Here is a 72,089-nt window from a genome sequence, read left to right on the forward strand (position 1 = left end):
GGACTACAATTCCCAGAATGCACCTGGTCAGAATCCTCAAATGGCCACAGGACGCTGGTCAGCTGTGCTCTGCTTGCAGGACTTGATGCAGGGGACTCTGGGCATCTCCTTTGTACCTGTAGTAAACAGGGAGTCCCTTCTTGAAGCAGTAGAAGACAGGTAAAGTCTTTTTAGTGGTAAGGCCCAAGTGTGCAGCTGGTGCAGTCCTCCAGAGTGCAGTGTCCAGGTGCAGGTCAGGGGCCCAGCAGGGCAGTCCTTCTTCTCCTGTAGTTCTTCTTTGTTGGAATCTGATAGGGATCTGGGGTGTGGGTGCAGGTCTGCCAGTTTTATCCTTGCTTCTGGGTGAAAAACAGGGGGGTCCTGGTTCTCCAATCAGGGGCAGGGTCCTTCCCCCTGTGATGACCACTTCCTGGGAAGTGTGGCAAAAATAAATCCCAGGGAGCAACATTCCTCAAAAATCCATCATAGCTGAAAGTGATTTTTGGAGGTTACATCTGGTTGAGCCCACCCACTGGTGTGGCTAAAAATCCCAAACACACCCCTCTCCTGCCCTCTCCTAATCTAATCAAGGGGGCACCCAATTGTCTGGGTTTGCAGGATGTGAGGGTGTTGCTGGGTTGCTCCAAAAGTCCTTCTCTGCCTTTGAAGACCAGTTTGGCAGCCCCCCCTTCCTGCCTCACCATCTGCTGAGGGGAGATCTTCTCCCCCAGGCACATCTCTTTGTATGGAGCCAGACCACTTCACCTCATCAAGGCAGCCTGGCCTGGCTGCCAGAGGCTGGCCAATCAGAACACAGCAGTAAAAACACTGCAGGGCTGAAGTTGGCAACTGTTCAGGTAAAGTTTAAAACTCTTTACCTGAACAAGTTATATTAAATCCAACAACTGGAAGTTGTCGGATTTATTATAACAATTAATTTGATACCAAACGTCTGGTATCTGTTACTTAAGGGGACATTTAAAATTAAAATAAAGTCTCCCCATTCTAGCCTATGGAGGCCATTCACTACAATGAGGGAAAACAAATTTGGCTGTTTTACCTCACCAGGGCTTATAAAACTATTTTTATAAGGTCCCTGTTTATAGTTACATGGCAACCAGCCCTAGGGGCACATAGGGCACACCTTAGGGGTGACTTATATGTAGAAATAAGGTAGATTAAGACTTTGGAACTACTTTTAATTCCAAAGTCGAATTTGCATGTAACTTTAATTTAAAAGCAGCCAGCAAGGCAGGCCTGCCTTTAAAATGACACTGGGCACCTCAGCAGTGCACCTATGGGGGCACTACCTATGCTGGGGTCCCTAAACCTACATGCCCTACCATATACTAGGGACTTATAGGTAGGTTGACTTAGCCAATTATAATTAGCCTAATTTGCATATTGATTTTACACAGAGCACAGGACCTGGAACTGGTTAGCAGTACCCAGGGCACCATCAGAGTCAGGAAAACACCAGCAAAAAGTGGAAAATGGGGGCAAAAAGTTAGGGAGCCTCTGCAATCGGCCCTGTTCTCTCACATTATATGTTATTGTGTTTTATAAATATTAGATTGTGTATTACAAGGACTATAAATTATATAGTAATGTATGTAAACAAGGTTTTTGAAGGTTCTGGAGCCATATAAATATTGTCCTATTGAAAGCGTCCTACATCTTATGTTATGCATCAGCACCACCAGGTGTTTTTTCATTTATTTATTTATTTATTTATTGGATAAACAGCTATGTTGTGTTAGAAATGTGAACAATAGGTTTTTTCTGTATTGTGCTTTCAGGACATATGTAAGGATTGCAAGGATACTTAACAGCTAACACCATGAGCGAGAATGCTTAAAATTAATTTTGTTTTGATTGTATATGTAAAAAATCTTGAATGTGACATGTGTATTAGTATATACCTCTAAATGTGTGTGTATACCCTGATAATTAATAAGGCTTACAGTCTTGAGGATTGGTAATGCTTCAACTAATATTTATCTGCGTGGCTAAATTACAATTATGAACTTAGCGTGAAAAAAAGCATTAGGGGCTAAAAGTCCTCTTTGTCTCTTCTGTACGTAGGATCTCCAAGAGCTAACGCTGTCCCCAGAGGAAATGGATGCCTTGCAACTAGGTATATGTATCTAGAGAATTATAGATCAGAGATCCGTGTCACCATCCAGCCTAAACATAGATGTCTTGATTGTTATTTTTTTTTATTTTTCGATTAATGGCTTCCTATGTGTTTGTGTGCTTTTACAGGTTATGATGCAGAACTACAGCTGGCGGTTGGTGATCTACAACAAATCCTCCAGGCTCAAGATGGTCCAAGCACAATGTCTCAGGATGCAGCTTTTGCGGGTAAATAAAAGGAGTCCTTGTGTAAACGCTGTGAAAACCTAAAAAGCCCCCATAAACAGCATGCAAGGAACCCTCTGAGAGTCTGTATTGTCTGTGTATTACGTTGTAAAATGTAACATTTTATTTTATTTTTTTTTATCCCCAGGACCCCCTGCAGTTCAAGCAACTCCCATAGTAACGTCCCAGAATGTGGTAGGGGGCATTAAAAAAACGGCCCGCAAAAGGAAGTCCTCAGCGTCTAAGGAAGTTCCACCTATAAAGAAAGGCCCCTCACATCGGAACACCTCATGTGAGTTTTTAGAAACTGTAGAGCCAGATGAATTCAATCCTTATTGTCTCTCAAACTGCATTCACCTCTAGGACATAGCGGCTATAGCAACACCTAATATATAGTTTGTTATCTTTACATCCTAGAGTCATCACAAAAGAGCTCTGGAGGAGTCGTCCATCAGTCTTAGTGGACAGTATCATCTTTAAAGGACAACAACGTGACCCTTCAAAACCCCATGGCACCAGCAGCATCTGTGAACAAAGCAGGACACCAGGACAAACAGTGCAATGGCTATACAAACAGATGTCATGGCCCAGGTACAGCCTTTAACTACACAACATCAACAGTAATAAAGGCTATGCCCAGTACCGCAAACACTTCTACAGTAACTTCCTATGTACAAGGGTTTGGACAATCTGACAGCGTAGCGCTTACAGCCTCAGACACACTCATCCAGTACCTTGTAGAACCTATGGTTGGGACCCTAACCAGTGCAACAAGCCTAAAATAAATTGGTTATCCTTAAAGAACCGCAAGAAGAAGCTGCACAACCCTGAGCTACAAGCCTTGCCTTTAGACCTGTCTTATAAAAAAGTTGTTAAGGGTCAGACTGTTCCACCTAGCCTCCCACATTCTAAATGTTCAATGCTGGAGGGGGTCTAATATAGCAGGGTCTGTCAACACCCTAGTACCACCTGCCTGTGTAACTAGCCCTCTCCGTTTACATGACAAACACATGGAAACAGATAGCCCCATAGAGGATTCTTATTCTGGGTATATAGGCCTTCTAAAGGCACTAGCGGGTCTGGTAGAAAGTTCTGAAGCCATAGCAATGCCCTGTAAACCTTCTAACACACCCATCGGGGGCTAATATCACCAGGGTCTCAATCACCCACATCCAGCCACAGCGCTTCCTATGCAGCAGAGGCCTTAAGTTATTATGACCAACATTTTACTTCCCCATGTCTGTTGTCACCAATTACACCCCTGGAGCCACAACCCCACCATCCAGTCACCAAGTGTCTGCATACAGTGGTCTTCACCATCCTCCTCAATATACCCTGATAGCAGTACAGAATGTAGCGGTTCACAAAATCAGAGTTTTGGAAGGTCATCTAGCGATGATCACGCCTCCCATGCACTGGGGTGTTCACACTGGGGCCCTATTCTTTTGACCCATCCCGACCCACCAGTTCAAAAAGGGCTTATTGCGGTTAACAGTGATCAGACCCCGTGGTGGATATGGATAATATACAGCACACAGCTAATGACACACATAGCAGAACAAATTGTCCATGACCCCCAACAGGGTTTTGGAAACATACTTGAAAGAAATACAACAGGCCGTTAGGAAACTAAAATCACATCTGAACCTCAAGACCTCAAAACTGGGGAAGTCGGGAGTTGATACTGGGTCCTCCACACCATCCCAGAGAGCGTTAATCCTGTGGTTAGCAAGGTGTAGAAGGGAGGTGGTCATAGCTTGTGAATCAGCTACGGCAGACACAGACAGTATATCGGCATGACTAGGCAACAGTGTACCCCTAAGGAGTGCACTATATGCTTTTTGTAAAAAGGGTGTCCATATGTATAAATCTAAAAACAAAACTCTAGACATACTCACTAAGGCTCTATGGATCTTACGCACACTCAAATGTAAAAGGGCAGTGGAACCCTCCAACAAATCCTTAAAAGCGTCAAAATCCAATACCTTGATATAGAAAATAATCCCTAGTATGTCTCAAGACATAAAGACCAAACATCAGCTGTTTTAGGACGTCAAGGGCTGTTGTTCAGACCCTGGTAGTACCCCAGCACCCTGCTGGGTACTTAGCAATGACTGCCGCAGGTAAAGTTGGGGGCCGGAAATATACCAACTGCTGTTCAAATAGGTTATGGGTGCTTACCTATAAACAAGTGGTCTTGTAATAAGAAGAAGTGGGCTACATCTGTTCTCCTGCATTCTAGCAGGACCTTCAAATTGTGGGAAAAGGTATTTTATAAAAACGTTGCTAGAAAATGCCCCCATATTCTATCCCAATACCCAAACAATATTGTATGGCTTTATTCATGCTGCCAAGATATTTATACATAACTATCCCTAAGGTTCCGGCACATCAAATTTATAGAAGACATACCTGGTAATCTCAACGATGATGCACTGTTACCTACACACCTCGTGAACATGGTGATTCTAGACGATCTCATGCATGAGGGTGGGGATCATCCAGAGATAGAAAAAGCTTTTACTCAATATTCACACCATTGTAACCTGAGAATATGTTACATTGTGCAGAACTTGTTTTACAATGGTGAGAGCAGTTGTTCTATAACTCTGAATGCCTCTTACCTTGTTTTATTTAAAAACCATAGGGACAAACAAGAAATATCGATCATCGCTAAGTAGATGTACCCAGGAAACACACAGTTTTTCTTAGAAGTCTTTTACGACGCCACCGCTAAACCTCACAGGTACCTGTTGATAGACTTAAAACCCAAGACTCTAGAAGACTGCAGACTACGTGCTATTTCCCCCCCAGATCTCCCTGTAGCTTACATCCCTAAAACCAGTCCAGGGCGTATAAAAAAGACTAGCTAAATAGACTTTTGTAACATTTACTTTCTAAACCTTGTAACATAAGGCGTTACCACGTCTGCACGCATACGCCATAATTTAGCACTCCCAAAAATGCTGGTCACAGCTGTTCCCCAACAAAGAAAGCCATCCTTTGCTCGGCTTTGGATGGCTTAGTGTCAGCCCTTTCAGAAATAGCTCTAAACACCCTGAAAGGCAACGTCCCTATATTCGAGAGTCAGTTCCGCATACTGAAGAAGAGGCACGCCCTTTTCAAAAAGCTTAGTAATAAAAGGATGTCCCTCATTTCAAGGAAGAAACTTGTAAAACAGTCGGGCGGCATTATAGGAGGGCTCCTGGGCATAGCACCACCTTTTATTACAAACCTCCTAACCGGGAACTGATGGATTAGGCCCAAAAGATGTATCTGGTGCCCCGTCAACAACTGGAGCAGTTGGGCCCATCTACGAGCGACGCTTGGGACATACGAAAAAATGAAACACTATGCCTAGATTCCAATGTTAAAAACATTTTAAACAGAACTGTTTAAACCTTACTAAAAAAGCCGATCTTTACTCCAGAGCGCTTGAAAACTTTATACAGAACTATAAGCAATGGACTTCTGAAAAAAAAATCTTAAATCTATATACCCAAGACTCTGAACCACCACCTCCAGCCCCTGCAGCGCTTCAGGATCAACAGCCCCAACACCCCCAGCCTCAGACTTCTTTTTTGAGGAACTTGAAAAAAATGTAAGTCAGAGGTACAGCGGTGCAACACAAATGTTTCTAAGTACAATGGCTGCTTCTAAAGATCTAACCTCCTGGATTGAACGGGGTGAATTCCTCTACAAGAGGCAACCAAGTGCGCGGTCTCATATGTATGACCTTGTCAGAGGTTTCACACACCCCAAAACCCTACCTCCCCAGAAAGTGCCTAGAGGATGGGTCCGGTTTCTACAGGCCGCTGCTGAACTCAACATTCCTTCTACGCTTGTTGGTAATACCGAACACCGGAGGCTGTTTGCAAGTTTGAAAGATCCTACTTACAGCCCTCCAAGTACACCATCAGAGTCTGTTTTGAAATACTTGTCTACCCTGCCCAACTATACCCCGCATGGAACACTGAACCCCTACCTTCTGCGGCTAAAAAGTTGTTGTCAAAAAAGAAATTGTGGTTAAATGTGTGATGCTTGTGATAATGTGTATTTTGTTTTACAGTGTCTGTGTGTATAGTTTTACAAATGTTAATATATTGAATGCTTTTCTTTCAGCATTTATTTTCTTTAGTATGTTTGGATACTTATTGATTGTACTAAAATTATGTGTAATAAACACTTTTTAACCATTTCTTCAATCTTATGGCACATTTTAGCATTTATATTTTTAATGTATGTCATGACGGTTGAATAAAAATGTGTAGTCCAGTATTGAGCTTACATTCTTTTATTGTAGACATTTAACGTTACACGTACATATGCATTACACGCTCTTACACTTTTGACAAATGGCGTATTCTGTTTGAACAGAGCGCAACGTAACCCTAGTGTTTTCTTTTACGTATTTCACAACAATACTATAATTGTTTTCTAAATCGTTTGAATACAAATTTAGAAAATCTCTAAACGTCATACCCTCAGACATTTTACTAATAAAACATATACAGTGCTCCCCGCATGTGATGGCTAGAGGATCCGGCACCTGGATCTTGTTGTACTCGACCCTAACAGCCGCTTAATTTAGATACTTGAATACATGTTTTGTATAAATGCTGTGCTCTGGGAATGGTGCTGAACTGTCAAACACTGTAACCATGCCTTTATCCAAAAACACTCCCACCCAGTGTGTTGAACCGTTGTAATGTGGATCTGTGTTAAAGACTAGCGATTGTGGTCTTTCTACGTCCATCTCCTTGGGTAGCCAATCGCTTGGGAAAACATCTTTGCCTGCTTAAGAACTCACGTATCTGTACAGTGTCCATTGTACAATGCTTTAAAGATAGTCAAACATAACCTGCCGAGTGTGGTTGACTTGAATGACACTGTTAAACACGGCAAATACAACCATGTTCACATTAGTAGCCAGGGGTTGACTAAACGTGTTTCAGCGTTTAGATTTAAATTTTTTATCAGATTATAGTGATTCCTGTCTTCCATGTCAGATCAAAAGCGAAAAGGGTGTAACCTGCCCCATACCTTTCTCTTGATAGGACGACTCCCGAGTCCCTCAGATATTTTCCTGTTATTGACACCAGGCCGAGATATTCCCTGATAAAATTAGATGTTCCAAAACTCAGCATGCACAGCTTTGCAGGAATCACAGCACCCTCATGTACCAGAGCCGCATTGTTGATGTCGTAGTGTTTGAAATTGAAAGAGTTTGAGGAACACAACCCACGAAAAGTGGTGTTGTCCACTACCCTATGATAATAAGTTTCGGCAGTTGACCCAGAAATAAACTTTGCTGTTGGGTTATGCGGGTACCTGTGGGTATGGTGAATATCTTCAGAGACACTCTTTCCACAGCACACTTGGCGTTTGATAGCTGTAGGGCCTCTGCATGAGCCAGTCTGATGCTTGGTGCCACTTTCACTCTCTTTACAAACAAACTGGAGGACAGTATAACAAGTTTATACTGTTCCGCATCCCCACTGATGAGACAGAACAAGTCCTTGTTGCGGGTCAGTTTGATCTTAAGATTGATGCCATTGACTAGTAGCTTATCTTGGTAGAAGAGGTCTGAATGTATGTGCCCTAAGAGGTCAAACTTTCTACTGCAGGCGGCAAAGTTTGCTCTTTTTACAAAATCCTGATTGTGCCCATCCAGTGCTGTAGCTTCGAAATGACAATAAGTATATTTGTAGAAGAGTCCTGCTGAAAGCTGGGTGTCCAGGGTATCACGGCTGTAATTCAGAATACTCTCAATGTATGCCCTATACACGTACATGTTATCACTCCACGTGATAAGTCAATCCCCGAGGGTGATGTCCACTTGATTAAACATGGTTTCTATGGGGTAAGCGATCGTCACTACTTTAGCGTCATTCGCTATGTTGGAACCATCCACTTTTACAATTTCACAGATGAGGTGCAGCAGCATATTGTTGAGATCCAGATACATATCCGTGTACCCTGACACATAAAACTCTATCGGCGCCAAAGGCGTTAAAGCGGCTAGCGGTGATACCTCCATGAAAAAACTTTTCAATGCTAGGATGCATGGGTTTTTAGGGAACACAGGTCTAACTCCGATTTAGCGCATTCACCCGATACACAGTGTATGAAAGCCATGTTTTCACAGTGTTTAGCTTTTTAAAAGATATTTACACTAGTGCCCCTTCTCTTCCTCTTCTTCGTAGATCTCTCTTCCGACTTATGGATCTTCGTTTGTGAGCGCTTTTTGAAGAAAGGCGTCTTTTTTTATAGGGGGCTGACGGATCCCTACACTTTGAAACAGCATGCTTCCTTTTAACGTGTGTGAGAGATTTGTACACCAAACCAGCTCCTTCTTGAGGCTGTTTATTCCTATGTTCGACAACCGCAGACGTCACGGACCCCACAACCTCCTGCGCAATGTTTGTAGCCGCTGCTTTGACATGCGGTTTTGCAATTTCAAAGCCTCTTCTCAAGAGTGGCATGGCTCTTCTAAACAAACTGCAGAAGAAACCCCCCAAACTGGCCCCATACATAACAGGGGCCCCTAGAAAGTACGGCAGTGGGGCTCCATATCCAGCCTGGTTTTTGTAATATTCCCTATACATAGAGGGGTCGCCATATGTTTTAATAATCACCTTGATGACTCGTTAATAGTCGCTGTCACGTCGCATTTTAAATGAAGCTTAACAATAACTTTTCCGTATTTAAAGGACACCGGCTCAGACTGATCGTCATAGATCATGATCGGAATGGTGTCAAAATGTTTTTTTAGAAACTGCCACGTAGTCGTGTTTAGTGTATTGTATATTAACCATTGTGATATTTTCACCCTGCACCTGGACCCATCTTAGCAACAGCTAATAGCTATTCCCTATCCTCTGCGACTCTACAATGTTGCTATACACGTAGAATGCATAGGAATCGCCGTTAATATCGGGGCATGAATGGCCTGGTTCGATTTGACATCGGTTATGGTGTACTGTCCCTAAAACCCTTCTTAATTTAACTGAATAGGTAAACACAGTCTCGTGACTTGGAGCATTAAGAATCACCTTTTGTCTAACGTTATCTACCACTAGATGAATATTTGTATACATTTCAATGTTGCCTATAGATTTGTTGATTGTGTCGACCACCAATGCAACGGTTGGGTAATAGCCTTAAGGAAATCCTGTGTGGATGCTCAAAAGGTCCTGCTTACGCTTTATGTTAAATTTGGCCTCAAGCGCTGAAAAAGATTTCCATGTTCGGAGGTATTGTATCTCAGTTAGGGTAACCTCCCAATCCCCTTTCAGGTCTAAAGGTTTAGTCAATTTCACTGTATAATTAGAAATTTGATTGTCAGGGAACATGTCCTTTGAGGCGTTGGACAGTAACGTAATATAAAACGATGATGTCTCCATCCCGGCTTCTACAACAACACACCGTCGTACTCACACAACCTGCGCAGAACACCCAACTGTTAATTTTTCAGGCCACCGACGCCATTTGACAAAAACCTGCTGATTAGAGCCGCTATCTTTCCTTTTCAGAATCTTTTCAACCATATACACCCTGTGCGGATCATTAGGAACCTTCTGTAGCTCCTCCTTGCAAAACACACCCGATACCTTTTCCCCATCATAGTCCTTTAGCCTTTAAATATATACATCCTCTTTAAGCTCCACACTTTCCACTATAAATATCTCATAACTAAAAGTCTCTTGGTAACCCTCCGTGAAGACCTCTTTTAATTTTGAAACCCTAACATAGGCGCCTTCTTTTAAAAATGGCTTCTTTACACCTGTGGTGATCCGATTCCCGTACTCGGTTCTCCACACCTTTAACTGCTGTTACATTTATGGGTGCCGTTTTGATGGTTCTGTGGTAAGTGGCGTTATAAACGTCTATAAAAGCCTGTAGAACATCCACGTATTGGTAAGTGTTATAGGTCGTAAAATATCTCCACATCTTAGACTTTAAGGTTCTTTTAAAATGTTCTATGACAGCAGCTTCTACCTTAGTGTGCATTACAAAATGTTTAACATTGTGCTGTTTTAGTAATTTCTGAAACGTTCTGTTTGAAAACTCTATTCCAGCATCTGTTTGTAGTTTTTGAGGTTTTCGGCCTTTACTAAAGATGGTTTTAAAGGCGTCGGTCACACTGCTCCCACTTTTATTGAATAAGGCTTCTGTGCAGGCGTACTTAGATAAGACATCTATTACTTCTAATATATATGGAGCACCGTTATTGTGTTTTACTAAATCTTGAAGACTGATTATGTCTGCCTGCCATTGATAATCTACTTGAGCATCAACGATTGTAGATCTTCTCTTTAACCGCTTCCGGGAGGGTTTATGTAGTGAATATGCCTCTTCCCCAGATAACCACATCTTCACCTGGACTCTGTTTACTGGCTCCTTTTCAACAAGAGCCCTTCTAAACAGTGCTTCGATACCCCCAAAGCTACCGACACCACTTGTATCATAATAAAGCTCCCTTAACCCATCGCCAGCAGGCCTGTTATCAGCTGTAACAAGCCATGAAATGAAAGACAAATGTTTTGTGTGAGGCCATTTTATTCGAAATAAAGAATCTTAGCACAGCATTAACACAACATACTTTACAGTTTATAGCTATTGATCTTATGGTCGGCATTGCCATACACCATGTTGACTTTTCACTACGTGTACATAGTATGACACGTGCTACATACATTACTAGGTCCTCCCGCAGCTATTCGGTCTCAGCGTCACCAGTTTTGCTATTTTTATAGATATACACTCCATACCTTTAGACATGACTTCCCTCTCACCCCTTCTATAACTTTGTACACTCAGGATACTGATAGCATTCATAAGCTCGTACAGTTCTAGACCTGACAATACAAAACCCTTATTTGCGAAATAATCATGAGTCAGAAGTTCCAAAGCTGTGCGTAACACGGTCGTCGGCAAGAGTCTTAACTCACACATACAACCTTTGTACACGCTCCAGTATTTATTTGTTGTAAGCATCCACGTTGATACACCATCTGGTTATACATTCAGGAATGTCGTACAGCCCCGTAGTTAACGGCTCATAAATGTTCAGATACTGCAGAGTTACAGGGTGTATTTCAGCTATTCTTTCTTTAAGCAGCACATATACCAGTCTGGCAATGCATACAGATCCAGGGTGTAACTCATAGACATCTTTCACCACAACAATCTGATTCTCGTCCTGAAAGTGAGTAAGTATGTAGCGTTAAATAACACAGTTATGGTCCGCTATCCTCGACCTCTCTATATTTTAAAACAAATTTCGTGGGCTAAAGACACCATTCTTCTATTTTTATAATAAATATCACACATTAGTCTTTCTATGCCCCTTTCTATCAATCCTTTGTCAAAATAGGTACACAGCCCCTGCATATGTTCGAGTTTTGAGCAGGGCTCAACCGTGTATCGGATCTCATTGACCACTGCTGCCAAGACCTTAATCATATCAGTGTGGAAACATTTCTTCACAGCTGACATCCTGTACACCACCCTTAACAACTTATATACCTTATGAGGGTCTAACCGGCTACATATGTGTCAAATTGTTCTTGCAGTGTACGACTCATATAGACATTCGTGAGCCTCCTGCTGTGGCTCCTTAATTTTATGACCATAACATAGGTTGTAATAGTCATGTTTAACACATGTGTTCACAACGGTCGCCACAAAACCTTTAACAGGCCATATGGCATCATAGGGCACACCCGGAGTTTCCTTTTCAAAATTGGTGCTTTTGTAGGTGCATACACATTTCCTACGCGGCTCTTTGTTCTGGCTTGTAATACTTTTAGACTGTCTGAAAAAGCATAAGCAGTAAAAATTTACATTGTTAACCTTTGGTGTAGGCACCTCTGGAGCATCTTTTTTTGAGGTTGTTTTCTATGGTTCAAACAGACAGCAATGGACAAACTATTAATTAAAAGTATGATATCAGTGTATACACGATAATTGTCTATAGAGGTTTTTTTTTTCTTACCTCAGCATTTTTGGTACACTCAGTGCATAGGTCCATTGGTTTGTAAGCGGCTTCGGAGTTTACACTTGCAGGCTGTACGACAACTGCCTCTGGATCAGGGTCCACCTGAAAGCCCGTATCTTCATAGACTGGCGAATTTGGTTTTGCTATAACTTCTTCATCATCTTCAGTGTTGATGAAGTTGATTGCATCATTTAATTCGTCTTTTAAGGCTTTGCTGCCGCTGCTGTCAACCTTAATAGGGCATATCAGTTGTGGCAAGTCCTTGAGGCTGAGGTTTTCAAGCCGCTGGCAAAGTTCCTCTTGAAAACCAGTAACGTTGGAAACCCCATCTTTAGGGGCAGCCGGCTGTGCATTCTCATCCAACACCATAGGGGCTAGGGTCCTATAATATTTATTGATAGTGTTCTGGGCCCCTGAGGAGGCGGCTTTTCTGGTGAGACGATTGCATCTAATTATAATGCCTTGACAACCTATTTCAGCAATGGTTCACGGTTTGCCTTGCTACTCTATGCGGCTCCTTATATGTATTCAACGGTTCAAAAAGGGCGTACACCTCTACAACACATAGCGGTCACATGCTCTTCTTGATGGCTCTCATACGTTGAGGGGTTACACGTAACACTAACCATATGTCTCGACCTTTGCAAAATTTGCCCAGCCCCTCTTTTTGGATTAGCCAGCAGTGTGGAGGTTTGGCCGTACATTCCCAATGCTCCGCCCTGTGAGGAGGCCCCAAAGTAGCCACTTGGTCCTGAATGTCTGACATGTCCAGACTTGTACTCTTAGGCTCTGAAACAGAATGCACACCAGCAGGGCCCTCATTTTACACAGCCCATAGACCTAGACACAGGGACTAGGTCCCTGGCACATGATTAACATGTGACCCCATGATGTCACAACCCACGTGACAACTCCTACACCTATGTCAGTTCTGGGGCGGCCTCTCAGGGGCACAGGAAGTCCCGGTAACAGATGTGACTTCATTTCCGGGGAGGCAGGACACTGTCACTTTCCAGTTGAAGGGGAAAGCTATCCCTTCTTACTACTAGAGTAATAGTGATTTCTATACCAATTTAGTCTCTGTATTTTTGTGCTGTTTATTATCTAGTATGAAGCCCAGACATTAGCTCTACTTTGCCATTATATGAACAAATACAAGAGGTTCCTCCTGTTGTGTCAGGTGGAAGAGGTGCTCTAGTCTCTCGTCCCCCTCCTCCATCTCAAACACTGCTACCTTCTGCTTCAGATATTTTCTTGATTCATGCACTTTATTCCATGTTAGTGAGAAGGAATGCTTTTCACAGCCCAAGTTCATTGCAATAATTTGTTATGTAAACATTATTCATCAAAATCAATTTGACAGCTATCTTCTCCGCTTTTAAGTGCTATTCATATTTTCCGACTGATTGAGAAGACTTCAGTTGTAAGTTACTACAGGAAAAGTTTAGAATTATGAGGTTTACATTGAACATCAATCCACACTAACCCTAGTTATTTACCTAGATATGCAGCAACCTACAAACAAAGGTTATGCTGGTCTCCAAGCTTATGTACAGGGGCTAATGTATGTATTTTCTAATTCTTAAGTAGCACACACCAGAACAAAAAGGGTGACAGAGTACTGTACATATTTGTAATAAACAGCATTTTAAACTGAGGGATAGATAGCATTACAATAACCTCATTTTATGCAAATATTCTATATTCCTTAAGATTCAGTCTGGAGGGAGAGTCCTATATTAAGGATCGCAACAGTAGAACGTATTTGATATTTTACAGTGGGAATAGTTTTGTTGATAAATGACACTTGACTGATGAACAGAGATCCCTGTGCAATGAATCTGTAAATAACATAACATATGGCAAGGAATACAATATGCCGGCCAGGTTTATGATCTACCTCAGTGTCTTCGTTAGGGGTGGGTGAAAAACTCTGCTTTGCGGGTGGAGTTTAAAGAGTTTTGCCCACTCTAGGGTCTGCTTGGAGCAATGAGTTCTGGCAAAACTCCATCAGCAGCCACATGGAGGATTTTTTTCTTGTGCGTGACTCGCCAACGTTAAGTTGATGAGCACAAGCGAGAATTTGGATTGCCTAGGTTGCTTTTCAGGTGCTAGGATGTTTCCAGGTGAGATTTCTTAACGCAGGTGGTTGAGGAATAACAATGTTTCTAGCTTACGTGTCAAGAATTTTCAATTTTATTAAGGATAGTGAGGCGAGGATTATGCTATCTCTCTCTTTACTGACCCAAACAGCAGACAATCAAAATACAGTAAATGAAAAAACTACACATCCCATGATGCTTATCACTTAGTCACATGGTCCAATCACCAACATCAACCTTAGTCCATAAATGTCTTGACCCACGATGTCACTTCCTCTTTCTTTGGTAAAGTCAGATAATGTTCAAAATATGAAATCGAAACTTCTTACATTAACCTGAAACCAGGAGTCAGGAACAACAACTCCAACCAAATGTCACAAGGAATCAACAAGAGCCCAAACTTGTAGAGAAAAATCTCCCAGGAAGAAATTGAGTAAAGGAATCCTCATCAAGAAGCAGAGGAGATTCAGGAAGTCTTCTCATCAGACCCTATAAAATAACATAAAAAAGGTAGGTAATATCCAAAAATAATTGAACAAATTTCAATAAAAACTGATAATCATTCAGTATAATCAAAATGGGTGGGTAACAAATATTAACCAAATATAATCAAATTAACAGACACTTTTGAGTCAACTAAACAAATACCTTCCTATGGGCGGGATAACCCTCGCCTCCGTGTCCTTAATAGAATTGAAAATTCTTGACACGTAAGCTAGAAAATGTTTTATTCTGTGTCAGTACCGGAGGCTCCGATTATGCTGGTTTAAAGCTGTTCCATTACCACAGTAGCTAACTCCAACACAGGCTTGTGATAGAACTTACAAAAGTAATTTCTGAAGACCAATCAGCTGCCTTCATAATGCCTTCTAGACGAGATCCTAAAGCATATGACTTGGAGGTCATAGCCCCTCTAGCAGAATGAGCCCCAAAATGTTTGGTATCTATGCCCGCTTCATTCATTAACCCTCTCATCCATCTAGATAAAGTGGCTGACGTAACAGGTTTGAAAGGTTTTTGCAAAGAAATTAATAATTGACCATTAACATCTTGTCTAAGTTCTTCTGTGACTACTTCATACTCCTTTAAACATTGAACCACACGTCACTTTGAATTATCTGGATACACTGGATATGATACTGACCTGTAATTTGTTTTTGTTCTTCTGGTAACCGTAAAGGTAACCCCTTCGGGAGAATACACTCTGCCAGCTAAATCTAGAGCTTTAACATCCGACACCCTCTTACAAGAAATCAGACATAATAACATGGTCAGCTTAGCTGAAATCTGTCTGCGAGACAAGTATCTATTGGCAGGCCAAGAATCTAAGAATTTTAAAATAATGTTAACATCCCATAACACTAAGTACTGTGCTTGAGGAGGTTTGGATAAACGGATACCCCTCAATAGTTTACAGATCAAAGGATGTTCTCCAAAAGGTTTACCCTCAATAAGAATATGGCCAGCCGAAATGGCTGATCTGATATTATTGATCGTCCGATATGCCAAACCTGAACCTGCTAATTCCGCTAGGAAATTAACAATCAACTCAATATGTGCATCCACTGGATTGACACCTCTTCCATCACACCAACTATTCCATCTACGCCAGGCAGAGGAATATCTTTTATGGGTGCTACCGGCCCAAGCCTGTTTAATGTAGTCCGTAGCCTGTTGCGAAATGCCTGGGGTACTCCATCTTGACCTGAAATCAACCAAGCCAACAGAGTTAACTTCTCTGATGAGATCATTGGATGTTGAAGGCCCTCCAGATTCAATAGAAGATTCTGACGGGGAGGAATGAGAAGAGGAGGGGCACAAGTCAATTGCAGAGCTATTGGGAACAAAGGTTGAGGTCTCCAGAAAGGTGTCTTTAGGACGATCTCTGCCTTATGTCTCCAAACGTGAGACAGTGCCCTGGCAATCATCAGAAACTGAGGAAAAGCCTACCCCCGAAACTGAGACCAATCTTGGAGAAATGCATCTGCCTTCAGTGCATAAGGGTCTGGGCGCCAACTGTAGAATTTTGGAATCTGGAAGTTGAGCCGAGAAGTAAAAAGATCCACTTCGCAATTGCCCCAATCCCTGATTATCTGAGTAAAAATCACTGGATCTAGTTTCCAGTCGCTGGGATCTGTCAGGTACCTGGAATTCCAATCTGCTATTGTGTTCTGGTCTCCCAGGAGATATTCCGCTAAGACCACCAGACGTTGAGTTAGACAATAATGCCAAAAATCCTTGGCAATTTCTGCCAAAATTCTGGATTTCGTCCACCCCAGCTTGTTGACATATCTCACTGCTGAGACATTGTCCATCCGCAATAGAATGCAGCAATCTGTCTTCTGCGGGGAAAGACTCTTTATGGCAAAAGAGCCCGCTAGAAGTTCCAGGCAATTGAGGTGCAGGGTTTGTTCCCATTCTAACCATCGACCTCCTGTCACTAGAGAGTTGCAACGGGCTCCCCACCCCCAACTACTGGCATCGGACTCGATCACCACCCCTGGGTGAGAACCGAAAATCGCTCTGCCGTTCCAGGCTTCAATGTGATGGACCACCATTGAATCTCCGATTTCACCTCGACAGTCAATGGAATCTGTTCCGAGTAACACAGACCCTGTTGAAGATGTCTGATTTTGAGTCTCTGCAGAGCACGGTAATGTAACGGGGCTGGGAAGATTGCCTAAATAGACAAGGCTAGTAGTCCCACTACCCTGGCAATGTTCCTCAATGATACAGTCGGGCTGGCCAGAACAGATATCAATTCCCTCTTGATGCTGCGAATTGTTTGAGAGGGAAGAATTAGTTGACATAGGACTGAGTCTATCTGGAAACCCAGGAAGTCCATCGCCTGAGTCGGTTTCAATAATGACTTCTGCACATTGATAAGGAAACCTAAATCTTGCAGAAGATTGATGGTCCAGTACAAATGAATTAGAAGGGATTGGGGAGAATGAGCCATCAGTAAAATATCATCCAGGTATATGATCAGATGGACTCCCTTGGATCTTAACCATTCCATCACAGGTCTCAATATCTTCGTGAAGCACCAAGGGGCTGATGAAAGGCCAATCAGAAGAGCAAGAAACTCTAGGCAATGACCTTTCCACAGGAATTGAAGAAATTTCCTGTGAGGAGGGAAAATTGGGATCAACAGATATGCATCTTTTAGGTCCAGGCGGACCATCCAGTCTCCTTCTAATAGAATATCTCTCAATATGTGAATTTCCTCCATCTTGAAGTGTCAGTACAGAATCCAATTATTGAAGTCCTTTAAATTCAAGACTAGACGATGACCTCCTCCTTTTTTGTCTACTACACATATGGGGCTGAGGAAACTAGAAGGGTGAGGGGCGGAAAACTGTATGGCACCTTTGTCCAGTAATGCCTGAACTTCTTTGTCTATAAAATCTTGATTTGCTAGGGAAAACACATCTGGAGAGGAGAGTTGTGTTGCTTGGGCATACTGATAAACTCTAGGTGAAAGCCCAAAACAGTTTAGAGAATCCAAGAATCTCCAGAGATCTTCCTCCAATTTGTTAGAAACAATCCCACTCTGCCCCCAAGAGTCACCTGCGAGAAAGGAATAATTCTCACCTGAGTAACTTGTGTCTTGTATTGCTCCTTGTTGTCCCCTGCGGGAACCTCTGCGGAAATGAGGACGACCTCCTCTGGGTCGCGTAGGGTAGAAGGTGGAGTCTTGCTCTCCATACCAACCTCCTCTCCCTCTGGGGTAATAGTTCTGAGGACCATTGGACTTTCCTCGGCCGGGCATGCGTCCTCCATAACCACCGGCCCTGACAAAAAGGCCCAGTCTAAACACTTTCTTAAGTGACATCTGGGCCTTGTCCAGGGAGGAAAAAGTGGAACAAAACTTGGCCAGCTCTTTAATAACGGAAGACCCAAAAAGTAGACCATTGGCAGAAGGGCCAGCTTCAGAGGAAGCTAAATCAGACAGCGTAGGGTCAATGAGCATCAGTATGGATTTCCTGGTTTTTGATGATATAGCGCAGTTAGTGTTACCAAGATGACAAATAGCTCTCTGGGCTCAGCCAATCAGAACATCCGTGTCCACAGGAGAGTCTGACTCTTTAGCCAGAAAGGCCATCTCAAGAATTTTCGTCAAAGGACCAGTCAAATCCAGCAGTTTGCCTTGACAATTACGCCATGATCTATCCAAACCCTTTTTAGGATCTTTTGCAAACTTTCTCATGAATGTAACCATAGTGGGATCAATTTCTGGGGTATCAGAGACCTTACCTTCTAGATCTGGACTGGGGCATTCCGCCCAAAGACGAGACTTACCTCTTTTTCCAAATTTTTTCTAATATTAGAATGGACATATTGGGCCACCTCAGGAGAAGGAACCCAATTGGCAGCTCTAGGATGCATAATTTCAAAAGGGTCAAAATCCAAAACTTGACATGGTGGAACCACCTTTTTTGCTTTTTTGCTGGGACCCGGAGCATCTGAGTCATCCGAGTCATTGGAAGAAGAATCCTTATCTGAGGAGGAAGGGGAAAAAGAAGCATCCTTCTTGGAACTATAGTTGTGCTCCCCTCCACGTTTCTTGCGCAGTTTATCAAAAGCGTCGGCGTGTACCTCACTAGAATCTGCAAGTGAGTGTTCTAAATGTTTTGCTTTAGATTTTACTTTTGTTCCTTTGGGTTGCGAGTGTTGGCCTTGAATCCAACCCTGGGAACGTGTGTAATCAAAAAGTTGACCTGAAAAAGGTCCTAAGGCTCTCACCAGGGCATCATTCACAGATTGTTGAACCCTAGTATCAAGGGCTTCCACTAGGTTAACCTCCAGTTGGTTACCTATCTCAGTAGGGTAATATTCTGCCTCTTGGTCATTCCACTGAGCCATAATAAAGAATTAACAAAATAAAGTATAATATAAAGGACCAACACTGTCCAAAAATGTAAGGGGAGTGCAAAAAATCCTCAAAGGCAATAACAGAGCCCAATCTAGAGTGTGGAGGGAGCTGCCTGTGAAGCACTCTAGGCTGGAGCCTCTTTTATTTTACAGCCCACGCTATTTTTATTATAGCTGGGTGTCAGAGAGCAAGAGGAACAGAACAGAACAGGGTTGCTGGCCAGCGCGCGTTAGGAAAAACGAGCCGATCTCTCAGATGGAAGAAAAAACTGAGAATTGGCTCGTCTCCGACGCGCGAGGGCACGATGAGTAAAGATAGAAAGAGGACTATGTGACCAACACGTAGTCCGCTCCCGCTCCACCAAAGGAAAAAAGGGCAAATAAATCGGCAAAACGCCGAAAAAACTCAGCGCGAGGCGCGCTTCAAATGTTATACAAAGCGCGCAAAATCACGCAGCTAATGCAGATTAATACAATACAATGCCATGAACATACATGAAAAGGACATTTAGAAAAGGAAATATGTGTACTTATCTGCTGCGGAGCAGCAAAGAAAGAGGAAGTGACATTGTGGGTCAAGACATTTATGGACTAAGGTAGATGTTGGTGATTGGACCATGTTACTAAGTGATAAGCATCATGGGATGTGTAGTTTTTTCATTTAAGGTATTTTGATTGGCTGCTGTTTGGGTCATTAAAGAGAGAGATAGCATAATCAGAGCCTCAGGTCCTGACATAGAATTTTGCGACCATTCTCATTAAGAAAGCTGCTCCTTGAGCATAAAATCTTGAGCAGCAGAAAGAAGCAGCACCATGTGGTGCAGTCTGTGCTCATTTACAGTGCGGAAGAGGCTTTCGGTGCTCAAAATCAGCACCAGCAGCACAACGTGCCTGATTCTGCCCGCGCACAGAACTCAGCGGATTCTGACTGTGTAACTCGGGGGAGTACTGTGGACTGAAACTCCGTGAGTTCTGCCCAGGACTAATCTTCATTATACCTGGTGTCAAGTCCATGGATTTTCTGGGATAAAATGTACCTGTCAGGTTTGTTAGTTAAAATTGTTCAGCTGAAGCAAATCAAAACTACAACTCCCAAAACACATTAGGTTGTGAAATGAAAGCTCAGACCTGGAAACATATTGCCATTACTAGTGCATACAAGAAAGCAATGGAGTTTTGTAGGAGGCTGGCCTGGCTTGTAGTGGGTACCAAGGGGTACTTACACTCTGTACCAGGTCCAGTTATCCCTTATTAGTGTAGAAGAGGTGTTTCTAGCAGCTTAGGCTGATATAAGGTAGCTATAACAGAGCAGCTTAGGCCAAACTAGGAGTCATGCAAAACTCCTACTATACCACTGGTGTAATATGCACAATATCATAAGAAAACACAATACACAGATATACTAAAAATAAAGGCACTTTATTTTTATGACAATATGCCAAAAGTATCTCAGTGAGTACCCTCAGTATGAGGATGCCAAATATACACAAGATATATGTACACAATACCAAAAATATGCAGTAATAGCAAAAGGAAGTAATGCAAGCAATGTAAAGTTACAGTAGATTGCAATAGGAGCACATAGGTATAGGGGCAACACAAACCATATACTCCAAAAGTGGAATGCGAACGACGAATGGACCCCAAACCTATGTGAGCTTGTAGAGAGTCGCTGGGACTGTAAGAAAACAGTGAGGGTTAGAAAAATAGCCCACCCCAAGACCCTGAAAAGTAGGTGTAAAATGCACCTATATTCCCCAGAGGGCACAGAAGTCGTGATAGGGGAATTCTGCAAGGAAGACCAACACCAGCAATTCAACCAAAGTGGATTTCTGGACGAGAGTACCTGTGGACAAGGGGACCAAGTCCAAGAGTCGCGACAAAGTCGGGATTGGGCAGATGCCCAGGAAATGCCAGCTGAGGGTGCAAAGAAGCTGCCACTCGATGGTAGAAGCTGTAGATTCTGCAAGAACGGAGAGGGCTAGAAACGTCCCCTTTGGAGGATGGATGTCCCACGTTGTGAAGAAGCTTGCAGAGTATTCCCACGCAGAAAGACCGGAAACAAGCCTTGCTAGCTGCAAGGGTCGTGGTTAGGGTTTTTGGATGCTGCTGTGGCCCAGGAGGGACCAGGATGTCGCCACTTTGATGATGAGACAGAGGGGGCGCCCAGCAGGTCAGGGAGCCCTCACAGAAGCAGGCAGCACCCGCAGAAGTGCCGGAACAGGCACTACAAAGAGGAGTGAACCGGAGCTCACTCGAAGACACAAAAGGGAATTCCACGACGCCGGAGGTCAACTCAGGAGGTTGTGCACTGCAGGTTAGAGTGTCAGGGACCCATGCTTGGCTGTGCACGAAGGAAATCCTGGAAGAGTGCACAGGAGCCGGAGCAGCTGCAAATCACGCGGTACCCAGCAATGCAGTCTAGCGTGGGGAGGCAAGGACTTACCTCCACCAAACGTGGACTGAAGAGTCACTGGACTGTGGGAGTCACTTGGACAGAGTTGCTGAGTTCCAGGGACCACGATTGTTGTGCTGAGAGGGGACCCAGAGGACCGGTGATGCAGTCTTTTGTTGCCTGCGGTTGCAGGGGGAAGATTCCGTCGACCCACGGGAGATTTCTTCAGAGCTCCTAGTGCAGAGAGGAGGCAGGCTACCCCCAGAGCATGCACCACCAGGAAAACAGTCGAGAAGGCGGCAGGATCAGCGATACAAGGTTGCAGTAGTCGTCTTTGCTACTTTGTTGCGGTTTTGCAGGCGTCCTGAGCAGTCAGCGGTCGATCCTTTGGCAGAAGGTGAAGAGAGAGATGCAGAGGAACTCTGATGAGCTCTTGCATTCGTTATCTAAAGAATTCCCCAAAGCAGAGACCCTAAATAGCCAGAAAAGGAGGTTTGGCTACCTAGGAAGGAGGATAGGCTAGCAACACAGGTAATAGCTTATCAGGAGGAGTCTCTGACCTGCTGGCACTGGCCACTCAGACCAGTCCAGTGTGCCAGCAGCACCTCTGTTTCCAAGATGGCAGAGGTCTGTAGCACACTGGAGGGGCTCTGGGCACCTCCCGTGGGAGGTGCAGGTCAGGGGAGTGGTCACTCCCCTTTCCTTTGTCCAGTTTTGCGCCAGAGCGGGGCTGGGGGATCCCTGAACCGGTGTAGACTGGCTTATGCAGAGATGGGCACCATCTGTGCCCATCAAAGCATTTCCAGAGGCTGGGGGAGGCTACTCCTCCCCAGCCCTGACACCTTTTTCTAAAGGGAAAGGGTGTAACACCCTCTCTCTGAGGAAGTCCTTTGTTCTGCCTTCCTGGGCCAAGCCTGGCTGGACCCCAGGAGGGTAGAAAACTGTCTGAGGGGTTGCCAGCAGCAGCAGCTGCAGTGAAACCCCGGGAAAGGTAGTTTGGCAGTACCCGGGTCTGTGCTAGCGACTCTGGGGATCATGGAATTGTCTCCCCAGTGCCAGAATGGCATTGGTGTGACAATTCCATGATCTTAGACATGTTACATGGCCATGTTCGGAGTTACCATTGTGACGCTATACATAGGTAGTGACCTATGTATAGTGCACGCGAGTAATGGTGTCCCCGCACTCACAAAGTCCGGGGAATTTGCCCTGAACGATGTGGGGTTACCTTGGCTAGTGCCAGGGTGCCCACACACTAAGTAATTTAGCACCCAACCTTCACCAGGTGAAGGTTACAAGTATAGGTGACTTATAAGTTACTTAAGTGCAGTGGTAAATGGCTGTGAAATAACGTGGACATTATTTCACTCAGGCTGCAGTGGCAGGCCTGTGTAAGAATTGTCAGAGCTCCCTATGGGTGGCAAAAGAAATGCTGCAGTCCATAGGGATCTCCTGGAACCCCAATACCCTGGGTACCTCAGTACCATATACTAGGGAATTATAAGGGTGTTCCAGTATGCCAATGTGAATTGGTGAAATTGGTCACTAGCCTGTTAGTGACAATTTGGAAAGCAGAGAGAGCATAACCACTGAGGTTCTGGTTAGCAGAGCCTCTTTGAGACAGTTAGTCATCACACCGGGAACACATACTGGGCACACTTATGAGCACTGGGGCCCTGGCTGGCAGGGTCCCAGTGACACATACACTAAAACAACATATATACAGTGAAATATGGGGGTAACATGCCAGGCAAGATGGTACTTTCCTTCAAGTTTCATCGTTTTTCTGCTGTCTCTTTCACCCACAAAATTTCATACTGAAAGGCACCAGCAGTTTCCTTGTGAGAGACAAGAACAAGCTTGTTAAATACTCTAATTTTAATTGTGAAATACAAACAGAGTCTCCATTCAAAAACATCTCCACCTGATAATGAAATATTTGTGATTCTTCCCATTTTACGATTCGGTTTTGCTCTAAATTATGTTTTGTGTTTGCCCGTGTTTTGCATTTGCGGTCATGTTTTGTTCTTGATTCCATGTTTATTCATTTGCTTTTTTATGTTTTTGCTTTTGTCCCCTTTACCTCTTGCATTTCCCTCCAAGTTTTGCTTTGATCTGATGTTTACCCATTTGCTCTCATGTGCGGTTTATGAATTTATTTATTTCTTCATTGTCCCCAAAACATTTAATAGGAGTTGTCTATCTAAGCTCAAACTAAAAAATCCATGTGTTTCATGGTTATAGCCCAAGAAGTAATTTAGCCGGCGGCAACATTCTTTCATAGTGGCTTCACATTACACTTGTTGTTTCAAGTTTATATTTCAAAGGAGATGAATACAATATCTCTCTGATTTTCTCTTTTTTTTTCAACTTTGACATTAAAATACTGACCAGGCTAGTAAAATAGTGGCCAGTGGGCAACATTATCCCTGCGAACCTGCTCAGATTTCTTCCTAACCACTATTGTTAGGTTGAGTGTGCAAGTGCTCTGGCCCTTGTAATCTATCTGTGGGCTTTTAACCATGCCCACTACACACCCATCACTATCACTCGTTCATGGGCTTGCCTTTCAAAAATCTGTTGTTATCATTGTTACCACCTTGGCCATCCACCCTGTTGCACGGATAATTGCACGTTTGCTGATCTGTTTGACTGCAAGCAAACTTTCTTTTCCTTTTGTGTCTCTCCTTCACGCTCATTTTGAATCGGCTTGCTTATGTCAACTGTTTTACTTCCCATTTTCAATTTATGTGGCAACAAAAGTCCAGTTAGGAATTTACAACACTAATAGCTCTAACTCGAGCAAACGCGAGACCCATTGCATTTCGGATGCTTGCTTGATTAATAGTGGGTCACACTAACAAGTTGCTGCCGGGCCATCTTGGACTCTGTGCAGAACTATTATATGGCAATCAACAATTCCGCCTCATCCAAGACCTCACGGGGCGCTCCCTCCAGCGTTTCTCATGCAAGCATTCACGAGAATCTGGGTGCAGTCAGGTGGCTGAATGGAGCAGCTCCCTTCAAAATCCATTCACGAGGATTTTTACACCTTCACTATTTGTCAATAATGCCACTTGACGCAATACGTTTTGTATTGTTTCGGGAACAATTTAGTATATCCAAAAAATGAAACGAAAAAAGAAAAAATAGATGGCCCGTACGGGGATCGAACCCGCGACCTTAGCGTTATTAGCACCACGCTCTAACCAACTGAGCTAACCGCCCAACACATCTCAATCTCGCCGTAAGAATGTCATAGCTATCATACTCTTGTCTTGAACATAGCTCATTCATTTTCTCCTTTTTCGCACGTTCATCAACGATCCATCTATGAATGACCTGATCTCAAGCTCTAATATTCCAAAAGTGTCCATGTCCCCTTTAAAATCCTGCATTTTAACTTATTGTATATTCTTTTTTAATTTGGGAAAAGTTTCCGTTTGCAAAAAGAATCGTCCTGCACTACATCACCACCGAAAAAATATCCACCTCCATCCTGCCTGAGCAGACAGAAGCAGTAGATATCAGAGCGACGTTTTCTTCCTATTAGAGACGGTGTACGTGGGCTTGGCAGCCGAATCAGAACCTTCGTGCCTGGTTGGTCTCATTGGATTTACTAAAATAAAACTAAATTTTTTCCCAGATTACAATGCACACATTCCAATAGAGCATTCATAAAACACATTGGAAAGAAGAGACTGTAGCATGCATTTGCAGAAATATTGTCACCATTTTAAGGCAGAGCTCTCAAGTTTTTCTTTTCCATGCGTGCCTTGTTCACCCAGTCTAGGCATTCTATTTGCATTGCTCGTGTTGATTTTATAAAATGGGCTGGACAAACTACTCACACCTTGCAAAAGAAACGTCAAGTGCACTAATATCTTTGCTTCTTTTCCACCACATTGTATTTATCGCCCATGAGTATGAGGATGAAAAAAGTGGCGAGTCTCTAAACCCGGCGTTTCCTTTGTAATTAAGGTCACGGCTTAAAAATGTGAACTACATTTTTGTGATTTCTATAATGTGCCACCAATCTGGAGTTGTCACATTTCAAAGAGAAAAATACCAGCCATTTGTTGTTTTAAGTCTCTTCAAAGGCTGAGACGTGATACTAGATACTTTAAAACAAAATGTATGTTTTCATTTGTAACATAAGTTTTCTGTCTTTGCTGTAATTATAAGTCATGGATCATTAACGAGCATATGGACCATGTGTGTGTCATGACTTAGGCTCTCTCATGGTAATGCAATCTTGTTAAACCAGAAGGGGTGCACCAAGCACTACCCTCATAGTGGTAGATCTCGACTGCCCATGGCAGGATTTATGTGACACACATGCAGTAGTGGCAGCATTTTCGTTTTGTTTCATAATTATAGTCAGTTGCGTGAACAGGCTTTTCGTACCTGTGTCACTGGAGTAGTGCCTACTGGCACACTCAAAACGTTCTTCTGCTGTGCACTGAACCAACTCTTGGCCTACATTATGACTGTATGTGGCACTGTGCAGCGCATGATGCTTGTATGTGCATAATGTATTGTATGGATGTCTATGCTTGTGAGAGAGCGTAGTTTAAACATTACCTATTTTAGATGTGAAATGCTTATATTAACAACGCTAATATTATTCATTGAAACGTATTTTAAACATGGAGAATTTTTTCACATGCATAAACTAATGTCCACTGTAAGGAATAATTGCTTGAATTATGACTAAATGAATATATTAATACATACAATAATTGCATTTTATTAGAATCCATAAGCCTTAAGTTAGCGTGAGTCGAAAACTAGCTGTGTAGCTCTCATATTAAAGCATATTTTTCTGTTTCTCCAGTGTGCTGACTTGCAAAAGGCCATGACCCATCATTGTTCTTTTTCTTCGCTTATTGTATCATTGACTGTTATACTCTGATCTGCATGCTAGTTGCTTTAGGATAAAGTTGCACGCTTTGCAACAAATATGGACACTTTCAAGGATACTGAACCACTGAAAAGAGAACTCTTGACCCGAAGAACGTGCCAGAAAATGAAGTAACCCCAGATATGCCACCTACAAAAGACGTCAATTATGAAGACCAATTAGAAGAATGTAAATTATCGTAGAATGACAAATGCATTACTTAATGTATAATTTGATAGGTTACAGATAGTGGGGTGTAGTGACTGTCCAATAGAATTTTGGGGGAATGTATTACGAAAAAGGGATAAAAACTCATGACACAAGAGACTAGAGAGCATTAGGTAGGGAATGATATCGATTGCATCCAGAAACTCTGTCACTCTATTTGGTGATTTGAGACTTAGACAAAACCATCCTCACCCATAGACTGCCCCATTACACTTCCTTCCTTATGAGGGAAGTGTCCCCTGTCATTCAACTAAATAGATTTACGACGATCTAACTGATGTCCTGAAGACGAAGACTGATCCTGTATGCTGACCTATTCCGAGGAGGGTAAATTATGTTGTTGCTATTGAAATTCAATTATTTGCCTTTTCTTTCTAGGTACCAACTGCTGTGTATTTTTGATTAGAGACCTTAGTTAGATGTTTTCTAAATTGATGTTCTAAATTGTTTTGCATGAAGTCCAACATGCTGATGCTAATTGTGGTTAGATGAAGGCTACAAGATCTCCAGAAAAGACCGCACCAACCAAGTAGGAGGAGGTGTCGCCATCATCTTCAAAGACTCCATCAGCGTCACCACCTCCACCGAAGACCCCCCCCTCGCCGCTGAACACCTGCATTTTCAGATTCGCACCGACCCAAGGACCACCCTCAGAGGATCCCTCGTCTACCGTCCTCCCGGACCTCGCGCCTCTTTCAGCGACGCCATCGCCGACTTCATCTCCCCGCACGCCCTCGCCTCACCGGACTACATCCTCCTAGGCGACCTCAACTTCCATCTGGAACAAAACAACGACCCCAACACCACCACCCTGCTCGACAACCTCGCCAACCTCGGCCTCAAACAACTGGTGAACACCGCCACCCACATCGCCGGACACACGCTCGACCCTATCTTCTCCGCCAGCAAACACGTCTTCTTCAGCCACACCTCTGCCCTACACTGGACCGACCACAGCTGCGTCCACTTCACATTCCGACGCGAGACCTCCCACCTCCGCACTCAACCCATCCCTCATCGACAGTGGAACAAGATCCCTGAAGAGCAACTCTTCTCCGCTCTCGCCGCCAACCAACCCACCCTCACCACCGACCCCAACGACGCAGCTCTCAACCTCACAAACTGGATCTCCAACTGCGCTGACAACCTTGCTCCCCTCAAACGCACGCATCGACAGACCAACACCAAAAAACCTCTCTGGTTCTCTGACACCCTCAAAGAATCAAAGAAAACTTGTCGTGCCCTTGAGAAGGCCTGGCGCAAGGACCACACCGCTGACAACATGACCGCCCTCAAGAACGCTACACGCGAACACCACCACCTGATCCGCACTGCCAAAAGGAACTTTTTCACCGACAGACTAGACAAAAACAGCCACAACAGCAGAGAACTCTTCAGCATCGTCAAAGAGTTCTCCAACCCCAGCGCCAGCGCCAACGCCGTCACGCCCTCACAGGATTTGTGCGAATCCCTCGCCACTTTCTTCCATCGCAAGATCAGCGACCTCCACGACAGCTTCGGACACCAGACCCAACCATACACCACTGAACCCGCTTCCCCGGACATCACCCTCAACAACTGGACCCACATCAACACGGAAGAAACCAAATCCATCATGAACTCTATCCACTCCGGCGCCCCTTCGGACCCCTGCCCGCACTTCATCTTTAACAAAGCCGACGACATCATCGCCCCGCACCTCCAGACCGTCATCAACTCTTCTTTTTCTTCTGCTACCTTCCCCGAATGCTGGAAGCACGCTGAAGTCAACGCCCTACTAAAGAAACCTACGGCTGACCCAAGCGACCTGAAAAACTTCCGCCCCATCTCTCTTCTACCTTTCCCAGCCAAGGTAATAGAAAAGACCATCAACAAACAGCTGACCACCTTCCTGGAAGACAACAACCTGCTCGACCCTTCACAAACCGGATTCCGAACCAACCACAGCACGGAAACCGCCCTCATCTCAGTCACAGACGACATCAGAACCCTGATGGACAACGGTGAAACAGTCGCCCTCATTCTCCTCGACCTCTCGGCTGCCTTTGACACCGTCTGTCACCGCACCCTAATCACCCGCCTACGCTCCACCGGGATCCAAAGCCAGGCCCTGGACTGGATCGCCTCCTTCCTCGCTAACCGCTCCCAAAGAGTTTACCTCCCTCCGTTTCGCTCAGAACCCACCAAGATCATCTGCGGCGTACCTCAAGGCTCATCGCTCAGCCCGACACTCTTCAATGTCTACATGAGCCCCCTCGCCGACATCGTACGCAAGCACGACATCATCATCACCTCCTACGCCGACGACACCCAACTTGTACTCTCCCTCACCAAGGACCCCGCCAGCGCCAAGACCAACCTACAAGAGGGTATGAAGGACGTCGCAGATTGGATGAGGCTCAGCCGCCTAAAGCTGAACTCTGAAAAAACGGAAGTCCTCATCCTCGGCAACACCCCGTCCGCCTGGGACGACTCCTGGTGGCCCACGGCCCTCGGCACCGCACCGACCCCCGCAGACCACGCCCGCAACCTTGGCTTCATCTTGGACCCTCTTCTCACCATGACCAAGCAAGTCAACGCCGTGTCCTCCGCCTGCTTCCTCACTCTCCGCATGCTCCGTAAGATCTTCCGCTGGATCCCCGCCGACACCAGAAAAACCGTGACCCACGCCCTCGTCACGAGCCGCCTGGACTACGGCAACACCCTCTACGCCGGGACCACAGCCAAACTCCAAAACCGCCTGCAACGCATCCAAAACGCCTCGGCCCGCCTCATCCTCGACGTACCCCGCAACAGCCACATCTCCGCACACCTGAGACACCTGCATTGGCTCCCAGTCAGCAAAAGGATCACCTTCCGTCTTCTCACCCACGCACACAAAGCCCTCCACAACAAGGGACCGGAATACCTCAACAGATGCCTCAGCTTCTACGTCCCCACCCGCCCCCTCCGCTCCGCTGGCCTCGCACTTGCTGCCGTCCCTCGCACCCGCCGCTCCACGGCGGGTGGGAGATCTTTCTCCTTCCTGGCGGCCAAGACCTGGAACTCCCTCCCCACCAGCCTCAGGATCACCCAGGACCACTCCGCTTTCCGGAGACTCCTAAAGACTTGGCTGTTCGAGCAGCGATAACCCCCCCTTTCCCCCCTAGCGCCTTGAGACCCGCACGGGTGAGTAGCGCGCTTTATAAATGTTAATGATTTGATTTGATTTGATTTGATTTTGATTTGATTTGATGAGGCATTTCATCTTGACTGACGTGACTAACATGACTGACGTGGTGCTATGCTGAACTAAACATATATGAGGTTTTAGGCGTCTAGATTTGTTCATCTTCATATTACTATCTTATGTCTGTGATCTTTGCATTATTACCATATTGTGACTATGCTCTTTTGCTTCTTGGTTTTGAGATTAATACAGTTGCTATTAGATTGTAATCAATAGGGAATAAAATTCACAAAACTTCAGTAAGGTGTGGTTATTCATGACTGAAAGGTCATGGTTGCGCCGAAGGTTTACTAATGTCTAAAGTGAAATATATTGTGGTGATATATGTTGACAATATTATTGATATATTGATTGATATATTGATCAGTTATATCGTCTTACGGTGTCTCACCACTGGGTCAAAAGATTCATCGGCCTAAAACGAGTCCAGATATGTATAAATTTACATAGAAGGACGTGTTAACAGTTCTGGTAGCAGAGCGACGGTTTGGCCCTTGGGGCCCCTAGGATAGAGTTTCATTGTTTAATTTGTTTTTCTGTGATAATGAAATTTGGAAAGATGATGGGTTGCTAAGTTTGCCATGGCTTTCCTGGGATTTTGGAGCCTGCCTAAATGAGTTGGGAATGTTCTCGGCGCCATAGTATGTGTGGTTAGGGTCTTTGCGCTTACTTAAGCTTATGCATCTTGCAGGTGGTGTGAACATTTTGTGTGTATTTAGGCCAAATTGAGTGTTGTTTAGCAGGAGTAGGTGTACTCCACAGTATGAGAGTAGGGAAGTTGGCATACTTCATGTGAATGTAGCGCTTGTTGCTCAAAATTATCCACGTGGTTGACTATCATGTACGGACCTGTTGAGGTCTAAGACTCCGGAGTATGATGATAAATGTGGTTATGTTGTAATTTTTGCGGTTTAATAGGGCAATCAGGCGTGGTTGACAAGTCGAGTTTGAGTTATGATGTATGTATGAAACCTTCAATGGAGATTTGACAAATTCTAAAGTGCACTAGAAGGAGTCATTGACAAGTTGAGAGTAGGATTTGCAGGTCGAATTCTGCTTGCGTATGTGGGAACTGAGAAGGAGAGAGTAGCGGCCGAGGCTTCAAGTGAAATCTCTGTAAAGTTCTGAAGCGAATGTGTTACCCTCCCTGTAGTAAACCGACAGATTTGTGTTGTCATTTTAAGGTGCTCGCAATAATTCGCATTAGTTTGTATGAATTGTAGGGGTCAGTGAAGAGTGGACGAGCCGCAAGACTTTGTCAGCTGCAGTGTGTGTGAGTGTGACGTCAGTAGTGCCGCGCTGAGATAGGTCAGATGCCGAGAGGGGTCGCGCACGGATTGGCTGCCGTCCGTGAGAGGCAATAGGTTGAGAAAGGGCAGGTGAAGAGTTTCCTGGGAACTAAGCCATTTCTGATTAAATACGAAATAAAGAATTGCAAAAATGAATTTTGTCAAGGCATTCAAAAGCGCTCTAAAAGGAGATGTGTATATTGTAGCAACTGATGGTGAACCTACACCACCTGAGGGTACTCCGGCTTACATAGTGATGGAAGAAAAAGGTGTCACACCTTGTTTATGGATGAAACAGTGGCGCAAATTAACGGAAAAAGAAGGGTGTTTAGCGTTTCCAGAGCATGGGACGTTTAATCCAAAGGTATTAGAAAACCTGAGGTGGATGTTAAGTACACAGAAGCCACCTCCGAGACCGGCACAATATGAGGCTTTAGCGATTTGGGACTTAATGGCTCTCAGACACAGACAAGAAAGATTTCAGAGAAGGCTGAGAAGGGCAGAAAAATCATATGCAGAAGCTAGGTGGGACAACGAGAACAAAATGTGGAGAAGGGGAATCGTAGATGGGTTGAAGTTATTTCCGGCAATAACCCAGGGAGAAGAGACACAAGGAAAGAAAGCCTCTTGTAAAACCGACAAAGATTCTGGCAAAACTAAAGAAAATAAGAGGTCCTGGGAAGAGGAAGATGATTCAGATGATGAGGAATTTATGGATAGATTGTTACATGATCGTTCGCCACCGTATGCGGTGAGCGACAGCGCTCCAAGCACTAGGTTGGATCCTGGGAACCAGACGCAGGAGAAGGGAGTTACTGATACGGTACAGACTAGCGATACAGCTTTGATACAGAATGGTGTCAGTGTACCCACTGCACCAGACTTGCCGATACAGTTGCAACCTCCACCGCAGATAAAAAGAATTTACCCTGATGTTCCAGTGCTTGAGACTACTACAAACTTGATAGTGCCGCCAGACCCAATATACACAAAGCCAATTTAATACAGATTGAATCGACCCCAAAGCTAGTGTCTCAACCGCCACAGCTGATACCTGGGTATAACCCTGTAGCAGGACCACCGTTAGTACCTGTACCGGGTACACTGGAGCAGACTTATGGTGTTGCAGCTCCAAGAAGTCTGAGTTCAGGTCAGACACCTGCCGCTATATCGTTACCTATTACTGTTGGTCCCCCAGTGCCATTATATGCGCAAGATAAAACAGGGACGTGTGATCAGGGAGTTATGACTCAGGAAGCGATAAGAGGATGGCCTATGAGAACTCCACAGATAATGGCCCCGGGAGAGCAAGTTAATGAGTCACTAAGACCCTTGAAGGACCTTAGTCCAGTAGGGGCACCTCTCGAAGCAATGCGTCAAGCAGGGTTGGGAGTTTTAACTCCCCAAACCATGAGTACAAATACTTCACTCTCTCCAATGATACATGCAGGGAACATTTCCCTGCAGAGTTTTACAATACAACAGTTAAACGAATGGTTAGAGAAAACTTGTACCTCACAAAAGACTACAGTAACCACACTTGAACCTGAAAAAGAAAAACAAGACGAATACTTGAATATTGTACGATTAGGGACAGAAGCTGCAGAGTTAGTGGAAGGAACAATGGGAGTAAATAGGTTGGAATCATACACTGAGGCAGAATAGAGATACTTATGTCCCAAAATTACTAAAGAGGTAGGCAAAGTACATCAGAGATTAGCGAATCTGGCAGATAAATACAACATCGATATCGGAAATACTAAACATTTGGAAAGAAGTTACAGATTAGATTTTGACTCCAAAGATTTTGAACACATGAGATCTGCAGGCATGAAGGCACACCTGAGAGAACTGTTGCAAAGTGCACAGATTTGGGGTGCATTGGAGAAATGGGAAGGCCGATGGGCAAAGAAAAGAGATAAGGGAAAGGGAGATAGTCCAGGGTCCAATGAAGTTAGGACCACACCTAATCTAGATTCAGTAAAAATCTTACCTATGAGAGAGACAGCTGGTGGTGTTTTAGTGCATGTGCCATGGACTAGAGGAGACATTTTATCCTTTACGAATGATTATCCTAGGCTAAGAGAGAAGCCGATCGAGTGGTATCAACAGACGGACAGGTTCGTGAAGCTTGCAAAGTGTCTCTGGGAAGACTTGAAGACTTTGTTTGAGATTATTGTTCCGCCGGATTTGTGGCTCGAGTGTAAGAGAGGGGTAGATTGGCCCACAAAGGAGCCGGCAAGAGATAAGTGACTGGAGCACCTTCAGAAGAGGTGATGAAATATTATCATAAAGTAATTGAGTTCTTGAAACAAAAGGTGTCGCCGAAGGTGACCGATTGGCAGAAAATCGACTGGAACTCTCAAGAGGTTAAGGAGTCAATACATGCGTACTACGAGAGATTATTAAAAGCGTTCAAACATTACAGTGGTACTGAGACTATCGAACCGAAGGACATGAATCACCTTGTGTTTAGATTCATTGAAGGGCTAAGACCGGAGGTCAGCCAGATGATTAAGAATCATTTGATTTGTTGGCAAGCTAAACCAATTGATGAAGTGTTGCAGTATGCGAAATACTGTAGTGATGAGATTGAGTTGAAGCAGAAAAAGTTGAAGGAGAAAGTGATGGTGATGCAGATAAGGGCTGCACAAGCTGGAATACAGGGAAATGGAGTTCAGCAAATGATACAGCAACAACCGCAAATGAATGGTGTGTTTCAGGCACAGCCGAGAGGCAGAGGTCGATGGTTTGTGAACCGTGGTTCGGACATGAATAATGTTGTTATTCAAAACGACGGTCAAGGAATGAAAAAGATGTCACCATGTGATGCGTGCGGGGGCGTGGGGCATTGGAAACGGGATTGTCCGAATATGGTGCAGGATGGTGCAGTTCAGCAAAGCATTAATGTCGGTACATTACAAAATCCACGAGGTCCAAAAGGGAGACATCAAAACCCGAATTTTCAGAATAATTTGGTACAAATGCCAGGGGTACAGCCCATGCAGCAGATGCAAATGCCGCGTTTTCAGTCAGTATCAATGCAACAAGTGCAGCAGCAGATTCCTATGGTGCCTAGACAGCAAATGCAATTACCCATGGCTCCGATGGGACAGCAACAGGTGATGCTTCCTCAGCAGGTCACAGGCCAGGTAACCAATCATAATAACACTGTGCAACAATTCCCATTACGAGGTGAAAGTGGCATGAATGAGGATTGGTCAGATGACAGCTCAGACAGTGAAGAGTGCAGGCTTGCAGCATCTTTAGAGGTGGATCAGAGAGGCCCATATGTAGAGGGAAAAGTAATGGGCTATAAGGTTTCATTTTTGGTCGACACAGGAGCTACACGCTCTACAGTTCAAAGTGCAGAAGTCCCGAGATTACCTCTCTCAGGGCGTACTATACGAGTGGTTGGTGTGGCAAACCAGTACCTGACTAATCCGATTACTGATCCGGTGCAGGTTGAAATTGGTAATTTCCAAGGCCTGCATAGATTTGTTGTATGCGATTCAAGCCCAGTATCCTTACTAGGAAGGGACTTACTATGTAAGACAAAATGTTCGATTACCTGTTCCAACGATGGAATAGAAGTACAAACAAACAGCGACGATGAGGGAGATGAGAGTCAATTCATAGAGGAAGGAGGAGAGACAAATGAAGACTACCCTTTGATTACTTTATTCCCAATGCATACTTTGATCGACCTACCTGTTGATTTACAAGGGACCGTAACAGAGAAAGTGTGGGATTTGACTGGGAAAGAAGTAGGGTTGATAAAAGGAGTAGAACCGGTCAAGGTTCAGATAAAGCCGAATGCAGTGTTCCCACAAGTACCGCAATACCACATGACCCAGGATGTCCTCATTGAGGTGTCACAAATAATTGCAGATTTTCTCAGACAGGGAGTCCTGAAAGAAGTTTTGTGCAACTCTCCCATTATGGGTTTGAAGAAGCCCTGTGGGAAAGTTCGAATTGTGCAGGATTTGAGAAAAATAAACGAAATTGTGATAAAATGCTGCCCTGTGGTACCTAACCCAGCAGTAATAATGTTCCAGGTTCCTTGTGATGCTGAATGGTTTACTGTGGTAGACCTATCACAAGCATTCTTCTCGATACCTCTTCATGAAGACAGACGATTTTTGTTCAGTTTCAAATTCCTGGATAAGGTGTACAGTTGGTGCAGAATTCCTCAGGGTATTTCTGAGTCACCATCCATCTTCAATCAGATATTGAAGAAGGACTTAGAACCTCTCGTGTTGCCTTTTAATTCGACTCTTGTGCAATACATTGATGATTTGCTGATTGCATCCAAAACCAGAGACAGTTGTAAATATGATACCATTGCATTGTTGAATCATCTGGGAAAGAATGGACACAAGGTGTCACCCAGAAAGTTGCAATACTGTCAAAAAGAAGTGAAATACTTGGGACATTTGATTGAGAAAGGGTCCCGAAGAATATCAAAGGAAAGAATAACAGCTGTTTTGCAGATGAATCCCCCAATAACAAAAAGAGACGTCAGGATGTTTTTGGGAATGGTGGGCTACTGTCGCCAGTGGATACCCAACTTCTCGATCATCTCAAAACCTTTAATAAAATTGACAGGAAAAGAAGTCAAGGACGAGCCATACGCAATAACTTTGACAAAAGAGGAGCTTGAATCATTTCTAGAATTGAAGGAATGCATGTGCAGGGCACCAGCATTAGGAATGCCTGATTATGAAAAACCTTTTCTGTTGTTCTGTCATGAACGTGATGCTTGTTCTTTGTCTGTTTTAACACAGGTCCACGGAGATGCAAATCGCCCTGTAGCATATTTTTCAGCTACCTTGGACCCTGTCGCAGCAGCCTTACCGGGTTGTTTGCGGGCAGTTGCAGCAGTTGGTCAAAGCCTTTCACAATGTGAAGGCATAGTCATGGGATACCCTCTGACAGTAATGGTTCCACATTCAGTTGAAATTCTGTTGACACGAACTAAGACACAACACATGACAAATGCACGACTCACTAGATATGAGACGATTATACTGGGGTCACCAAATGTCACACTAAAGAGATGCACTGTGCTGAACCCGGCAACCTTACTTCCCACTGAAAATACAGAAATCAAAGATGGGGAAGAATTTGAGCATGATTATCTTGAGGTGACTGAGCTCTGTACCAAACCTCGCCCAGACATACAGGATACCCAGTTAAAAGAAAACGATTGCATTATGTTTGTTGATGGGTCCTGTCTAAGAGATTCAGCAGGAACATTGAGAACCGGTTACGCAGTATGTACCATAACTGGCATTGTCGAAGCCTCCTGGCTTGAGAAAGTGTTTTCTGCACAGGTGGCAGAATTAATAGCTCTTACAAAAGCATGCCACGCAGCTGTAAATTTGAAAGTCACTATCTATATTGACAGCAGATATGGATTTGGAATTGTGCATGATTTTGGCCAACTTTGGTCACAAAGGGGTTTCATGACCTCCTCTGGTTCTCCTGTGAAAAATGGCGAACAAATAAGAGATTTGTTACATGCGATTCAGTTACCTCTTGAAATTGCTGTGGTGAAATGCAGTGCTCATACCAGATCACAAGGTTTTGTGTCCATGGGAAACAGTTATGCAGATCAGGTCGCAAGATTTTGTGCATTAAATTGTATATTGTTTAAAGAGCAGTGGGAATTGTTACCACAACCTGAAAACGACACGAGTTTAAGTCTAGCATTACGAGTGGTTGATACCTTAGATGAACTGAAAACATTACAAGGTCGTGCTAGCAAGGAAGAAAAATGTTCCTGGCAGAGAATGCAGTGTGTACAAAGGGCAGATGATCTATGGGTTTCAGAAGAGGGAAAATTGGTTCTGCCAAATAGTCTTTTTTCACAGTTTGCCCGGTTATACAATGGGCAGGCCCATCTAGGAAGAGACGCCATGATCAGATCCTTTAAGATTGATTGGTTCAATCCAAAATTCAGACATGCGCAGAAATCACTTGCCACAGGTGCGTCATCTGTCAACAGATGAATGCTGGAAAAGGAACTGTGGTAACTTTGAGCCACATTGGGAGAGCTGGAGGTCCATTCAACAAAATGCAAATGTATTTTATCGAAATGCCTGTTTGTGGAGGATTGAAGTACGTGTTGGTGATTGTGTGTGTTTTCAGTCATTGGATTGAGGCATATCCCACACGTAGGAATGACAGTCTTACAGTTGCAAAACTACTACTCAGAGAACTGATATCAAGATTCGGGTTTCCGGTTTCTATAGAATCAGATAGGGGGAGACACTTCGACAATGAGGTGATTAAACTTCTGTGTGCCGCACTCAACATTGAACAAAAGTTGCATTGTAGCTATCGCCCTGAAGCATCAGGACTAGTTGAACAGATGAATGGTACCTTAAAATCAAGAATAGCAAAAATGTGTGCTGCAACAAACATGAAATGGCCAGATGCTTTACCTCTAGTACTGATGTCTATGAGAAACACCCCAGATAAGAAAACAGGACTGTCCCCCCATGAAATTCTCATGGGCAGAGCAATGAGATTACCAGCGGTACCTGCAAATGCACTAGTAAATATTACAGATGATATGGTGTTGGATTACTGCAAAGGTTTGGCTGACGTGATTCGCTCTTTCTCTCACCAGGTGGAAGCTAATGCGTTGCCACCAATTGGCGAACCTGGTCATTCTCTGCAAGCTGGAGATTGGGTGGTTGTCAAGAAGCATGTAAGAAAATCGTGTCTTGAGCCGCGTTGGAAGGGGCCGTATCAAGTAATATTGACAACCACCACTGCTGTGAAGTGTGCCGGGGTTCCCAACTGGATACATGCCAGTCACACAAAAAAGGTAACGTGTCCTGTTGAAGAGGAACTTGAAGTTTCCGGTACAGCAACTTCAGGAAGAGAAATCTCAGAGTCAGAGATCAGTCAAGAAGGAACTGAGACTACTAGAGAACCCACTGAGAACAGCCTCGTTCCTCAAACTGTCAATGAGTTCGAGAGAAGTGACAGAGTGCCTATCTCAGTCGAGGCAGCAGGAGAACTAAGTCAAGGAGAGGTTCTCCCAGAAGTAGACGAGTACGGGTTAGAGTCCGAACTCAGCATAGAACCAGAAGACGAAAGAGAAGGAGAAATTGTAGATACAAATCGAAACGTTTCAGAGTCTCCTGAACCAATTGCAGGTCCGTCAAGAGAAAACACCATATCACAAGAGGAGGGTGCTGTCCAATTTCCTGAAGGAAAACATCGAACAAAGACACATAGAGGCGATAATTGGCCAGACAAATCACATCCTAAAATAAGAGAAGTATCGAATGACACACTAATAGAAGAAAGTGATACTTCACAAGCAGATGATCTGAGTGAAGGAGAGCAACAAGGTAAACGAAGGCTAAAAAAAAAAAGAATAGCAAACAGAAGATATACAGGTCCTGAATGGGCATATGCTACAACCTCTGAATGGCAACAAGAATTCTTAGCATTCTGTTTTGATCGAGAAATGCCAGGCCAATATTGCGGTACCTGAAGATATTCAAAGGGAAGAACTCGACTGAAATTGAATTTGTGAAAGCTGAAAAAAAAAAGACTTTAGAAACTACTGGAAGTGACACTAAAACCGGATTTGACTTTAAAGAAACCTGATTACGACAAACTTCTAACTGGAATTGACGAAAAAGGGTCCTGGAGTGAGTGAAGACGCTGTAATATACGCAAAGAATTATTTTTTTTCTCCTTTTTATTTTTTTTCCTCAAGTTGATTGTTGAACTGCTATTCTGATTCTATACAAACATGGCTTACAGTAGCAAAGGAAGTAAGGTGTGTGGTTGGTTAGGTCTTATAATAGGTGTTGTATGTGCAGTAATGATTGTGGGAGTGATTGTGGGAATGCCATGGAGAGAGAAAGAAACTATTAATGCAACTTTGAAACCTGAAACTACCACTACTAAACTATCACCGTGGGAGAGATTTGAACAAGACGCAAGACATATGCGTGAGGGAACTAATGCAAAAGGGGAACTTTCTACTAATGTCTTCTATCGCTTATTAAATGAGTATGTGGAAACTATGGATGCGAAAGATTGTTATGTATGTACTAAAATCCCTTCATCTGTGCAGGAGGGAGTTACTTATCACAGCCTCCCTCTTACTTATGGAATTAGTTGCAGTTTGCTATTAACAAGATTCTATAATCAAGAGCATGTGCAGTACTTTTATTCAAACTTAGATGTTGTGTTTTCTTTTGTGCCTGTGATTGAATTCCTAAATAAATTAGCTAAAGAGCATGATATCAAAATAGTTAGAGGATTCTTTGAGCCAACACTTACATTTGGAACTGCTTATGCACATCGCAATAATTTGACTTGCTTATTATCTCCTGTAGAGAAAAGCTTTTTAGATCACACAGATGATAGACGCAAAGCACTGAAAGAAAGGTTAGAAAAAGGACTAGAAAAACGTACTTATGCAAATGATTATGCTTACACTGCAATCAAAACACAAGGCAAATTAGCTATAGATGCATTACACATAGACAAAATCTGATCAAGACAATTTGGGCCTGATTCCGACTTTGGCGGGCGGCGGAGGCCGCCCGCCAAAGTCCCGCCGACAAATGACCGCACCGCGGTCAAAAGACCGCGGCGGCCATTCTTACATTTCCGCTGGGCCGGCGGGCGCTCTCCAGAAGAGCGCCCGCCGGCCCAGCGGAAATGCCCCTGCAACGAGGATGCCGGCTCCGAATGGAGCCGGCGGAGTTGCAGGGGTGCGACGGGTGCAGTGGCACCCGTCGCGTATTTCAGTGTCTGCATTGCAGACACTGAAATACTTTGTGGGGCCCCCAGGGGCCCCGCGGCACCCCCTACCGCCATCCTGTTCCTGGCGGGAGACCCGCCAGGAATAGGATGGCGGTAGGGGGTGTCAGAATCCCCATGGCGGCGGAGCACGCTCCGCCGCCATGGAGGATTCTGTAGGGCAGTGGTAAACCGGCGGGAGATCGCCGGTTTACCCTTTCTGGCCGCGGCTGAACCGCCGCGGTCAGAATGCCCTTGGGAGCACCGCCAGCCTGTTGGCGGTGCTCCCGTGGTCGGTGACCCTGGCGGTCACCGGCCGCCAGGGTCAGAATGACCCCCTTTGTTTGTAGGTACGAGTGAATGTAGGCATGTGTTTTTGTTTCAGAGTAAATGGACCTTTATGTTAAATGGACAAGATCCAGCAATCCCTGGAATCTATTATATTTGTGGACTGAATGCATATTACCGTCTCCCTAAGGGATGGTGTGGGACATGTTATTTGGGAATAGTATTTCCAAAGATATACCAGATTGATGACTTGAAGCAAATACCTAAAACGTCTGAATTACAACATCCTAGACAAAAACGAGAATCAGTGGCGGCTGTCATTGGTGATATATTTGGAGCCATAATCCCATCAGTGGGGGTTATCTTAAATTCTATGAAAATTCAAAAGTTGTCTACTATTGTGGATAACATGCTGACAAATTTTACAGGAGCTATACTCCTGATGGATACTGAACTTGCTGCAGAAAGAGCTATGACTCTTCAAAATCGGCTTGCTTTAGACATTCTTTTAGCAAAGAGTGGAGGTGTTTGCAAAATGCTAAATGAGCATACCAGATAACAGTAAGAAAATTAGAAGCATGCTTACTAACCTTACCAGAGATAGTACAGATTTGAAGGATTTGAAAGAACCTGGTGTTTGGGAGAAATTTGGGAAAGGAATTGCCCGAGTGGGAAGCTGGTTTACCAACATTTGGAATGGGGTACTTGCAAAAATTATGATGGGTCTATTAATTGTTTTAATTTGTCTATTAGGATTATGGGGGGCATATAAAATCAATGACAAAGTGAAAAGAAATTGGACTAAAAGAACCAGAAGAAATGAAGAAAGTGAAAGAGAGAAAATGTTCAATGAAATATGGGAAAGCTCACATAAGGGGCAAAATGTTGAAATGCGTATTATGCGCAAGGTGAAAAATTAAAATCAAAGAGAAAGATTGTGTGATGACGAGCGTCATCAGAGGAGGGACTGAGAGAGCGTAGTTTAAACATTACCTATTTTAGATGTGAAATGCTTATATTAACAACGCTAATATTATTAATTGAAACGTATTTTAAACGTGGAGAATTTTTTCACATGCATAAACTAATGTCGACTGTAAGGAATAATTGCTTGAATTATGACTAAATGAATATATTAATACATACGATAATTGCATTTTATTAGAATCCATAAGCCTTAAGTTAGCGGGAGTCGAAAACTAGCTGTGTAGCTCTCATATTAAAGCATATTTTTCTGTTTCTCCAGTGTGCTGATTTGCAAAAGGCCATGACCCATCATTGTTCTTTTTCTTCGCTTATTGTATCATTGACTGGTATACTCTCATCCGCATGCTAGTTGCTTTAGGATAAAGTTGCACGCTTTGCAACAAATATGGACACTTTCAAGGATACTGAACCACGGAAAAGAGAACTCTTGACCCGAAGAACGTGCCAGAAAATGAAGTAACCCCGGATATGCCACCTACAAAAGACATCAATTATGAAGACCAATTAGAAGAATGTAAATTATCGTAGAATGACAAATGCATTACTTAATGTATAATTTGATAGGTTACAGATAGTGGGGTGTAGTGACTGTCCAATAGAATTTTGGGGGAATGTATTACGAAAAAGGGATAAAAACTCATGACACAAGAGACTAGCGAGCATTAGGTAGGGAATGATATCGATTGCATCCAGAAACTCTGTCACTCTATTTGGTGATTTGAGACTTAGACAAAACCATCCTCACCCATAGACTGCCCCATTACACTTCCTTCCTTATGAGGGAAGTGTCCCCTGTCATTCAACTAAATAGATTTACGACGATCTAACTGATGTCCTGAAGACGAAGACTGATCCTGTATGCTGACCTATTCCGAGGAGGGTAAATTATGTTGTTGCTATTGAAATTCAATTATTTGCCTTTTCTCTCTAGGTACCAACTGCTGTGTATTTTTGATTAGAGACCTTAGTTAGATGTTTTCCAAATTGATGTTCTAAATTGTTTTGCATGAAGTCCAACATGCTGATGCTAATTGTGGTTAGATGAGGCATTTCATCTTGACTGACGTGACTAACATGACTGACGTGGTGCTATGCTGAACTAAACATATATGAGGTTTTAGGCGTCTAGATTTGTTCATCTTCATATTACTATCTTATGTCTGTGATCTTTGCATTATTACCATATTGTGACTATGCTCTTTTGCTTCTTGGTTTGAGATTAATACAGTTGCTATTAGATTGTAATCAATAGGGAATACAATTCACAAAACTTCAGTAAGGTGTGGTTATTCATGACTGAAAGTCATGGTTGCGCCGAAGGTTTACTAATGTCTAAAGTGAAATATATTGTGGTGATATATGTTGACAATATTATTGATATATTGATTGATATATTGATCAGTTATCTCGTCTTACGGTGTCTCACCACTGGGTCAAAAGATTCATCGGCCTAAAACGAGTCCCTATGTGTATAAATTTACATAGAAGGACGCGTTAACACTTGGTACATAACATTGAGGTCTGTGGGTTCCATTTTGAAATCCCAGAGTCTGGAAAAGTTAAATAGAGGTGAGGACTGCAACCCCAGACAGTACATGTGGATTACTGGCATTTCTGAGGGCAAAAGTGGAAACACACACCAGAGGAAGGGGAGAAGAACATCGTCTGTGCATATCAAATGTCTCTTTGATCTTAGAAAACATTTGTGGTTGGTGTGGCCTAGGCTCAATATCAGGCAAGATAGTGGGTCTAATAAGGTGGTCATTGCAGGCCCAGGGAATCATACTGGACAGGAAAGGCTTTGTATTTTAACATTTGGGAGGCATATTTTAGGGCAGTCTTACAGCCAGGATTGAGCCCCAGTTACTCCCTTGGCCTGTGTTGTGGGTCATTCAAAATTTCAGACGCTCCTGCTGTGGCAGACTGACCCTTTGACAAAGGACAGGAAAGAGAACAGGTTACTACAGAAAAGTTGACACCCACAACACAAATCTTAAAGGACCAGAAATTAAATAATTTCTGTGTCTGGAAATGGACTATAAAAGTGGGAGCATGAGTCTCTCAAACGTTTCATCAGCGTAGACAAGGTCACAGAGACTTTGAGCTGCTGAAAGCAGCACAGGGGACCAAGGTCTATTAGTCTCGCAGTTGGGTCACAATTTGTTTAAATAGAGTGAATTGTAATGAACAAATAGACACCAAAACAACAAATTGCTGATGTAGGGAACAGGAGATATGTTTTTAGAACTTTTAGATAATTTTGCACTAAGAATTGCAAAGGTCCAATTGCGGTTATTTGGTCACGCTAGACTGGATCAAAGTCAAAGGTTAAGGCCAACTGCAATGGAGTATGGGTCTGATACAGGGATCAGGTTTGCCCTGGTGACAAGTTTACCTTTTGACTTAATCATTTTTCTGGATAAAGTTCTCATCAACGACATCTTTAGGGGGTCAGGGTGCCACCCGGATCTGTAGGACTTTTAGATAGCAGAGGTTGAAGCCTCTGTTCCAGCGGGAAGTTTGAGGCTCTCTATGTCAAAGTCAGGCATCTCCGAGGGATGTGTGTGAACAAAAACTGAGAAACCAAACCGGAGGAAACCAAATCCTGGGAAACCAATTTTAGGAAAGACAATTTGTTTTAAAGAAAAGATAATTTTAAGGAAAAATCTAAAATTACATTACACTTGGGTGGAGTTTAGGACTGCTGTGGGTTTTTTGGATTCAGGGTTGGGTAATGTTTATGGTGATGAGGGATTTTTAGAGGTCAGGAATAGTTGGTGCTCAGGCATAGAAAGAGGTTTTTAGGGTTCAGAAATGTCATGGAGTGTCGGGGTGGTGAGGGGTTTTAGGGTTCAGGGGTGAGTGGAGCTTAGGTGTGTCAGGTGCTTTTAGGTTCCAGGGATTGCTGGTAGTTGAGGAGTTTAGGAGTTTAAGATTCATGGATGGGCAGAGTTTAGGGTTGGTGAGGGGTTTTAGGGTTCAATTATAGGTAGTGTCTGGGTGGTGAAGAGTTTTTAGGGTCAGGAAGGGATGAAGTTTAGGGTGGTTAGAGGTTTTAAAGATTCAGTAATGGGTAGAGTTTAGGTGGAGAAAATGCTTTTTAGAGTTCAGGAATGAGTAATTTAGGGTACTGAGGCGTTTTATGGGTCATGGATGGCTGGTGTTTATGGGCAGTGAGGGTTTGTTAGGGTTCAGGAATGGTTGAAAATTGGGTGTGCTGAGGTGTTTTAAAGAGTGTGGGGTGGATGGGTTTTAGGCATAGAAATGGGTTTTTAGGGTTCAGGAATGGGTGGAGTTAGAGTTAGTGAGAAATTGTAAGGTTCAGGGATGGTGAATTTGTTGGTAGATAAGTGTAGCCTAGGTGTGGTGAGGGATTTTAGAGGGTAGGGATTGGTGGTGTTTACAGGTTGTGAGGGGTCAACGATGGAAGTTTTTAAGGGTGGTAATGGGTCAGTGAATTAAAAGCATCCAGAGTAATTGGTTGACAATGTAAAAGATATAAATATGAAATAATGTCCCCTGGAGTAAAGCACTGAAATAAATGTCACCAACACAACTGTTTCTAAGACCTGCAACATTGCACTTACACTTACAAAATTAAGTATTCAAAATCCAATTTCTTTCCAAATAAATTCTATGAATTGTTTCTAGAAAAAGGTAAATGTTAAATTTCCATTATACAGTTTAGATAAAATGTTTTCTCAGTAAAAGTATTCTATGAAGTAATTTTGCTTTGAAATCACATGCAACCATCTCTGAACAGGGGAAGTCTGATGTTAGAGCCCAGAAAGGTGTTGTTGTGTTGCTGCTCAGAATTGGTCCCGGAGAAGTCCCGTGAATTTGGACTCAAAAACTTTGGTGGCCCTCCCTGGTCAGTACTGGGCTCATCAGTGCCAGGCTTATGGGTTCCCTCTTGCCTGAATAGGTAACCACTGGCTCTCTGGACCTATCACGATCAGTGAACTTCTCCTCCTACCTTTTCTTCTTATCCATGGTCTCTGTACTCTGTGCTTAGTGGCCGCTTCTCCAACAACATTTGGCTCCCGGGGGTGTCCTGGGTGTCCACCCTACCTGCCTCCATCTTTGTCTGTGGATGTTCACTGCCAAGGATGCAGTACAGGGGTAGGCCAAGATTTCCCATCACCCTGCTCTGAGCAAAGACCCCTTCCCATCCTAGGGACACCAAAGCCATGGGGCGAACAGACTCTCACCATGGGCATTCTTCACACAACAAACTTCTCCTGACAGATATTGCTCTGGGGAAACCAGCTTGTCCACCACCATGCTCTGACACCTGTTTCTCTCAGAGAAGTGATCCCATTCACAGTGATCCTGTGGAAGTGGTTCTTACCCACCTTAGGGATCACTAGCTTACCTTCTGGGTCCTGGGGACACTTCCCAACTAAAGGCTATTAAGGCCTCTTCTAGGTAATCCTTCCCGAAAGCTATACTAGCACTTCTTTGGAGTGCCCATAAGTGTTAGCCTACGGTCTTATGCAGGAGGTATCCTCACTTCTGTACCTTGTCAGTAGCTGTAGCACTTACCCTTCTCAAAGTGTTTTATTTCCTCTTGGGTTTCCACTTTGCTGCTTGCCAGGGGTGGGATGGGGTTCTTTTGCCTCTTCAGGTTTTTGGGGCCCTATGGTGGTATCTTTTTTAAGGGTTGTTGCTGTCTTCTGGGGGCCTACCACCCTTTCTTAGAATCACCAGATCTCTTGGATACATGAGTGCAACCCATTGATCAGCTGTCTTACCCAGCTCTCTTCGGTTAGACAACTTCGAACCCACTAGATGCTGGTGTAACAACTCTGAAGAACAGCTACTTAAAGTGTGCTCCTTGACAACTAAAGAATACAGCCCATCAAAAGTCGTAAATAGGCCTTGGCTGAGCTCACGAGTTCTGCTACATGGAAATCCGTGAAGTGGGCCAAAGCGTCTGTGAACCTCAGTGGAATTCCACCAGGGGGGGGGAAATGCTTGACGCGCATGTTCCCGCTAAGTTTTTGATATTTAGGAGCGCGATGAATGATCTTGCACTGAAAACAGTGCACAAACAGCACCAACTGGTTCGCATGTGAACAGCCATTTTGTTTTCTTCTGTTTTTCTGTGCATGGTGCTGGGCCTAACCTAAACAACCCTTAATCTTTTCAACCCCACATTTATCTAAATCATCCACTCCTCATTTTCCTTTATTCTACTGGTGTTTGTGTGTTTTTCATGACTTTTGTTACTTTCTTTGCTTTTCCCTTTGCTTCTTTATTTTTTCTTCCTTTCTTCCTTCCTATTTCTTCCCCATCTTTTCCATCCAGCAACACGGTGGAGCAAGGCACCAGAGGAAGTGGTGGCACTGGTGCGGCTGCTAGCCGCATACATTGCAGTCGTCCGTACTATGAGGGGTGTAGCCTCAACCCATTTTCACCAAGGCAGAGGTGGCAGCACTTGCGTTTTTTTTCAGTGCCACTTACCCTCCATGCTTTCAGCAGGCCTAGGAGCAGTTTTGCCCTCTGGGAGCGTCAACTGCTGTGGGGGAGGGTGTACCAGTGTGTGCGTTAGCACACTGGGTTCTGGCGCAGCCAGCAGCAGTTGACGCACGGTTGGGGGGACATACTGGATTGCGAGCAGGACCTGCTTGATCTGCTAGGCATCAATGTGTCAGGGCTCAGTGAGTAAATATTTATTTGTTGTCTGTGTTTCACATTGCTATTTTTTTTTAAATAGCAGTTCTGACTCTCAGAGGTAAGTTAAGTTCATGTTGTGATGAATATTATGTGGTCCAGTTTGAGCTAGCCGGGTGATCAGCGCTACCTAATTGTACTTGTCGGCACTCGTTTGGGCTGATTATTTAAGAAGACATGCAGACTGAGACTCCTCTGTCCTGTCAGTGACAGTAGCAAGTAATATCAGGGAGTTAGGCCATCTAAGGCTGGCCATACACACATGCACATGCCCATGAGTTAGCAGTATCTTCTCTGTATCTTTTTTTATGTAGCTTATGGTGTCCAAATCGCAATTTCCCAGTGATGTGTAGTATGCATCTATGCACTGAAAAGGGAGCTTGGGTTGGCCCATCATAGGTGGTTGAGAAGCAAAGATTCTTCATTGTAATGCATTAGTAGTTACGAATGTGGTTTAGGTTTAGAAAAATTGGAATAGGGCTTAGGTTTTGGAAATTAATAGGTCAACTCCATACCAGTACCACAGGTGAGCTGATTTAGAAAAGAACAATGTTACTGTGTTTGCCTTTGCCTGTCAAAATAATTTTGGTTAATTAACTATAACACTAAACTATGTTGTTTTATCTTCTTTATTTCTTACCTCAGCACCCAAGGGGAAGAAGATAGTTAGTTCTGAGATGGGTTGGGGAGACCGGGGTGCCACCACTAGTGTGGCAGCTGGTGGATCTGCTGACCCCAGTAAGTCCTCATGTTATATTATTATTATTTCAAAAACTTTCACCTCTTCCCATTTAGAATATTTTATATTTTTTTTACTGTGCCTAACTACTTTCATTTTTCTACTCATCTTCATTCTATCTAAGCTTTCCTAACTGTTTGTTATCCCTGCATTGTCCTGTTTTTTTCTTTATATTTCATGTTTCTGATGATGACTTCCTCCTGTCTGTACTAATATGCAGCTTTCTTCAGTGTTGAAAATCGACGCACAGCCTGCCAGAAACGACGCACAGCCTGCATCACGGTGAAAAATTCACTGCATGCCGAACCGGAACAACACAGCCCTACTTCGCAATGAGAAGATCGATGCAGTGCCAGCATAGTGACCGGAAATTTGACACACGGCCCACTGGATCGACGCACAGCCGAGCCAGAACGACGCAGCCCAACTTCCAGAGAGGAATCAATGCAGCGCCTGCCTGGCGGTAGAAATTTCCGTGCAACGCCAACCGGATTGAAGCAGCCCCTGTGACTTTATCCTGTCAGTGCCAGAAATCCATGCATCGTCCCCGGGGTGTCCGAAAACCCTGGAACCCGAAGAGGATCCAAGACCGAGCGCCGGAAATTGGCGCAAAGCCTTCCCTGCGTTAAAACTAATCGACGCATTGCTGTGTGCGGCCCGAGAACTCAACACACACCTCCCTTTTTTCCATGTATCTCCTCCTCTGTGGTTCTTTGAGGAGATTTTGAATGCAAACCAGGTACTTTGTGCTTGCAAGAGACATTTATTGCTTTTAAGAGACTAAAGACACTTTATATGACTTTTACAGTGATGTTTGCAACATATACTTATCGTTTTGACCTACATCTTATCAGATAAATATTTTTATATTTTTTTTAATACTGTTTGGTGTATTTTTGTGGTGTTCTGCTGTGTTATTGCATGATTTATTGCACAAATACTTTACACATTGCCTTCTAAGTTAAGCCTGACTGCTCAGTGCCAAGCTACCAGAGGGTGGGCACAGGATAATTTGGATTGTGTGTGACTTACCCTGACTTGAGTGAGGGTCCTTGCTTGGACAGAGGGTAACCTGACTGCCAACCAAAGACCCCATTTCTAACATATACCATATCAGCAGTTTCAATGACATTTCAGCTTAGCTGAAAAGTGGTATGAGGATGGTGGGAAAGGGAGTTGGGACTGGGTTCTTTTGCTTTGGATTTTTTATTTGGACTTTGTTTGGTCTTTGGTTGGGGATGAGGTGATTTGTTTGGGGAGAGGGTGGGCTTGTTGTGGGTGGAAAGGATGGGGTTTATAATTGTATAGAATGAAGGGAGAGTCATTTATTTTACTTTATCTATGCCTCAAATTTTTATTTTGGTGTTTTAGTTTGCTCTGTTGTCTTTTACCATAGCCTGTTTTTTAAATCTGCTTAAAAAAGTGTTGGTCAGTTAGTTGTATCCTTGTTCTACTACCCTCTGTAACTATATTTACCACTAGGAAGTGATTTTCCTTACCTATCTTGCCTACAAAACCTAAACACACAACAAAAGCATCTTCAGTAGAAGTTAATTACCAACTAAACTATTTCACTTCACTCCATAGTTCTCTTCCTTGAATAGATGAAGCGAGGGCCTCTCAGTCTTCTTACTGCATGGGTTTCCCAAGGTGCCATCTTATGGTGATGGTATGGATGGATGTATGTCCTCCTGAAATAAGGGACCGACAGTTTGAAGCAGTTCCAGTGATTTTATTTACAATTTTATACAATAGACAGGTAGAGTAGGATTGGTGTCTACTTCTTCTTTCCTCTTTTCTAGGCAACAACTTCGGGAGTCACCATGCCGAATACCTGGAAAAGCCACATTACTCCAGGAACGTGACCAGGCTCTTGGTTGTCTCAGCAGGTCTCTCCCTGGGCTGTCTCCACTCTAGTGGAAGGGTTCGCCCTACCTGTTCTGAACCGCTTGGGACCGTCTGGATCACTGCTGTCGCTCAACGCTCGGATGCTTCTTCCGTGTTTCTCCTGTAGGTAAAGTCGGGCAGCAGTTTCTCTGTTCAACCCGCTTCCTCCTTTGGCATCTTCCTCTCTCCTCCTGATACGTAGTCTTCTGGCCAGTCTCTCTTCCCTTCTTCTTGAACACTGGAATTATGGGCATAGAGGTCCCAATGAGACCCCGTCCCGCCAGCCTCTTTGCCTTCTTCTTTAAAGGGCTCACGCTGTTCCTCCTGCAGGACAAAGTAGGCAGTATTGGTTTTATGATGAGGTAGGGAGGGCAGCAGTGCTCTTCTTTGTAAACAGTCTGCCTCATCACATGGTAGTAGATGCAGGCTAGTGGGCTACGAGGGAGGACTCACAAGTGAGGTCCCACTTCCACCTGGGTGAACTCCAACTATAGGATTAATCAAAGGGTTATCCATCACAGTCAACTAGATGGAAAGAAAACACAGTTAGTGGGTCATATTGTTTATATAATAACTTTAGAAAGACTGAGGCCAGATTACAACAATGACACATAAAAAAGAAGACCTGATATGATAACAAAAACTAGCAATATCAACTTCTTCTGGGCAGTGGGACATTAGTATTTAATGAAATTGAAACTTATGAAATGGAGTGGAGTGGCCAAGGTTAAGCATTTTTACAAAACAAGGCCTGAATGATGATGTTGACAAATGATGCTTGGATGATTAAATGGGGCCACTGTGGGCTATTGTTCTGGTAATAGAAGATCCTGCAGTGATCTGATGACACTTTCACCACATCCGTCCTAGGAAGTGTGTGATCAATTCATGGTGTAAAATTAAGTAAAACCTCAGTAAGTCACACAGCCAGGTGGAAGAGAGTTGGAGGTTCAATGAATAGATGGGAAAAAGGATTTGGGGAATGGTGTTACAAAGACAAACACTACACAGTACAGCAACAATACTCATCAGGGCGCTGGGAAGCACACTATTATCAAGCATGGTTAACCCACCCAGTTCTAAAATTATGATTGTTGAAAGAAAAAATATATTGTATTGCCAAAGTGGGTGTTGCTTCTGCATTTTTGTCAAAATGTGTATCAATCTTGGGTGCCTGGCTGATCCTGTCCAGTAGGTAAACAGGACTGTTGAGCTTTCACCAACTTTCATTGGTGCAGGAGAAGAGAAGGCCTGAGAAATGAAAAACAGAAATTGTATTGTAGAGTCAAGGAGAAGGACAGAAGGAAGGTAATCTTCATGAGGAGTCAGGAGTGTACCAAGAAGACTCAGAGGCAGAGCAAGAACATAAGAGGAGTTTTATGTTTGAGCCAGTAATGCAGTAAACACACATACAGTAGTATTTCACTAATCAACGCACCTCTCTTCAGTTCATAGAGATGAGTGAGTACTAGGCCTTAGAGTCATCATCATCATAGTTTTCCTTTGTAGTTGATGACTTCCTTCTTCTAGCTGTTTAGGTAGTCTCACCCTGACGTTTCATCCTCCTCCTCACTCTGAGTACCTCCATACCACTCCCAACTCGGGAGAGATAGACCTGTGGTGCACTGCAGTTCAAGAACAAATAGAGGAACAGAATTGGAGTATTTTGTGTAGAATTGTGTTTGTTAACTAAAGTGACTCATCTGGTCTCTGAAAAAAACAGAAAAAAGGAGTGGATACTGCAAGTAAATTACACTTAGCTTGAAAGATCAATCATCTTTAGGAAAAATGATCACCCATCAGACCCCAAACCTTGCAAAGTATTGACATCAAGTTTACAAATGGACACCCTTCCTCACTGATCATCAATTAACACTCACAATCACTAAATATATATCATCACTCATTGGTGCAATAGTTAATTCGTACCTCTTCCAATCCAAGCACGGTGGTAGGTACACAATTTTAGCTCCTCTTTGATATAAGCAATACATTGGAATTTGCAATTGGCACTGGCAGTCCTGAAAATCAATGATCTTCTGCAGCAGCCCTGCTAGGTGATGCAAAGAAGGATAGGCAATGGCATACGAGGAAGGCAGGCATTGTCTCCAATGTCCTGAAGAGAATGCAGAGGCTTCCTTACTGCACACTGGTCCAAATCCAATCTGTCCACACATGTGATTAAAAATAGTGCGGTAGAGTAAATTAGACATAAACATAATGTTCTTCTAACTACATCTTTATTATTTTGGGCAAAGAAAGATCTTCAATGATAAATAATAAGAAATTATGTGGTAGCATACTCAGTCAGGGAAGTAGAGTTTGTCCTCAGACCAAGGTGGTTCGCCCAGAAGTTGGACAGCTAACACACTTGATTCTAACGAAACATCCTCCTCCTGAGCTGTTTCAGGAACAGTATAATTGTCTGAAATGAAATGTTGGTTCATTTTGATCATGGTCAATCCCTCCATGTTTTGAAGCGAGAGACTGGTCATTTTCACTGTGACAAATGCACCAGCTACACTGAATGCACACTCAGCAGACACACTGACTATACGACAAGCCAGATACTTTATAGTCAGCCTGACGAGCTCTGGCCCTTGGCACATCTTCCCATACCAATAAACCAATGGATCCAGATAGACCTCTCTTGGGTCATCCAGATACTCCTGGAACATTCTCTGAATGGTCGTTGGTGCTGTCACTTGCATGGCCTCTTTTGCACTCGCCTCTGCACTGGAATTAAGACCTGCCACTTGAAACCAAACCAATGCAGAGGTTGGCTCTGATTCTTATGTTGCTGTTGTTGCCAGTCTTCTTGTTGCTGGTGTTGGCTCCTGTGAGACAAGACTGCCCTCTCTGGAAGTTGAAGGTGCGCCCCAGAACAGTGAAGTGGGACTCTAATTTCCAGCCATTCTTCTTCAAGGTCGCCGGCTTGCTCAACAGTCCACCTCTCGTATGTTGAATCATTCCCGTCAGAAAAAGGTATGACGGTGGACAGAATTGTTTTGCATCATGTAACAAGTAGTGTGGTACAGATGTACTCTTTGGACAACATGATGTCATTATGCAAACTTGCATAACAAGCCAAGTAAAGAATTAAGCTCTCAACCAAGGCATGCACTTCTGGGTTTTCGTTCACACCTCAAATTGTGAACCTTTCAGATAACTTCTTTAGTTGGTCCTAGAGTAGATGCAACAATAGGATAGCTTGGCCCATCATACTGTCCTCCTTGGTAACTTCCTGTGTGAAAACATCAAGGGGAAGTAGAATCTGTGTCAGGCATTTGACTAGGTCCAATCAATTTTAGCACATTGTGATGGAGTGCTGAAACAGCAACTCTGGCGAAATAGGTCCGACTTGGAACCTTCTATTCTTAGAATCCCACTCTTTTCACAAAGGAAAAAGTGAGGAGGTCCAGAACTAACATCTTTCCCAGCTTCCCATTGTACAAATGTGCCATTGGGTGGTTGCAGTAGTAGGGCCCCTCCTACCTAAACATATTAGTAATAGTAGCCTGGATGTTTTTCTTTTCTGGGGCCACTGACCCAGGTGACTTTCAAGAAGTAGGTAGTGGTAGACTAAATTTGCATCTTGATGCTGCCACTATATTCTGTGAGGTCTCCATTTGACTCTGAGTCTTGTGCCAATTTGAGGTTGCTGATGGGGGTGATTCTAGTGCACTGCTGAGGACAGGGCTGCTTTGAGTGAGGACATCACCCTCTTCTTCCTGATGACCTCATACTATGATTGAACTTGTAGGTGATGTTTCCTGGCTCTCCTCACCATCACCGCAACCATGTTCAGCAATGTTTTTAAGGTGCTTCTTAGAGATAAGAGATTGGAGGACTGACGTCATGGGTTTTTTGTACAGGCCTTCTGTTTGGCAGTACTGTGGGTGATGCCTTGTCTTCTCGTGTGCATCTAAAAGCACACAAGCAAGAAAACCACTTAGTGAAGCATGCTATTGTTGCAATTTGAATTAGTATAGATGAAGACAATATAATTCAGTGTGGTTGGTTACTTAGGTAACAACTAACAACAATTTATCCAACCATTTTAAAGTCAAACCACACCGCCATACCATATTATTTCATTTACAGTCAGGAAAACACAACATGCAGGTGCAGCTCTCTACTTTATGTGCATCTATTCTAAAGGAGACACCTGTGGCAGTCAGGGAGGTGCATGGGTAAAGGGACTAATCCTTTAAAAAAAAGAAGTTTAGTGAGCACCTATGGCAGGCAAGGTAGTCCAGAGGAAAATGAAACAATTATTACACAGCAAAATGAATGATGCTGATATGTCTGCAGTGCATCTGCTCTGTGGCAGGCAGGTTGTCCAGGAGGAAATTGAATTATACCTAAAAAATGAACATTGTTGTGTAGATGTGCGCCTATTCGGAATGGATAAAGACAAAATTTAAAAAAAGAAGGATAAAAAAAAAAAAAAAATTAAAATAAAATACAAAAATAAAATACAAAATAACATAAAAACAACATTAAAAAATAATTAAAAATAATGCAAAAAAGGTAATATAAAACTTAAAATAAATAAATTAAAATAAAAAAAGATAATGAATTTCTGATGTTTGTATGGGTGTATGAGAAACCTATTGTGAGGCAAGGAGGTGCAGATGAATAATGCAAAAAATACATGTAATATAATGCACTATTGATCATTGTATTAAAAATATACATATACTAAAATGATGCCCAAGCATATTATTAACCTGATGATATCACATCCATGCAAGCCCCTGGCAAAAGCACACAGACTGGATGCGCAAAATAGCTGCCAGCCATGTTTTCAAACAACAACAGTGAGTAAGGAGGCATGGAGAACAAAGAACACATGCAAGTCAATAGCAGAAGTGCACTGCCTGGCTGCACAAAATGCCCACCAGCCACATGGTCAAATAACAACAGCGAGCAAGAAGGGATGGAGAACAAAGAACACAAGCAAGCGTATGGCAAAGGCACGCTGATTGGATGCACAAAACGGCTGCCAGCCACATGGTGAAATAACAACAGTAAGCGAGGAAGCATGGATAGCAAATAACACATGCAAGCCTATGGTAAAGCACACTGGCTGGATGCACAAAATGGCCACCATCACGTGGTCAAACAACAACAGCGTCAAGGAGGCATGGAGAACAAAGACACGTGCAAGCCTATGGCAAAAGCGCACTGGCTAGGTACCCAAAATGCCCACCAGCCACATGGTCAAACAACAGCAACAAGAAGGGAGTCATAGAAAACAAATAAAACATACAAACATGTGGCAAAAAATACTCTGGCTAGCTGTACAAAATGTCTACAAGCCACATGGTCAAACAACAGCAACGAACAAGGAGCTATGGAAAACAAAAGCAAATATTCAGGCCTATTGACACACACTACACAAAATGGGTACGTGGCATGGGGAGCAAAGACAAATGGTGGCTGATAGCAAACACACTCACAGTGGCCAACAAAGAAAACATGGTAACACTAAATAAAAGACACTACCATTAAATCAGCAATGCAAAACATGAAAATTAACTGAGCAATACAATTTTACAATAACACACATCCTCCTATGGCATCAAATGTTACTCCACATATTGCAGAAAAAAATGAAATACAAACAATAGCCAACATGTTTAATTTAATCCAATGCCATCCCTACCCTAAATGATGATTTAAAAAACGTATACCACAGAAACATTTCTTTTATGCTCTGATGATTAGTACTGGACCTACTGGCTGGCTGGCCCACTGGAAGACTAGGCCACATTGTCGAATAGATGAATATTGAAAATGTAACATAAATGGAGAAAAAGTACTGAACTGTGCAAAATGTTCCTTTACACAAGGTGAAAAATGAAATGCAAAAAAATAACTAGGCCCCTACTGAAACTTCAGGTCACCCACCACAATGAAATTTAAAAGTCATATAAAAGCACCCAGGCCTAGTCGTAACTTGATTATGTTTTTTACAGCTTTCTAGGGCCTTTACTGATATGTGTACCACGTCTACCCAGATATTATGTACATCTTTGTGGGTGTCTCTGAACTTTTGAATGTAGTGGCCAGGTACAACCACAAACATCTCTAGTAGGATGTCCTTCATGTGCTGCTAGGATTCAGCTACCCCCTCTACCAGAGTCAGTAGCAAATCCTTCCCACATTGGAGGAACCTGTTACAACATTAAGGAACTCTACTATTGTGGGCCCACCTTGCACATTATACAAGTCCTTTCAAAAGAGGCAAACCATTTATCAATTACAATTTTCAGCGCCTTGAGACTCTATGGGTGGTTAGCTGCGCTTTACAAATCCTTGGTTGATTAATTTAATGTTGTCTCTTACCAGAAAGCAAGGCACAATGCCCTTGGGCAGACAAGTGTTATGTGACCCCTCCCTTCCCAACGATATGTCATTTTTCCTGCTACTATTTACTTTGGGCCTCAGACTCAGTCAGGCCTTTATCTCCTTTAAGGACAGTTTATCTTCTTCCAGCCTCCAGGGCTATGGCTTCTAGCTTGATTTGTAGCTCTCTCCCTAAATGCCATTCACGATCCCCTTGCTGGTAGACGGTCAGCTCAAAGGGACATGTGCTGGAAGAACCATCATCACTGCTAGCCCTGGTGGACACAAATGGAAGTACATTTTGGGACCTATTGTCCCCATCTTTTTCTACTTCCTGTTTTTCTGAAGTTACCTCTTCCATTAAGGGTGATCCTACCTAAGATGAGCTTTTTCCGAGCCCCTGAGGGCCTTTTCAAAATCTCTTCTTTCTCTTAGCATTGTGGCTCAGTTTTAATTCCCTTTCTCTGCACAAAACTCTTAGCTCTGCTATTTTGAGAGTGGGCATGATAGTCATGTTAAACTCCATGTTCTCTTTAGACTTTTAAAAGGTATAAAAATTGGAATCAGAAAACTCTAGATGAATCAAAAATGACCCAATCAAATAATTAATGCCAAGTAAAAACCACAATTTTTTTTGCTTTAAGTGATGGTAGATATGTTTAATTTTTTATCTTAGTAACTGAGTTTTACTGATAAGCATAAGTCCTGGATTCCACTGCTGTTCATCAATGTGAGAAAGTAAAACCTGAGGTTTAGTGGATGTGAGTCCTCTTCAAGTAATAATGGTACTTTTGGGACAGAGCCTGGCCCCAATACAAGTGGCCACCACTCAGAGAGCTCCAGAATGGCCTGCCCTGCACAGTACATTTTTCACAATGCTGACCCCTAGAAAGGAAGCTTTCTTGGCAGCGACATTCTTCTCAATCCTCCCTGAGTCCAATGACCATGTTACAGAGTCCTTTGCCTGTATTTCAGCACTGGGGTGGATGGCCTCTCAGACACACTGACCCTCAGCGACAGAGTCCACCCAATGCCTGATGCACTCTACGGAATCCAGACAGCACACTGGAAGGATGCTTTCTCTCCACTCTCCCCACAGAGTTGCGGCTGCAGCCTGGGGCTATCCCTCTCACCGCGGTAAGCTACCTGCACAACAGAATCTCTAGTGCTCCTGACACCAGCCAGAATTCAGCAACAGGACAGAACTACTTCTTGTTCCATATGGTCAGCACACCCACCCTGGGTGCCGTTCCTCAGCTCACCTGCTTGCTCTTACTTGCACAGCCTCTCTCTATCGATAATGTGGCTGGCATTTTGGTCTGGACTCATCATGAGGCCTCCAACACATATCTCCACGGACAACATCTTGAAGTCATATGTACATACTAGATGAGGACACACTCCTCTACTTTTATGATTCGGCCCACTGATGGGCCTACTTCTGCCTCTGTCTAAAAATCAGATGCACCTGACTGTGGGCCCTTGACTCACCCACCATCCAGGCCTTGCTATGGGCCCATCTGGATACGACCTGCAGGCAAAAGCCTTCATCCCACTCCCCATCCCCACATTTGACTCTGGGCTGCTCCTTAGGCTACAACCTCAGTTTAGGAGCCCCTCAATCTTTTTGGACTCTATCCTCACCTACTCCTGGTGACATCTACTGGCCTACTGGGTGGACCTCATCCACTGCCTTTACCTCTTTTCTTATCTGATGTGTAAGACAAACGCCACCTGCCCAGTGTCATTCTCTGAGGCTATCGGCCACATCCATAAATCTACAACTACTACCCATCCTGCTGCAATGGAGTTTTCCTCTTCTGACTTAAATACCTTAAGCTCACTCTAGAGTCGTTAGTACACAGGCCATTGAAAACCACTACATTATTAAAGTCTCAGCACTCTGATGTGTTCACACTGACATTGACATTGATACTCTGGAACAAAAAATGGTGAACAGGCTAGATTGGGACTCTGGGATAGAGACCATTCATAGGAAAGAAATGGATATTGAAGATTACAGCAGGCAAAAGAATGTCCGTATCTACAGGGTGCCCAAATTGGAAGGGCACTGCAGGGGCCCCCAGGGGCCCCACGACACCCGTTCCCGCCAGCCAGGTTCTGGCGGTGAGAACCGCCAGAACCAGGCTGGCGGGAAGGGGGTCGGAATCCCCATGGCAGCGCTGCTTGCAGCGCCGCCGTGGAGGATTCCCTGGGGCAGCGGGAAGCCGGCGGGAAACCGCCGGCTTCCCTTTTCTGACCGCGGCTTTACCGCCGCGGTCAGAATGCCCCCGGAAGCACTGCCAGCCTGTTGGCGGTGCTTCCGCGGCACTCTGCCCTGGCGGTTTTCAACCGCCAGGGTCAGAATGACGACCATAATCTTGCAGTTCTCATATCAAAATATGTGTAAGGCTATCATATGATATTAAGGGGCATATTTATACTCTGTTTGCGCTGGATTTGCGTCATTTGTTTTGCACAAATCCGGCGCGAACTTAACTTCATATTTATATTTTCACGCTAGACATGTCTAGCGCCAAAATATTGGAGTTAAAGTCATTTTTGCCTGCGGAAAACTACCTTGAGTCAATGAGATGCAAGGTAGGCCTTCCCGGGCAAAACATGTCTCAAAGGCCCTAGTACCTTATTTATCCTCCTGTGCAAAAATCACGCACAGGAGGAGGAGGGCCTTATATAATGGCGCTAAGCCTCCTTAGCACCATTATTTAACACCTGGGTCAGGCCAGGTGTTAGGGGACCTGTGGGCCATTTTCCATGGTCAGAGACCATGGAAACAGCTGGCAGGTGCCCTTCCCTGCACCCAGAGACACCCCCACCCATCCCATCCCAGGTAAGTCCACGTAAGCACAGGGGGGCCTAACTTGGGCGCCTTCCATGGCACTGTGCCCAATGGCCATGCCAGGGGACATAAATCAGGAGTCCTGTCCATGGGGGTTCTGCATCAACAAAAATGTCACTAGTCAGGTTAGAGTCATTTTTTTGACTCTAACCTGACTAGACCCCCAGAGGGGGCAGAAACCATTAGGGGCCAGGGAACTTTATTTTTTTGTGTTTTTTGTTTTTTTAGAGTTGGGGAGTGACCCCTTAGGCAAGGGTCGCTCCCTAGGAGGCAAATTATATTTAGGTAATTTCTGCCCCCCTTGGGGGCAGATCGGCCAATTTTTGTGAGGCCAATCTGCCCCCAAGGGGTGCAGAAACCGCTAGACACCAGGGAGTTTTTTTTATGGCGAATTCACGGAAGGGTGCCACCCCTTAGGCAAGGGTCGCTCCCCGGGGAGGCAAATTTATTTTAGGCCATTTCTGCCCCCCCGGGGGCAGATCGGCCTATTGTTATTAGGCCGATCTGCCCCCCCAAGGGGGGCAGAAACCACTAGGCACCGGGGATCTTTTGTTTGCACCAATTTCACGCAAGGGGAGCGACCCCTTAGTCAAGGATCGCTCCCCGGGGCGGGGGGAATTTATTTTAGGCCATTTCTCCCCCCCCGGGGGCAGATCGGCCTATTGTTATTAGGCCGGTCTGCCCCTTGGGGGGGGGGCGAAACGTCTGGTAGCCAGGGATAATTTTTTTGTTTTTGTTTAGCTTTTTAGAGGTGGGAACCGACCCCTTAGGCAAGGGTCGCTCCCCTGGGCGTCAGATCTCCCGATTTGTTTTAGGCCAATCTGCCTCCAAGGGGGGCAGAAACCACTAGGCACGGGGATCTGTTTTTTGCGCCAATTTCACGCAAGGGGAGCGAAGCCTCAGCAAGGGTCGCTCCCCATGGGGGCAAATTTATTTTAGGCCATTTCTTCCCCACCGGGGGCAGATCGACCTATTGTTATTAGGCCGATCTGCCCCGTGGGGGACACAAACCTCTAGACTCCAGGTATAATTTTTTTTCTTTTTTATTTGTTTTGTTTTTTAGAGAGGGGGTCACACCCCTGTGGGGGCAAATTTATTTTGGGCCATTTCTGCTCCCCTTTGGGGCAGATTGGTGAATTTCTATTAGGCCGATCTGCCCCCATGGGGGAGAAACCACTTAGGCACCAGGGATTGGTGTGTGTGTATGTGTGTGTTTTCTTTAGGGGGGCAGCCTCTTGGGTAAGGGTCGCTTCCCATGGGGGCACATTACTGTTGGTCATGGGCCTGTTTTTGGAAGGACCATCTGCCCACAAGGAGGGGCAGAAAGCCCACCAGAGACCAGGGAAGTTTTTTTTTTTTTTTACAAAATAACAGGATGGGGGTATGGCCATACCCCCACCCCAAATAAATGGTACAAACGTTGTTCTGTCCACCATTGGGCAGATGGGGCAATTACCTCTGATCCACACCCCGGGGGGACAGAAAGTCTACTAGTTGCTAGGGAATTAAAAAAATTATATTGGAGTGGTGGCTACCAACCAGTATGGGCCTGGTTATGCCCCCACCCCAACTGAAGGGGTAACAGTCTTTCAGTTCTCCCCGCACTCTAAAACATCTTATCTCACAGCAAGCAAGAAGGCATTTGATTATTTTGGGTTTTGGTTTTACATTTGGGCCATGAGAGCTTGGCTAACTCTCAAAATCGTCCCACTTGGATTGGTGAGGGCTGCACTTTATGGACTTTGGGACTCTGCCATGTAGAAAAATCCACAAGACCTAGACACATCTGAAAACTAAACATCTGGGTGGTTCCACGGTGGTGTGTTTCACATGCACCTGCACCATTTTCGTACTCACAATGCCCTGCAAACCTCCAACTTTGCTAGAATTCACACATTTTTGGGATGGCACATTCCGGAATCTGCAGGAATCCACAAAATCTCTACCACCCAGCATTGTCTCATCTATACCAATAAAAATTCTGCTGTACTTGTCACCCTAAAAATTATTTTTTGCAAACTGCCCTTTTGGACCCCCTTTCGTTCCCCCTCAATATCAACATGTTTTTGCCTCTTCCTTTTCACAAGCACTTGGCCCACCTACACAAATGAAATTTGTCCCAGTGCAGTGATCCCACACAGAAATGTGGGAAGAATGTGATTTTTTAGCTAAATTTGAGGTTTGCTGAGGATTCTGGGTAAGAAAACATTGGGGGATCCACGCAAGCCACACCTCCATGGACTCCCTCGGGTGTCTAGTTTTCAGAAATGTCTGGGTTTGGTAGGTTTCCCTAGGTGGCTGCTGAGCCCAGGACCAAAAACGCAGGTGCCCCCTGCACCACAAAAACAGGTACTTTAGTATTTGATAATTCTGATGTGTCCAGATAGTGTTTTGGGGCATTTCCTTTTGCGGGCAGTAGGCCTACCAACAAAATGAGGTACCATTTTTATCAGGAGCCTTGGGGGAACGCTGGGTGGAAGGAAATTTGTGGCTCCTCTCTGATTCCAGAACTTTCTGTCACCGAAATTAGAGGAAAAAGTGTTTTTTTGGCCAAATTTTGAGGTTTGCAAAGGATTCTGGGTAACAGAACCAGGTCAAAGCCCCACAAGTCACCCCATCTTTGATTCCCCTAGGTGTCTAGTTTTCAAAACTGCGCAGGTTTGCTAGCTTTCCCAGGTGCCGGCTGAGCTAGAGGCAAAAATCCACAGATAGGCACTTTGCAAAAAACAGCTCTGTTTTCTTTGTGAAAATTTGATGTGTCCACGTTGTGTTTTGAGGCATTTCTTGTTGCGGGCGCTAGGCCTACCCCCACAAGTGAGGTACCATTTGTATCGGGAGACTTAGGGGAACGCTGGGTGGAAGGGAATTTGTGGCTCCTGTCTGATTCTAGAACTTTCTGTCACCGAAATGAGAGGAAACAGTGTTTTTTTGGGCAAATATTGAGGTTTGCAAAGGATTCTGGGTAACAGAACCTGGCCAGAGTCCCACAAGCCACCCCATCTTGGAGTCCCCTAGGTGTCTAGTTTCCAAAACTCTGCAGGATTGCTAGGTTTCCCTAGGTGCCGGCTGAGCTAGAGGACCTAAATCCACAGTAGGCACGTTGCAAAAAACAGCTCTGTTTTCTTTGTGAAAATGTGATGTGTCCACGTTGTGTTTTGGGGCATTTCCTGTCACGTGCGCCAAGCCTACCCCCACAAGTGAGGTACCGTTTTTATCGGGAGACGTGGGGGAACGCTGGGTGGAAGGAAATTTGTGGCTCCTCTCTGATTCCAGAACTTTCTGTCACCCAAATGGGAGGAAAATTTGTTTTTTTGGCCAAATTTTGAGATTTGCAAAGGATTCTGGGTAACAGAACTTGGTCAGAGCCCCACAAGTCACCCCATATTGGATTCTCCTACATGTTTAGTTTTCAAAACTGTGCAGGTTTTCTAGATTTCCCTAGGTGCCGGCTGAGCTAGAGGACAAAATCCACAGCTAGGCACTTTGCAAAAAACAGCTCTGTTTTCTTTGTGAAAATGTGATGTGTCCACGTTGTGTTTTGGGTATTTCCTGTTAGGGGCGCTAGGCCTAACCACGCAAGTGAGATACCATTTTTATCGTGAGACTTGGGGGAACACAGAATAGCAAAACAGGTGTTATTGCCCCTTGTCTTTCTCTACATTTTTTCCTTCCAAATGGAAGACAGTGTGTAAAAAAGACATCTATTTGAGAAATGCCTTGTAATTCACATGCTAGTATGGGCACCTCGGAATTCAGAGATGTGCAAATAACCACTGCTTCTCAACACCTTATCTTGTGGCCATTTTGGAAATATAAAGGTTTTCTTGATACCTATTTTTCACTTTTTATATTTCAGCAAATGAATTGCTGTATACCCGGTATAGAATGAAAACCCATTGCAAGGTGCAGATCATTTTTTGGCTCTGTGTATCTAGTGTTCTTGATGAACCTACAAGCTCTATGTATCCCCGAAACCTGAATAGTTCAGCTGACGTAACGGTATATTGCTTTCAAAAATCTGACATCGCAGAAAAAAGTTACAGAGTAAAACGTGGAGAAAAATGTCTGTTTTTTTTCACCTCAATTTCAATATTCTTTTATTTCAGCTGTTATTTCCTGTAGGAAACACTTGTAGGATCTACACAAATGAACCCTTGCTGAATTCAGAATTTTGTCTACTTTTCAGAAATGTTTAGCTTTCTGGGATCCAGCATTGGTTTCTCACCCATTTCGGTCTCTAACTTGAAGGAGGCTGAAAGCACAAAAAATAGTAAAAATGGGGTATGTCCCAGTTGTTAGAAATGCGGTCTTTGGTTGGCAGTCAGGTTACCCCCTGTTCAAGCAAGGACCCTCACTGTAGTCAGGGTAAAAGAGAATCACCCTCAGCTAACCCCTGCTTACCCCCTTGGTAGTTTGGCAGAGCAGTAGGCTTAACTTCAGAGTGCTAGGTGTAAAATATTTGTATCAACACACACAGTAACTTAATGACAACACTACAAAATGGCACAACACCAGTTTAGAAAAATAGGAAATATTTATCTAAATAAAACAAGACCAAAACGACAAAAATCCACAATAACACAAGTCAAGTAATCAATAAAAATGCAAAAAGAGTCTTTAAGTAGTTTTAAACACACACTAACACTGTTAGCGTGAAAAAGTACCTTGGGTGCGTCAAAAATAACCCCGCACGGGCGAGTGTGAGTCAAAAAGGGCTTGCGATGCATTGATTCCACTCACGAGCGGGACCGGGTGTCGTTTCTCCATTCGCTGGGTCGAGGCGCGTTGTTTCTTCTCTCTACAGCAGAGCGATGCGTCGATCCGGTCAGCACTCTCGGGTTCGGGCAGGCCTTGCGTTGTTTTTCCACAGCAAATGGTACTTGAGTCGGGAATCCAGCCGCACGATGGTCCGGAAACCCCGCAGCGCGGGTTGTGATCTCCCAGCCTTCGTCAACGATGCTGCACGTAATTTCTCCTGCTCCGTGCATCGATTCTTCTGTCATGTTTCCGACGAACGTCGATTGTCAGCTGCGGAGCGGTGGAGCGTTGTTTCTTCAGCCGCTGATCGGAGTCGCGCCAATCTTTTCCCCACACGGCGCTCTGTGCATCAATTTCCTTGTCTTTAGGCTGCCAGCTTCTCCTTTCAGGATCCCAGGAACTGGATGGGCACCACAGGGCAGAGTAGAGGTCTCTCGAGAGACTCCAGGTGCTGGCAGAGAAAAGTCTTTGCTGTCCCTGAGACTTCAAACAATAGGGGGCAAGCTCTAGATCAAGCCCTTGGAGATTTCTTCTCAAGATGGAAGGCACACAAAGTCCAGTCTTTGCCCTCTTACTCTGGCAGAAGCAGCAACTGTAGGATAGCTCCACAAAGCACAGTCACAGGCAGGGCAGCTCTCCTTCCTCAGCTCTTCAGCTCTTCTCCAGGCAGAGGTTCCTCTTGTTTCGAGAAGTGTTTCTAAAGTCTGTGGTTTTGGGTGCCCTTCTTATACCCAATTTCTCCTTTGAAGTAGGCCTACTTCAAAGTAAAGTCTCTTTTGAATGTGAAATCCTGCCTTGCCCAGGCCAGGCCCCAGACACTCACCAGGGGGTCAGAGACTGCATTGTGTGAGGACAGGCACAGCCCTATCAGGTATAAGTGACTACTCCTCCCCTCCCTCCTAGCATAGATGGCTTATCAGGAAATGCAAACTACAATCCAGCTCCCTTTGTGTCACTGTCTAGTGTGAGGTGCAACCAGCCCAACTGTCAAACTGACCCAGACAGAGAATCCACAAACTGGCAGAGTCACAGAAACGGTATAAGCGAGAAAATCCTCACTTTCTAAAAGTGGCATTTTCGAACACACAATCTTAAAATCAACTTTACTAAAAGATGTATTTTTAGATTGTCAGCTCAGAGACCCCAAACTCCACATGTCCATCCGCTGCCAAAGGGAATCTACACTTTAATCAGATTTAATGTTAGCCCCCATATTAACCTGTGAGAGGGACCTGCATTGCAACAGTGAAAAACAAATTTAGCAATATTTCACTGTCAGGACATATGAAACACATCACTATGGCCCTCATTACTACCCTGGCAGTAAATCCCGCTTACCCCCGTGCCGACGGCCACCGACATACCGTGTCCGTGGCGGAAATCCACAACGGGTATTATGACCCACACTGAGAATTCCGCCACCATACAGACACTCACACAAGTCCGCCTGACCAAAGGTCAGTGATAAACTGGCAATAGCAAAACCCACACCGTTACGCCAACAGGAATACACCCACAGTATCACTACCCATGAATCAACGCAGCAGTCTTTCAACCACGGTAAACCATTGGCGGTACACACCGCTGCGCTCAAAATACACACACACTTACAAAACCACACCACATTGGACAATTTAAAATACACACACTTGACACACATACACACACCACACCCACACACTCACAACACTGTAAGACACACACCCACATTACCCACAACCCCTTATACCAAAACATTTTGAAGAAGCAGAGAGAGAGAAAAGCAAAGACCATACCAGCATCCAGAGGCACACAACACCATCACTCATACACCATCCACACACATCACACCACACATCCCAACACATCACCCCACACATCACATCAACCATCACCTCACACATCACTTATAACACATCATGGCACCCAAAGTCACCCCAGGTTTTCTGAGGAGGAGCTCAGGTTCATGGTGGAGGAAATCATCCGGGTAGAGCCACAGCTATTCGGATCACAGGTGCAGCAGACCTCCATTGCAAGGAAGATCGAGCTATGGCGGAGAATGGTGGACAGGGTCAACGCAGTGGGACAGCATCCAAGAACAAGGGATGACATCAGGAAGAGGTGGAACGACCTACGGGGGAAGGTACGTTCCACAGCAGCAAGACACCAGGTAGCAGCACAGAGGACTGGAGGTGGACCCCCACCTCCTCCCCCACAAATAACAACATGGGAGTAGGAGGGCTGGACTCTGGTAAGGCAAATGTTTAATACTATAACCCCCTACCTGCATGCCGTCACATACTCCCACCCTTACCCTCACCCTCACCCTCACTGCCATGACTCCACCATCTCCCACACTCCCACACACCCCACCATCACGACCCACCAGTCCCACAACCAAGCCCTGCATGCAACAACAATGCATGGACACCCATCACACACAGGCATGTACACCCATCACCAAAGCATGTCCAATAGAGAGACTCACCCAGGGCACACAATCACCACTCACACAAGGGCCTGGCGATAGTGCAAGCACAGTAATGGAGGGAAACACGCCCACTGCAGAAGATGGCACACACAGATAAAATAACAATACATTTACACCCCAACAGGACCCCTTCCCAACGTCATCGGACAGGAAGTACCAGCCATATCCCGTCCCACCACAGAAGAGGCCCACAGTGATGACAGCATCTCTGCAGACCTGGACCAAGATGACCAGCCTGGCCCATCAGGGACCTCTGGACAGTCGGTTCCCCCTGCCACAGTCCCAAGCCACCACAGAACCTCCCCCCTCAGGAAACACCAGCACAGCACCCACCCAGCGGGCCCATGCCACTGTCCCCAGGACACGTCAATCAGCAGTGTGTCCACAACTACAGGGACCCCAGGCAACCCCACAAACCCAGGACGATCAGGGACCTGGGGTCAGTGGCAGTGGGCACACAGTTCAGGGGACAGAGGCACAGGACAACAGGGAAGCTGGGAGGACTGCTGTGTGATGGGGGAGGAAAGGGCCAGGGAACCGACCCTCCACAAGGCACTATCAAACATCATGGGAGCATACCACCATTCCCAGGAGACCATGGGCACAAGTTTCAGTAGACCCAACGGCTGCAGGAGGGACAATGCATGGTGATCAGGGAGGACCTCACCAACATATACACCATCCTGGTCACCATAGCAGGGGTGCTGGCTGACATAGGCAAGTCCATGAGGAAGGCAGTAGCACAACAAAGGCCCCCTGACACTAGCCAAATCGAGGAACAGCCCTCCACCTCCGGCGGCTGTAGTGGACAGGAGGCCCCGCCACAGGACCAACAGGCCACCAGCACCCCACCCCCTGCAGAAGGAGAACCTCCCCGCAAACAGTCCCCTGTGATCCATGCAGAAGACAGAGAACATTGCCAAGACCCCCGCCAGGAAATAAGACTCTCCTGATTGTCACCCTTCTGTCCCACTCAGTTACCCTGTCCACCTTGAACTGTCATTCCCCCCTTCCTATGCCCCATTGGACAATGCACCTGTGATAACAAGAGACTTGACTCTACTATGGACATTCCTCCACCATCACCCCAGCCCCTTACACATACCCCTATACTCATTAGCCCCTAAATAAACACCCTTTATTCACAAACCAATCTGGAGTGAGTCTGATCTTTCACAAATGTATTATTACAACATCAGCAACAAATAGCAATGTAAATGTTCATTTGCTCATACCAATGTATGACAGTTGGTGGGCAGCAGTACATTTAGCAGAAGGCAGAATGAGGTACCCAGATCTGAAACATTGATATCCAAAGTGAACTGTCAGTGTCCATAGACAGAGGTTAAGAGGCTGACTTATACAATGTCCTACAGTATTCAGAAATGTGACAAGGAGTTACGTCTCTTACCTGTGTGTCCCTGGAAGTACTGCATGATAATGGTCGTTCGGTTGTCAATATCTTCTTCCTCTGCCTCCTCTTCCTCAATGTCCACAGGCTCCTCAGCTGCCACAAGACCATCACCATGCTCATCTTCCTGCAGAAAAGGCACCGGGTGTCGCAATGGCAGGTTGTGCAACATGCAGCATGCCACGATTATCTGACACACCTTCTTCGGTGAGTAGTATAGGGAGCCACCTGTTAGATGGAGGCACCAGAATCTGGCCTTCAGGAGGCCGAACTTCCTCTCAATAATACACCTAGTTCGCCCATGTGCCTCATTGTAGCAGTCCTCTGCCCTTGTCCTGGCATTCCTCACTTGGGTCAGTAGCCATGAGAGGTTGGGGCAACCAGAGTCACCTGCAAATGTCAAGGAATAACTGTTAGACACACACTAACCTTTAGGGACTACCCCATACCCAGACACCTACTCATACTGTGTGGGGACCTTGGGTTCACCTATTATCCACACCCAGTGCCTCTGGAGTTGGGTCATCACATAAGGGATACTGCTAATTCTCAAAGTGTAGGTTTCATGCACAGAGCCAGGATACTTGGCATTCACATTGGAGATGTACTGGTCCGCCAAACACACCATCTGCACATTCATAGAATGGTAGCTTTTTCTATTTCTGTACACTTGTTTATTTCTGTGGGGGGGGACAAATGCCACATGTGTACCATCAATGGCACCAATGATGTTGGGGAAATGTCCCAGGGCACAAAAGTCAGCCTTCATTGTGGGCAAATCCTCCACCTGGGGGAACACGATGTAGCTGTGCATGTGTTTCAGCAGGGCAGACAACACTCTGGGCAACATGTTAGAAAACATTGGCTGAGACATCATTGATGCCATGGCCTCAGTTGTTTGAAAGGAGCCACTTGCCAGGAAATGAAGCACTGACAGGACCTGAACTAGTGAGGGGATTCCTGTGGGATGGCGGATAGATGACATCAGGTCTGGCTCCAATTGGGCACACAGGTCTTGGATTAGGGCACAAACAAGTCTGTAGGTGATAATGATGTGCCTGTTTTCCATTGTCGACAGGTCCACCAGAGGTCTGTACACCGGAGGATGCCTCCATCTCATCATCTGCCGCAGCGGTTGTGGCCTATGGAGGAGAGCGGTTAGCAGAGGGTCATGTACCACATAGGTTGCACAAGTGTGTCTGCAGTAATGTGAGTAAATCCGTGTGTGGCATAGTTAGTCCGTATATTGTATGTGCCAAACTGTGCTGTGACGCAGTTAGGTGCCATGCCATGTGCCCCCCTGAAATGACGGCTGCCTGACTTGTGAGGAGGGACAAGGGGAAATGAGGTAACTGCGCTGGCGTTGTGCTGCGTTGTGGTAGGCGGTCAAAGACCGCCACGCAATTCAGCATTGGTTATCATTGGGCCCTATGGGTTCCAGGAGCCAATGCCGATGTACGTCGGTGGTGACGGTACGCACATCCACAGACGTGACTGCCGTTTTCTATCTGTTCACTCACTTGATACCTGACCTTCAACAGGAGAGGACCTACACTGCAAGTGCTGCTGTGACCTCAGTCTGGAAGCGACAATGGCTCGAGTGTCTGGGGATAGGGCCACTGCCTTCACCGTGGAGGAGTTGGACAAACTGGTGGATGGGATCTTCCCCTGGTACACGCTACTCTATGGTCCTCCAGACAAACAGGTGAGTACACTGTGAGCATGATGCGTGGGCAATGCCTGTTTGGAGTAGTGTGGATGGAAGATACATGTGGGGGGGGGCTGAGGGCTGCATGTGAGGATGGTCAGTGTATGTGTGTCAGGGCATGGGTGGGAACTGGTGGGCAATTAGTTTGACGGTCCGGACGGGTGAGTAATTTCCTTTCCTCCTGTAAATTTCCTCTAGATCAGCGCCCACCAGAAGAAGGGTATTTGGCGTGCCATCGCCAAGGAAGTGCGGACCCTGGGGGTCTATCTTAGACAGAGCACCCACTGCCGCAACAGATGGGAGGTCCTGTGCCGCTGGACCAAGAACACTGCGGAGGCCCAGCTGGTGCTGGCCTCCCAACTTGGAAGGGGTGCCCGTCGCACCATGACCCCCTTGATGTTCCGCATCCTGGCGGTGGCCTATCCTGAGTTGGATGGGCGCTTGAGGCCATGACAGCAGCCACAAGGGTGTGAGTACAGTGTCATAAAGCTGACTCTGTGCACTTTACGAAGTGTCTGGGTGAGGGATGTGGGTTCCCCTAGGCCAGGGTGAACATGGCAGGGTAGGTCCCTTGTTGGGCAGGCTCTGAGGCACTCCAACCCCAATATTTTTAGTGGGCATCTACTACTGGGCAGGGGCTTGGGGGTTCCAGGTGTGCAGTAAATGGCGTTAGGCCTTGAACCCCATGGTCTGGTGACTTTCCTAGTAACTGATAGGGCATGCCCTAGTGCATAGGGCTGCTCCATGTGTGTTGTGTCCGCTTACGGTAGTGGTGTTGCTGGCATTGACCATGTGTGTTCTCTGTCTTTCCCCCCCTTCTTGTTTTGTCACCCTGTCCTTGTGTGCATTAGCATCATCTGGCAGAAGAGCAGAGGCACCGGTGAAGGAGGGAGCTGCATTCGACATGACCCAGGAGGGTGAATCCACGGAGGGTGAAGGCACCTGTGGGATGGAGGGCGAGGGGAGCTCTACAACGGGGACATGAGGGGATGCCAGCAACAGCGACTCCTCCTCTGATGGAAGCTCCCTGGCGGTGGTGGACACCTCTGTGCCCACCCCAACAACAGGTACAGCTGCCACCCCCCTACCAGCACCGCCCTCCCAGCAGCCCCTCAGCGTGTTTCCCGTGCCCGCTCACCCAGGAGGGTGGGCATCTCCTTCGCCCCAGGCACCTCAGGCCATGCCCCAGTCAGCCCTGCTACCCTCAATGAGGAGGCTATTGACCTCCTGAGCTCCCTCACTGTTGGGTAGTCAACCATCCTGAATGCCATCCAGGGTCTCGAGAGGCATTTGCAGCAATCAAATGCATACCTGGAGGGCATTCATTCTGGCGTGGCGGCCCAACAGAGAGCATTTCCGGCTCTGGCCTCAGCACTGATGGCAGCCATTGTCCCTGTGTCCAGCCTCCCCCCTCCAACTTGCAATACCCAGACCCAACCCCGTCTACCTCACCTATCCCAAGCACACCATCAGACCAGCATGCACACACACATCAACACACAAAGGTGGCTCAGGAAAAACTAAACACCACACATCCCACAGACACTCACACAAGCACCATACCCATGCACACATACCAACATCCACTGCCTCCACTGTGTCCCCCTCCTCCTCGTCCTCCACCTCTCTCCCTGTCTTGTCTTCAATCACACCTGCGTGCACTACATCATCAGCCACTGCCTCCATCACCAGCATGCCCATCACTACACACCGCTCACGTGCAATTACCACCCCACTACCATTCACATATCCCCTGTGTCCTCTCCCAGTGTGTTTGTGAGCCCTCCTCCCAACGTACACAAACGCAGGCACACATCCACTCAACAGCCATCCACCTCACAACAGCCTCCAGCCCATGCACCTTCACCCAAACTCAGCAGACATACACCTCCTACAACCACTACCTCTTCCTCCACTCCACACCCTCTTCATCTTCCCATCCCAGTGTGTCTAAAACACTTTTCCTAACTAACATTAGCCTCCTCCCTACACCACCCCGTCCTTCCCCTAGGGCCAGGATGTCTAGATCCCAGCCCAGCACCTCAGCCACCAAATCTACATTCGCTGTGGTCCCTGCTAGTTCAGTACGATCTAAGGGGGCACCCGTCAGAGCTGCCAGTGTGCCACTGACAGACAAGAAGGACCACCCTATTCCACCACCTGCAAAGGTCAAAAAGAGTCTGGCTTCCAGCAGGGGACAGTCACACCACCCACCCAGCAAGGCCTTGCCCAAACACCAAGTGGACAGTGCCAAGGTCTCTGCAGCGATTGTCAAGATGGGGAAGGGCCACAAGCCAAGGGCACGTCACCTCAGAGCACGATGTCTCCTGGTGAGGGGCTGGTGACCACCATATCATCAGGGATGCCAGCCACATGCATCACAGTCAACACCCCCACTCCGATTGCTTCCTGCATCGCCACCTGCACTGCCGCTGCCACAACGTCAGGCTGCAGCATCCTCCCCAAGGATCAGCCATCCGAGGTTGCTGGAGATGGTATGGTGTCTCCATCCACCACAACACTCACTTGCACCACGGCCAGCACTGGCAGCATCTCCGCCACAGCCACGCCACCTGAACCACCATCAGCACCGCCACGTGCACAGCTGATGCCACTCTGTCGGACGTCAGCCCCATCCCCAAAGGGCAGCTGTCAGAGTCTGCAGGTGATATCCTGGACCCTGGACACGCCACTTGAGACACCACCTCCATCACTGACATGAACCAGCAATTGGCAGCCTAAGTCGCTGCAGGATGGAGTGTGGCTCCGCCTCCATGAAGTATCATGCTACCTGTTTCAGGTGCAT

The 72,089-nt window shown here is 45.0% G+C and overlaps 1 protein-coding gene and 1 non-coding gene across 2 annotated transcripts; one reads left to right on the forward strand and one right to left on the reverse strand.

The window, feature by feature from the left end:
• Positions 1 to 19,625: 19,625 nt before the first annotated feature.
• LOC138267085 (uncharacterized) lies at positions 19,626 to 39,908 on the forward strand. The gene is made up of 3 exons (XM_069215933.1): positions 19,626 to 19,629; positions 25,227 to 25,315; positions 38,002 to 39,908. The coding sequence occupies exons 1-3, from the start codon at positions 19,626 to 19,628 to the stop codon at positions 38,878 to 38,880; spliced, it is 972 nt and encodes a 323-aa protein (XP_069072034.1). The 3' UTR covers positions 38,881 to 39,908.
• On the reverse strand, positions 24,870 to 24,943 carry TRNAI-AAU (transfer RNA isoleucine (anticodon AAU)). The gene has a single exon. It is a non-coding gene; the product is annotated as a tRNA-Ile (tRNA).
• Positions 39,909 to 72,089: the final 32,181 nt, after the last annotated feature.

Source organism: Pleurodeles waltl, chromosome 12 (assembly GCF_031143425.1).
Source record: "Pleurodeles waltl isolate 20211129_DDA chromosome 12, aPleWal1.hap1.20221129, whole genome shotgun sequence".
NCBI classification, from domain to species: Eukaryota; Metazoa; Chordata; class Amphibia; order Caudata; family Salamandridae; genus Pleurodeles; species Pleurodeles waltl.

Excerpts from the sequence above, each read along its gene's own strand:
- LOC138267085 (XM_069215933.1), top strand. Across the intron at positions 25,316-38,001 it reads AATCAGAACCTTCGTGCCTG|GTGGAAGCTAATGCGTTGCC; the intron begins GTTGGTCTCATT and ends TTCTCTCACCAG.